The 53,274-nt window shown below is 50.5% G+C and overlaps 3 protein-coding genes across 8 annotated transcripts; 2 read left to right on the top strand and 1 right to left on the bottom strand.

Annotated features, from left to right (window-relative positions):
• The first annotated feature begins 2,972 nt into the window (after positions 1 to 2,972).
• Positions 2,973 to 23,978, top strand: CNKSR1 (connector enhancer of kinase suppressor of Ras 1). The gene is made up of 21 exons (XM_074976324.1): positions 2,973 to 3,047; positions 3,912 to 4,069; positions 4,305 to 4,507; positions 5,187 to 5,271; positions 8,543 to 8,584; positions 9,191 to 9,310; positions 9,400 to 9,459; positions 9,791 to 9,859; positions 12,023 to 12,151; positions 12,581 to 12,666; positions 14,575 to 14,696; positions 16,029 to 16,210; positions 18,148 to 18,178; positions 18,945 to 19,117; positions 19,929 to 20,002; positions 20,588 to 20,659; positions 21,210 to 21,283; positions 22,569 to 22,633; positions 22,844 to 22,985; positions 23,428 to 23,609; positions 23,703 to 23,978. The coding sequence occupies exons 1-21, from the start codon at positions 2,996 to 2,998 to the stop codon at positions 23,976 to 23,978; spliced, it is 2,397 nt and encodes a 798-aa protein (XP_074832425.1). The 5' UTR covers positions 2,973 to 2,995.
• A 3,847-nt stretch (positions 23,979 to 27,825) lies between these two features.
• Positions 27,826 to 29,565, bottom strand: LOC142001267 (claudin-7-like). The gene has a single exon (XM_074976325.1). It carries the CDS (start codon positions 28,428 to 28,430, stop codon positions 27,831 to 27,833), a length of 600 nt encoding a protein of 199 aa, XP_074832426.1. The 5' UTR covers positions 28,431 to 29,565; the 3' UTR covers positions 27,826 to 27,830.
• Positions 29,566 to 30,332: 767 nt separating this feature from the next.
• CEP85 (centrosomal protein 85) lies at positions 30,333 to 50,287 on the top strand. 6 transcript variants are annotated; one of them, XM_074976511.1, is made up of 14 exons: positions 30,333 to 30,392; positions 32,749 to 32,821; positions 34,512 to 34,664; positions 37,532 to 38,259; positions 39,357 to 39,490; positions 40,363 to 40,480; positions 40,892 to 41,077; positions 42,800 to 42,952; positions 43,212 to 43,366; positions 44,684 to 44,804; positions 45,287 to 45,337; positions 45,745 to 45,852; positions 46,835 to 47,060; positions 47,479 to 50,287. In XM_074976511.1, exons 2-14 carry the CDS (start codon positions 32,767 to 32,769, stop codon positions 47,640 to 47,642), a joined length of 2,352 nt encoding a protein of 783 aa, XP_074832612.1. In that variant the 5' UTR covers positions 30,333 to 30,392; positions 32,749 to 32,766; the 3' UTR covers positions 47,643 to 50,287. The 6 variants fall into 6 exon arrangements, with proteins under 6 accessions (XP_074832612.1, XP_074832614.1, XP_074832616.1 ...); XM_074976513.1 differs by lacking the exons at positions 30,333 to 30,392; positions 32,749 to 32,821; positions 34,512 to 34,664 and adding an exon at positions 36,944 to 37,231; XM_074976515.1 differs by lacking the exons at positions 30,333 to 30,392; positions 32,749 to 32,821; positions 34,512 to 34,664 and adding an exon at positions 36,944 to 37,176 and having other exon boundaries at positions 37,517 to 38,259.
• The last annotated feature ends 2,987 nt before the right edge of the window (positions 50,288 to 53,274 follow it).

Here is a 53,274-nt window from a genome sequence, read left to right on the forward strand (position 1 = left end):
GAAGACTGAAAGAACTGGTTTTGTTTAGTTTGGAAAAGAGAAGTCTGAGAGGAAGCATGAAAGCAGTTTTCAAGTACCTAGAAGGGTGTTACAAGGAAGAGAGAGAAAAATTGTTCTCCTTGGCCTCTGAGGGTAGGACAAGAAGCAAGGGGCTTAAATTGCAGCAAGGGAGGTTTAGGTTGGACATTGGGAAAAACTTCCAGTCACAGTACTTAAACGCTGGAATAAATTGCCTTGGGAGGTTTTGGAATCTCTATCACTGGAGATATTTAATAATGATAGAGAGAGAGCCATCTTAGTTTGTAATCTATCAAAACAAAAAAGCAGTCATGTAGCACTTTAAAGACTAACAATTTATTTGGTGATGAGCTTTTGAAGGACAGACCCACAATTTTTGGACCTCTGTGCTTTATATATTGAGACTGTTCTGGTACGGCTATGATCTGAAGAAGTGCATCTGTCCCATGAAAGCTGATCACCTAATAAATTATTTTGGTAGTCTTTAAAATGCTACATGACTGCTGTTTTGTTTTGGAGACATTTAAGAGCAGGTTAGATAAATACCTGTCAAGGGTGATCTAGATGGTGCCTGGTCCTGGTGTGAGTGCAAGGGGCTGGCCTTGATGGCTTCTCGAGATCTCTTCCAGTTCCAGTAGTCTATGATTCTGAGTCTATGATTGTTAGTGAGAGGTGACGCAGGTAAGGTATAGCCTCTTAGAGATCAAATGAACCTAGAATCTGACCATCTTTAAAGATATATATATTTCGGAAGTGCTGTGAAATCTTGCTCTTTGGGGAGGTCATTCCACCATAAGTGACACTTACAGATCAGACACTTCTTTTATTTTTGAGGTCAACTATCATCTCCCCTTCCCCCCCAAAAAAACAAACACTGACCCAACCAGAGTTTGGACCGCAAAGAGGGAGAAATGCTCTTGACCAGTGTTCCCTGTAAGCTGTGTGTTTGAGTAGCCACCCAGGAGAGAATCAGGTGCTGCCCTACTGATTAGCAGAGTGCCCACAACTGGTAGCATGCATTTCTATTGGTGGTGCACATCCACGCGTGCCTCAGTGCACATAACAAAATTTATTCTGCACACATATAGAAAAATTAGAGGGAACATTGCTAGTGACTGCATGAAATTCAGTATTGCTATAGATTTTATGTGGAAGAAATTCAGATACTATCATGATGAGCAACAGTATAAAAGTTTATGATAAGAAAATAGTAAATGAGACTCTGACTAATAGCCAGGAAATAGCCGTGGTTGTTCACAACACTCCCTTGATGTGCAATATTGCAACAGAGTCTGAAAACAAGGACATTGGCTCTGCTAAGGTCTTGGATGTGCATTGCTAACGCTCGTGACATGGGTTTTGATGATCTTGCCAAACTGGAGAATTGGTCTCAAATAAACAGGATGAAATTCAATACGGACGAATGCAAAGGACTCCAGTTAGGAAGGAATAATCAGTTGCCCAAGTACAAAATGGGAAATGACTGTTTAGGGAGGAGTAGTGCAGAAAAGGATCTGGTGATGATAGTAGCTCTCAAACTTAATATGAGTCAACAATGTAATACTGTTGCAAATAAAGTAAGCATCCTTCTGGGATGAGTTAGCAGATGTGTTGTAAGCAGGACATGAGAAGTAATGCTTCCACTCTATTCAGCACTGATAAGGACTCAGATAGGGCACTCTGTCCACCCTCTGGGCACTATACTGAAGGAAATATGTGCACAAACCAGAGACAGGCCAGAGGAGAGCAACAAAAATTATATATGAGTTATATGAAATACAGAAAATATTGTTTAGTTTGAAGATGGGAGAACTGTGTGTGTGTGTGTAGGGACGGGGAGGGCATCAAAACAGCCTCCATGTGTCTAAAAGATTGTTATAAAGAGAAGGGTGATACATTTTTTCTCCTTATTCACTGAAGACAGGACAAGAAGCAATGGGCTTACATTACAGCAAGGGAGATTTGGGTTAGAGATTAGGAAAAAAATGTAGCTGTCAGAGTAGTTAAGCACTGGAACAGATTATCTGGGGAGGTTGTGGAATTTCCCTCACTGAAGGTTTTAAGAACTGGTTAGACCAGTAATACTCAGATCACAGTTGTTCAGGAGCCAAATTATCCACAAGATTCACAGTAGTAGAAATTTGTTATTTTATTTATTTCCTTACTCACTTGCCCTCTCGTAAATATTCTCACAGCAAAATGACTGACCAAATATTATTATTTGATCCATTACCACCTGTTAATAACTCCTGGATGACATGCAGTCCACGAGAGTGGTGTTTGCTTTCGTATTTTGAGTGAGGAGCTGGTGTTTAAACACATTCTATTGGTCATAATACTTTGTACTTTTACGAACCATTCCATGTAAGGCTCTCAAGGCAGTTTATAGACGTAAACACTCAAGATCCCCCTGTGATAAACTGGTAGAGCAATCCAACTTACTCCCATTTTACAGCTGGGGAAACTGAGGCACAGGGGGGACTATGTATTACAGGCACCAGATCTGCAGGGACAGCCCCAGCCAGAGGGCCTCCCTTCTTGACCTCTAGTTCCAGGTGCCTCAGCAGAGATAGTGGGTGGGGCATAAATGCCTTGCCCAAGACCACAGGAGGAATCTGGAGGAGCTTGGAGCTCCTAGCACCCGGCCCTGCCCTCCGCCCACTAGGTTACACTCCCTGGCCAGGGCTGAGGTAAACAACTCCCGCTGGCTCTGTGCCTTTAAGAGCGTCGGGAGGCAGCCTGGGGGCGGCGGGGCGAGGGAGGCTCTGACCGGGCTGCTGAGGGCTTGGAATTCCCTGGGGGGAGCGAGGAGGGCGCTTCCGAGGCTGGGACTCCAGAGGGGGCGGGGCTTCGGCGGCTGAGCGACGGGCGGCTGCACCAACCCCAGAGCCGCCTGCCGGTTACCTGGCGGGGCTGCGTCCGCAGGTGGGGCGCTGGAAGGACTTTCCGAGAACGGGGCCCGGTTAGGGCGCTGCGCATGGAGCCGGTCGGCGCCTGGAGCTCTGCGCAGGTGGCGCAGTGGCTGAGAGGTGAGCGGGGCGGGCAGGGGGCTGAGCCTCTTGGAGTGGGGCGGGAACTGCTTCAAGCGGGGTACGCAGCCCCCCCCCCCATTTCCAGCCCCCCGCCAGGCCCAGACCCGCCCTAGGGCGGGGGGCTGCCCGCTCCCCTGGCCGGAGCCCCCCGCCCCCTGGGGGGGGGCCTGGCCTGGAGGTGGGTGAAACTCTGACGTGGCTGGGCACAGCCCGGCTCCCTGCCCTGGGAGGAGACATTCCTGCGGAGGGGGCACAGCCCGGTGCAAGGCGCTGCACGTGCTGGTGGGGGTGGAAATGTGCCCACTGGGAGCGAGCGGCCCCAGCAGCCAGGGCCAGTGTCCGGTGGGATGCGAGAGGTGGCAGAGAAAAGAGACTGGCACTTCCGGTCTCCAGATGAGATTCGTGGACTGGAAAGAGGATGGACTCGGAAGGGACGCGAGGAAGTACGGTTTTCACACAGCACGTAGCTAGATGGTGGCGCTCCTAGCCATGGGATGCATCTGGGGCCAAAACTTCAGCCAGATTCTAGCGGGGTTGAGATGGGCTTGATGGATAACGAGAATGACTCTTCCCAAGGAGGTCAATGCTGCTCATGCAACCTCTAGAGTTTGGGAGATTCCTGCTGTAGGCCTCTGAAGCAGTAGTGGCTGGTCTCTCTCGGTGGCGGGTCTAGGTGGGCTGGGGTCTGATCTAGCCTGGTAGATCCTGTACCCCCTGAGGAAGCAGTGGTGGCGGAGGAGAGAACGGGAAGGTCTGGCGGAGCTGTCAGCACGGGTGATCCAGGCTATGGCACACTCATGGCTGGTGTTGCTGAGGTGGTGGTGAGAGCAGCTGAGTTGTCATTGTGTTTGTGCCTTTCAGGCCTGGACAAGGTGCTGCAGCAGTATCCCTTCGAGACATGGTCCCTGACTGGGAAGGATTTGCTGCAGCTGTCTTATCGGCACTTGGAGGAGCTGGGCCTGAGCTGCATTGGCCATCAGGAGCTCCTTCTGGAAGCTGTGGAGCAGCTGTGTGTGCTGGTGAGTGTGTGGCAGCTGGCACTGCTTGTATTGTGCAGTGATCTGAGTTCCCTCCCAGTGGCCTTGCTTCCCAGGACGCTCCAGGATGTGGGGCTGGGTGGGTCGGGAATCCTGCCTTCCCACCAGCAGTTTTGGGGATCAGTGTGGAGTATCTGCCACCCTCACCCTTTGCTCTGAGCTGCTCCAGGGTGGGCACCTCTCTCTTCTGCTGAGCTAGCTGGGCTTGTTTCCCTAGAACTACGAGCTGGACACCACCAGCCTGCGGACGCTGATGGAGAAACTGCAGCGGGTCACTCAGACCACCCAGACCCTCATTCTGAGCCGCAGAAAGGTGACGGCTTATGATGGAGAGGCCACTGAGATGCTCTCCCCTGACCTCCTGGCCTGCATCGCAGAGCTGATTACGGCGGCTAAGGGGCTGTTCTCCTGGCTCAGCAGGTACTTGCTCCCCCAGACTGCGGGTGCCAGAGAAGGCACGTTGGAAGGCAAGAGTCGTGTGAGGTGGGATCCCATGTGGGAAGAAAGGGGATGGCCAAATGCCCAAGCTGCAGGGCTAGTGTACACCATCTTCCCAGAGGTGCCAGGAATGGGTGAGCTTCAACCAGTCTGGAGGCTCCATTCAGTGACTGGGGAGGGTGGTGCTGTGGCCATGTTCATCTTAGTGATGGTGAGAACAGTAATGTGCCAGCCTGGAGCCTCCTTTGCAGAGAATGGGCCCAGGATGGCACTGGTAGTACAAGGATACCCTGCCTTGGAGGGCCCCCCGTGAGGCCAGAGAGAAGTTCCTACTTGCTTCTTTGCTGAGGACCACCTCCACCCCACAGTGGAAATGGCTGCATGGGATGCGGACACTTGTGTGACAGAAACAAGACTGGGATTCCCAGCTTGTTCCACGCAGGCCACAAAACACCCAGCAGCTGTGATGAGCTCAGAGTTCTCTTGTCAGCTGCTTGAGCCATCCGGGGTCCCTTCTGGCAAGCACCATAAAACCTGGAAGATTCCTTTTTTGTGTAAAAACCCTTGGCTTGAGGGACAATGCCTCAGTTAATCGTGGTTCATTGGGCTCTCTCCTATCCTGCCTTGACCTGAGAGTCTGTCTCCTTCCCACACCTCACAGGTATTTCTTCTCTCACCTGAGTGATTACTCAGCCAGCCGGGACATTATTGCCCTCTGCAGGGAGCTGGCCGAGGTCGTGCAGAAGGTCAGTGACAAGGGTGTAAAGATCCCATAAACCAACACTAGATGGGCAGGATTGGCATGTGTGTGTTACAGGTCCGATGTGCTGGGGGTACATGGATAAGTGCAATCGATGGCTCTTTAGGACCAATGACCTGCTGGGATGTCGCATGACCTACGATGTAGGAGTAGGAGGGGTGCCTAGATACCACGGTGATAGGCACAATGTGAGGACAGTACCAACCCGCTCCCAATTGCACAAGCTTATCTCTCCGATAGTTTGCTAGTGAGAAGTTTCTTCATCAAGTTCATCAACGTTCTCCACTCAAGAATGTTTCTTCTTGGCCAATGTTAACCCCCACGTCCTGGCAGTACAGGAGTTTCTAGTGGGACTGGGGAATCTATTTCTTTGTTCTTCTTTCTGTTGCAAACATTTTTTCTCAGTCCTGTTATCTGGACCCTGGCAGTTTAACCATCCTGTTAACACTGTGTCACTGGCCACTTGGATTTTAAGTGTTTTCTTTCCCATCCTCTAATTTGTCCCTCTTCAGCTCAGAAAATGAAAAGTTTTGATGTTGGTTTCACTTTGGGCTGTCAGCTGCTGCAGTGTTTGGGTTACGAATGCTTCAGGCATTTTGTTGCTTAATAATGTGTGTGTGTTTTTTGTTTTTTTTTTCCATTACTACTGAAGTCTTCCTGTGGCTCTTAGTGTGTTCCTACTGCTAAATGTTGAACCGCTTCTGAGCTGCTGCATGAACCTTGTGCTGGCTATATGGCCTATTTTTCAGGGATAAAGCAGAGCATGTTGCTGGACTGGCTCAGTGACCCATTTGGAGCATATGTCACTTCCAGAGGAACACAACCACCTCCTCCTGCATTATGACTTCTATACCAAGCTCTGTACAATCTGGTTCATTTCTAAAGCAAGCAATTTGGAGGTGCACCTATGTCCCCTCTGGCAGGGTTGGATTAGCACTAACTGAATTAGATGAACCAGTATCTGTGGAAGGCCAGAAACTGTTAAATGAAGGAACTGACCAGAGATCATGTACAGTCAGCTGATGGAATAGATAACTACACCCTGTGTTCCAGGAGCACCTTTTCTTGGGTTCATAGGCTGTGATGACAGGAGCAGACTCAGGCTCCAATGCCTTCTAGCCAGCAGAGGCCTTGCAGTTCACGTACCCCAATATTATCTCCTGTATGTTCTGACTCCTTGAACTTCACCAGGGGTCTCCGTTTAAACTAGAAGACTACCAGCAAGGGATGGCCACCAATAGATGTGCTTGGTGGTTCAACTTCTCGGCATGCTCCTTGCCTTCAAGAATCCAGTTCAGGGGCAAGTCCATGGGGCATCTGGGCAGCCCATCCAGGAAGGGGCTGAGAGGGCCCATAGGTTCCAGGGTTGCAAACACAGGGTGGAGACGTCTGAAAGTGGAGCATCCACGCCTGGTGGAGAGACTGCGCTTTGCCTGGCGTGTGTGAGCTGGACACCTGAGCCCTTGGCTTGGCTTTGCGGACAGGTTATGGCACTGATTGAAAGCTGGTTGCAGAGGTGCGGGTACCTGAGCTACCTGGGGAAAGCTCAGTGCCCTTGAGTAGGGGAGGAAAGAGCCATGGGTGAACCTGCAATTGGACTTGGGGCTTGGCGCAGCTCAGGCAGCTGCAAGGAGGGGAAGGGAAAAGAAAATGGCCAGAGCAAGGCAGGAACAAGGAGGTAAACAACCTCCCAGGAGGGCGGGGAATTGTTCTTTATTTAACTCTGTGATTCACCCGTTGGGATCAGGTTCCCGGCTGGGCTGGGGGCTGCAGGGAGTTTTGTTTTCAGCTGAGTGAAGGGGAGGAGAGAGAGTTTGACTAACGAGCTGAACCAGAGATTCGGGGGAGGCAGCCCTGCTGAGCCACAGGTACCGGGAGCTAATAACCTCCCCAGGGTCGGAGTGTATCCAGAAGGGGCTCTGGGGGAGGCTTCTCTGGCTTCAGAAATAGTCTCGAGGAGGGGAGATTGTGACATGGAGAGAGATGGAAAAGGAAACTCGGGGAAACCTTGATGGCTTGCGGGGTGGGCGGTGGGCAGGGTCTGGAGGAAGCAGAGGCAGAAGGTGGTGGGCTTGGGTGGGGGATGGGCAGGAAGAAACCAGCCCTACTTCTAAATTTAGAAGTTGAGCCAAGATCCATCACTGCCCCCACCCACCCTATCATGCCCTGGGTTGCGGGGGTGGAGGGATTCCTCTCTGATCCCAGATCTGGAGATTGTGACCAAGAGAGGCCTCAGTAAGGCATCGCCCACTCCCTCCTGTCCACACCCCCGTAACAATGGGTTCTTCTGCCTTTGGGTGGGGCAGAACTTTCCTACCACTGACAGCCCCCCCCACCCCCCGCAGACAGACCCCACCCCAATCTGTGTGTCTAACCCAGTGGCCGCTGCACATTCTAGCTGCATGTACTGCCTGGGCTGACAAGTTTATTCTTTCGCATCACTAGGGCGTTTTTCCCCCTCCTGTTCCGGGCTTCCCTGCTTGTCTGGTTCGCCCCCTTTTCTAGTGCTGGTCACAAGAAGGGGCTGGAGTCATGGGCATGGGGCCTGATCCCCCTGGAGGTGGAAAGGAGCCTCTCAGAGGCCTGTCCTTGGGGAGAGGAATGCCTCTGATGTGCATGGCCAGCTCCTCTGATCCTGGGCCCGTTCTCTGTCGCTTTGCAGAGCTCAGCCCGGTGACTCACCTGACGGAGGGCATTGAGGGGGGCTGTGTGCTGTGTCTCTGGTAGCCTGAGCATTGTCAGCTGACCCCCTTCAGTCCCCTTCTTTTAGGGGGAAGTGCCTCTCCACACTGCCTGTCCTCAAGGAGCCCAGTCTCTCTCTAGGCCTAGATGGGAGCACTCAGGCCCTCCCGCCCTTGAACGTAGACTTCCCTGCTGCTATCTGAGCAGGACCAGGCAGTGCGGTGGTACTGAAGGGAGTGAGTGAATCATGGCCTCCCCAAGGGAAACAGCGGGGGGAGTGCAGCCTGGTGGAATACAACAACCTACCCTGGAAGCTGGCCAGGTCCTGGGGTTGCTCCTGCTACTGCTCTTGCAAACCAGTCTTTCGGACTACGCCGCCTCATTCTTGCGTCTACCCTGGAGGATGGCGACAGGGCAGGGGCATTGGGAGAGGAGCCACCAGCATCAGCTCGGCAGCCCTCAGAGGGCTGTGTAGCGCAATCCTCCATCCAAGCAGGGGCTTGGCAGCATTTTGGGGAGTTACAGCTTGTAAAGAAGGATCCGCCTTACTTACCAGGTGTCTCTGGTTGCTCTAGGACTGCAGAGTGTCTGAGAGAGAGAACCAGATCCTGCTGATTGTAAGTACTGCCATGTGTGTGTCTGTGTCTGGAGTGTTTGTCCTTGTGCACTGAATCCACACACACAGCAGATACTAAGGGCTCCCTGATTTCCCTGGAGGTCGCTGAGACCCTTCTCAAGAAGCCAGGAGGGCCCGGCAGGTTTTCTAGAGGAGTGGTTTTCAAGTGGCGTGCCCTGAGAACTGTCCAAGCATGCCCCGAGAGTTTGTCAATTTTCCCCTTTTAGCTCTTTGCCAGAGAGGTGGGGGGAATTGATGGCCCTGTGCCAGCTGCTGTGGGGTTGGTCAATTTCTCCCCCACAGTGTATTTTTTGCTGAGCCACCGCAAGGGGAAATAATGACCCCACAGTGCTGCTTCCTAGGCTGTTGGGGAGCCCCTCCCTGCTGTGACCAGTGGGGCGGAAGGGAGGGCAGGAGCCTCTTGGAACCTGGGTGCAGTTTAAATGCTGTGTCCCCGCTCAAGCGGGCTGGCAGGGAGGAGCAATCAGTTCCTCTGAAGAAAGCGCTTGTGCCATGGGCCTGTCTCATTGAAGTGTGCTGTGTTACTGAAAAGCTGGGCAACCCCTGCCCTGCAGAGTGACTCCCCCCGCCACCTTCTGTTCTTCAGTGCAGGCACCTGGTGGGGATCTGTGAGAACATCTCGAGCTGCAGCCCAACAGCCCTGCTGAACCAGGCCGCCACCTTGGAGAGCGTGGACCTTGTGCCTACCGAGCCAGAGGACAGTTTGGTGAGTTTCCGCCTCTGCCGCAGCTCTTCCCTCTGGCTGGTGCTGGGGCTGATCTGACATTGCCAAACACTGTCTGCTCCTCTCTGCAGGGCATCGAGATCAAATCCACCAACTCCTGCCTCCACTTCATCTCGGGGACTGCCACTGAGGTGAGAGGAGAAGCGGGAGGTTGCTTCTCACTGGGTCACCTGGGGAAGGGAGGAGCATGAACCAGCCTGCTCTGATGCGGACCAAGTCCTTCTGGTTCTGCCTCACTTCCATCAATCTCCTCCACTGGCTCCTGTACTTGATTCCTGCTCCATCAATCAGGCCTACAAGTTAATGGTTAATCCCCCTTTCCTGAGCCCCTCTGACTTGCATCAGCTGGAGAGCTGCATAACCCTGATTAGGCAGCAGAGGCTCAAGAGCCTTTCTCAGCCTCCCAACGAGCGTGTCTGTGACCCCGCCACAGCTCAGTCTCTTCCTTTCTTCTCCTCCTAGTCTCCAGCTGACCACTGCAGCCAGATCCTGCCAGGGGATGAGATCGTTCAGGTCAATGGGCAGGTGGTAGTAAGTATGGCCCCATCCTTGCATGCTGGTCCTTTTAGAACAGCCGAACCCCTACCACAAAGGCGGGGGTCCGAGTGTAGCTGCGATCATGGCTGGTGTGTGTGATTTCCCCCTGGCAGATCTTAGTTGTGTCAAAGCGGTGAACAACATCACACTCATTAAAGGGTGCGACCAGCCTCTGGTTTGAGTGGGGCGGGGGCTTTGGACTCTGGCCCTGATTCACTGCGTCACCTTTGGCAAGTCGCTTTCATTCATTCTCTCTGGGTGTCTGGTGAGGCTTGTCATGCGCAAGGGACTTCCCAATGGAGAGTGAGATTCCTGCTCCGTGGGGATCCAGCTAAAACTTCCTTCAGCTCTGTCCCCCCCCGACCAAGGGATGATACTGGCTCCCCCTTTAGAAAGGGCTTGGTGTTCTTCACGTGAAAATGCAACCTATCCCGACTTGTGTTTGCTGCAAGACTGGTTTTGCTCTCGACCCACTTGGCTGTAGGAGTCTGGATTACCCAGATGCTACTGGGACGCTGCAATGGCTGGTTTCCTTTTATTAGCACGCTTGGGGCTAGCTCATTTTCTTCTCTTTTCCCCTCCTTGCTGTGGTTCACATGCTGCATAGAGACAACGCAAACTCTGCCAAAGGCCAGCTTCCACACCCTGCTTCCATACTAAACACCAGTGCATGCATGCGCAAGAAACAGGCAGAATGGCTCTAAGGATGCCTGGCTGTTCCTGAACTGACCCTATGTCTAAACCCATGCTCGAGGGACTGCAACGAGAAGAGGTGTGCGAGAGGGGGTTTCAGGCTTTGTCTTGAGAGAGGCAAACCTGGTACTTGGCTGAACTCTCTGCGCTCTTACAAACGTTAATTTAGCCTCATAAATCCTGCCCCTGTGGAGTCAGGCTCAATATTGCCTCTAATTTTAACTTTATTCTGCTATGTGTGGATGGAATAAATCTGATGCTGGGGGCGGGGTGTGGCTCTGCACCCCCTGTAGAAACACCCACTGCCAGCGCTATGCTGATCAGCTGGGCAGCGTTTGGATTTCTCTTGGGCAGCTCAGCGTACAGAGAACACTGGTCAGGATTGTTCTCTCTATTTGAAAGTGAAATCTGTCTCGTGGGGTGAAATGGGTCTTTTCCTGTAGGAAGAAGCGTTAACTTTTCAGCAAAAACGAGCCCTAAAATAACTGGATTCAGCAGCAGTGTGTTTGGGTGTTCACGCGCCCATCCTCCTTCCCAACTGGGCTCCCTAGTTGGACTATATCTCCCATGATGCAGCAGTCTGTCCTATTGGTGAGATCAGATAGGGCCTGATGCGCATCCCTGGCTGCGATGCAGCATGGGATATGTAGTCTGGCTGGAAAGCCCAGCTTCTCCAGTTGAATGGGGACGTGAAGCAGCTGGACTACAGCTCCCCTGAGGCATCACAAAGGTCTGTCCAGACTGAAGTATTTCAGTATATGGACAAAGCCCAAAGTCGTCCTGTGAGTGTTTGATGTTTGCAGCCACAGCAGAATCACTTTCCACAGCAATGATGGACACACTGAAAAAACTGGTCCAATGACAACCAGTTTTCTTAGAGACCTTTCAGCCAGACTCCCCCACTGAACCTGTGACAGGGAGAATGGCTGGCTGCAGCCACTCGGCTGAATGCCTCTGGCTGGCCGGGGGGCACTGTAGAAATGGCCAGTGAAGCGAGAAAGGTGTGAATGAAGAGCTTAGGAAACTGCTTTGCTGGCCAGGTGTCCGGCTGGCTTGTACCATCGCTCGGAATCCCTGATTCCCGCTCAGGTGCGTAGCCGTAGGTGGGTGGTGGGATTCCTGCTGGCTAGGTGGGTATCTTGGGAAGCACATGGCTGCTGAATCACATGGCCATGACTGTAGATTCCCTTGCACACCATGGAGCTGTAACCAAGGCAGGTGCCCATTGACTGTACCGAGTGCCCACGGAAAGAAACGGCCCCTTCCGGAGACAATGGGGCTCGCGGCCCAGAGGAATAGCTACCAGACACAAGGTCAAATGAACAGCTCACCCCTGTGTGAGGGAACTGAAACAGCCCATGTAGCAGAGTAGAACGCCCTGTGGAATAGCTAGTTCCACACAACCCCTGCAGGGCGATTGGCCTGTGCGGGCTACGAGCACTGACCCACCAATCCTGTGTGTAGGTGGGTTGGACTCGAGTGAATCTGGTGAAGAAAATCCTTGAAAAGCCAAACCAGGTGACGCTGCTGCTGAAGAAGATTCCACTAACCTCTGCGGGGTCCCTGTGCTCCCCCAGGGCCCCATGCCATCCGGTAAGTAGGACGTGGTGCCTATATGGCCATTGCTTGAGAAATGAACCTTCGGTGGCTGCACTGACTGGCTGGGAACTCAGCTGGACTGGGTCCAAGCGCATGTATTTGGCAATTGGATCCTAGTGTCCTCTTTGCTGGGCCTCCGGGGCTAACTCTAGGTGTGTTGGTGTGTTCTGGAGGAGTCATTTGCACCCAGTGTGCACCCAACTCCTTGTTGAGCTCCCTGCTGGGGCTTAGCAGCTCTGCAGCCTCCATTTCGTTCCAGTCCCGATTTCACATCCACACTTTAGGGAAATGCCCAGAGTCTTGACAGCCTCACTGCTGAAGGCACCGTCTCAGCAGCACTGAAGTGTGGTAGGGAGGCGACCCCACTGCTGGGTCTGAGCGCTTAGTGGTCCCCTGGATGGAAATCTGCTGCCTGTTTTGTAGGCACCTGGAAGCTTCTTGGATGCTGCAGAATCTCCAGTCTTGGAAAACCGTGATTCTCCAATAGATGTGGTCTCCTGGCCTTCCAGGTAAGAGCCCAGAACCTTAATCTGAAGTGACTTCCTGTTGCTAGCCTTTCTCTAGGCCTCTCGAGTGGTTCTGCCATGAAGCTCACTTTGTAGGAGTGAGGAGCCCTTGCCTGTTAATCCCCAAAAGGTGGGGTAGGCTGGGACCTCTGAGATCCAGCCGCCTGTGCTGAGGTAGAAGTAAGTAAACGTGGACTATTGGCATGTTTGTCTGATCCATCCTTAAACTTGCAATGATGGGAACTCCACCACCTCCTTCGGCAATTTATTCCAGGGCTTCACTCCCCTCCGAGTGAGAGTTTTTTTCTGACGTTGGACCTCCATGTCCCTTGCTATAAACCCAAGCCTGTGACTTCTTGTCCTACTTTCAGTGGACTTGGAACAGTTGATTGCTGTCCACTTGATCACAACCTTTTACATGTTTCAAGTCCGTCTCCCCCTCCCCTTTCTCTTCGCTCACCTAAACAGGCCCAGTTCTTCCAGCCTTTCCTCATAGGTTGTGTAAGTCTGAGGCTAGGTCTACACTAGACCTTAAAGTGAATTGTAGATATGCAATTCCAATCGTGTAGGTGGAATCGACGTATCTTCAATTGACTTATCTGGCCGTCCTCACTGAGGGAAGCTCCTTTCGCCTCACGAGAATGAGGAGTACAGAGGTCAACTGTCGAGCCCTGATAGTTCGATTTCGTGTGTCCCCATGAGGGGTGTGAAATTGAACCCTGCGAGATTGATTGATATCCCAGGTCATGTAGATGTACCCTAAGATCCTGCTTCTATAGTTTGTAGATCTGTCATCTACCCAGAGCAAGGTTCTTGTCTGTAGCCCAATGTGCCAAGGAAATTTTAATGTCTGCTTATAAGTCATTCGCAACTATGGGCTTCCTTAAGTATCATCTTGGGCAAGAGGCAGAAGTGGTTTAAAAACAACCCTCCTCCCCGTAATTCTGTCCCACATGCAAAGGTTCCTGCTCCCAGGCAGTGCTTTGATAATCCACACTCCTAGTGGATGTGGCTCGCTGTCCCATGTAGTGGCACCTAGCCCAGTGGTTTTCAATCAGGGTGTCACGAAATTTCATCAATTTCCACTCTGCTGAGAGGGGAATCCTGCCTCCCCGCCCCTCCCAGGAGCCTCTTCACACTGCTAGGCAGCTGAAACGCTGCTTCCTGGCCTGAAGGGGCTAGCAGGGAGCCTGCCCCCCAGCTGCTGTCACAAGAAGGGGAGGGAGGACAAGAACCTGTTGAAGCTGAGCCATCTCGGCTTCAACAGGCTGGCAGGAAAGGGAACCTGCTCTCTGGCCCTGCCTCCTCCCTCAGCCCCTGAGTAATCGAAAGTTTCAGCTGTTACTCAATTACTCAACATCCCATATGATCCTTATTTAGCTGGTTGTGTAGATGACTGTGTTGCAAACCTCTTTAGTAAGACCATAACTGTAGGAAAGGTGATTATGAGCTGAAAAAAGTGGATGTGCCGTGGAAGTGTTTGGCTCATTGAAGCATGCTGTATTACTGGAGAGGCTGGCAGTCACTGACCTAGACTATGTATGGGGAGAGAGAATGAGTCTCCCTGACAGCTGTCTTGGAGAGCCAGGTGGCTGAAGCTCTCAAGGCGCGTGCAGTAAGCTCCAGAGGCCTCAGGTTTGAGCTCTAGCACCAGACATATTTTATCTGGAGCCTCACGCTTGCTTTGACCCTGGGAAGTAATGCTGTATCAGCACCTAGGTGGCACGTATGGTGCCAAAGATAAAAACAGCCCCCATGAGCAGCGCAGACAGGCATTTATTTGCTGAACTCTTATGAAATGCTGCTGCCCACACACCGTGTCTGTGTGGCTCCGATCCTGCTGAATAGCAAATGTGCCACAAGGGGCAGTTTGATGTCAGGAGCTGGTTCGAGGTTTCTCTTCTCCTGCAGCGTGACCGCTGGGTTGGAATCAGGGCTGGACTCTGCTCTGGATCTTGCCACCGAGGAAGAGATTAACTCCAGCAACCCCAGAGAGACGAGCAAGGACATCCTACGGCAAATCCCCACTGAAGGTAGGAGATGGCAGATGGCAGATGCCCTCTGCATCCTGTGGGAAGCAGCCAAGCCTCTTCTCAAGGCGTTCACGTTGCTGTGAGCTCCGCTTGTTGCAGACTAGCGGAACTGGATTGTCGGCCAGTATTCACCTGAGAGTCCTGTGCTGAGCAACACTGGGCCAAAGGTGTTGACTCTGTGGGCGCTTTGGGGCTCGGGCAGTGGTCAGGAAATAAACAGGGAGTGCTCAGCCCTCACCAGTCACACCTGTGCAGCAGGGCCTGGGTACTGCCAGCAGAACAGGGAGGTGCTGGGGAAGGGAGCAGGGTCTTGGAGTGGGGAGGGAGCACGCTTCCCCTTCTGTACAGGGATTCCAATTTTAAGTGGTTCCTACCTCAGAAACTGCCGCCTGGACAGCAGCGTGCACATCTGAGCCCTGATCTGATCCTCTTTGGGCTACTGCGGTATAAATAAGTCAGGAAAGGGGCCGAGCAGGTGGGAGTCAGGGCGGGTCTAGGGGGTGCTGCCTACTGCATAGAGTGGAGGCCTTGGGTATCTGGTGACTTTCCTGGCTCGGCTGCTGACTGGCTGTGCAACTTGAAGCAAGTCCCTTAACAACTCTATGCTTCAGTTTCCTCGTGTGAAAACCTGTGGTGTTTTTTTTTTTCCCACCCCCCCGCCTCCTCAGCTCTCCTGAAATGTTAATTGACAGAGGTTCCCAAAGCACTAGGAGCTCTCCCAAGAGAGGGCCACAGCATGATATACGCTAAGGCGCTCCATGCAGGGCCCCGCAGAGCACATGGGAACATTGGGCCTGGAGAGGTGGCTTCCCTGAGAGCTAGTTGGGTTTGTGCGGACACCTGGTGGGGGGCTGTGTGTGGGGACTGCAGTTATCTGGTGACGTGTGGCATGGCTGATCCTGCACTATGAACCCTGTTTGGACAACAAAAATAACCACACGGCCCCTGGGCTGGCTGGGAGGGAACCGAAGCCAGGCCCCCACCCCATCCCTGTGGCTCCAGCTGGAGAAGAACCAAAGCTGAAGCACCAGGCTTTGGCTTTGGCCGAGGCCCTATCAAGTCTAACACCAGCCTTGGTCACCTTATTAAAATGGAGCCCACTTAGGAGTCCCAACCCAGTCTGAGACCCCCACTGTGCTTTGAGCCTTAAGACATGGACTCCTTACAAGCCTCTAGGCTTGAGCAACTGAGGCTCGTGTTACGGAATAAATGCTTTCCTGGGGCTGCCTGAAGACTGGTAACCAGCTGTCTGACTGCTCAGTGCAAGTAAAATCAAATCGCGACAGACCCCCGGCACCTCTGAGCCACCCCTGAGGGGTTCGATCTTTGCAGGCGCTTCCGTGTCCCTGGCGTTGGAGAGCCCGGCTCTCGGGACAGGATTTGAAGGGAGCAGTTCCCCTGGGGTCATCGCTCCAGCCAGACCCAGCACCTTGGAACTGGGATCTGAGGGATCCCCTGAGACCAGAATTGGCGGCAGAAACAGGGGACAAAGATCTCCGGCACTTTCAAAGAAGGTGAGAGGAGAGAGATGGATCCTAGGCTGTTTTCCCCCCGCCCCCGTGTGTCCGTAGAGTGACAACCCCTGGGCCTGAAGGGGCTGAGGCCTCCAGGCACTGATGGTACACACAAGACTAATATGAACCTGGAAGAGGTGGGAAGGCCCAGTGGGTTCCTAATGCCCCTGGCCTATAAGGCCAGAAGAAACTCAGTTAGACACTTTAAAAGGCAGCACAAGTAAAGCAGAGATGAGAGGAAAGAATCTTTAATTTTATATATGATTAACCCAGGGACAGGCGAGATCCGGCCCATGAAGTGTGACCGCATTGCCCTATGGTAAACATGGGACACTGACTGACCGGCCTCTGGGGACAGGGGTGGGGCAGCTATCCCATATCAGGGCCTCTTGGTGAGTGGGGCTGCTGCTCCAGGGTGAGGCATGGGGGATGGGGCCTCTGCAGCCTCCAGTGGGGAGGCCCCAGGGATGAAGAGGAGTGGAGGATGGGGACTCCAGAACCACCTGTTTGGGGGCGGGGAGGGGCTGTTCAAAAGCCCCCTGACGGGGGTCCAGGGAATGAAGCAGGAGCTGCCCCCCTGAGGTGTGGGAGGCCGGGGAACGAGGCAGCTGACCTGTGGAGGGGCTCCCTGGCAGCGAGAGCTGCCTCCCCAAAGCGTAGGACACCATGGAACGAGGCAGCTGCCCACTGTGGAGTTAGCCAGCACTGTGGGGTGCTGGGAAAGGGGGCAGCTGCCCCACAGATGAGCTCCCCTGCAGCAGGAGCTGCTGCCACAAGGTGCAGAGCTCTGGGGAGGAACGCCCTGGCAGGAGCAGCTGCCACCCCAAGACACAGGGTGCCAGGGAACTGGAGCCCTGCAAAATAGGGGACGATTTGTCTATGTTCTTAAGTCGGGATGCCTGTGAGATGGCTTAAATATGGGACCGTCCCGGGGAAACGGGCCGGATGTCTCCCTAGGCCCACGGGCCACCTCAGGCTCAGAGCAGCCATCTGCAGATTTAAGCAACATCCTGCTCCATGCACCCTCTGTGCTGCAGGGGAGGGGCTTCGTGTGCTGCTCCCGCTGCCTTGCAAAATAGCTCAGCTCCCATTGGCTGGTTTAGGGTTTCCAGCGAATAGAAGCTAAGAGATTTGTTTTGGGGGCGGGGGGCAGCGCTCAAAGCCTCCTTCTCCTCTCTGTATCTGCAGCAGAGAGCTACGCAGAGCCGGCAGCAGGGAACCTGCCTTGGGGTTGCTGGCCAGGAGCCCTGCAGTAAGTCTCCTGGCCAGAGCCTCTCCCCCCTGCCCCCCAACTGTATGCCCCTCCTTCTGCTCCCATACCCCCTCCCAGACCCTGCACCCCAACCCTCCACCCAGGGGTCACAACCCAAACACTGCATCCAGACCCCTGCCCCATTTCCCAGCCTCCTCACTCCCTTACCCCAAGCTCCCTTCTGCACTCAGCCTCCATCCCAGACCTGGCACCTTCACCAGTAATATCATGGGAGAGTGCAGCCCTTGAGTATTTTCCAAATTCATGGAGCGGCCTCCCCACACCCCCATCAAAAAGTATTGTCTGCCCGGGGTCAACCTGTGGAACTCACTGCAGCAGGATGTCGGAGGCAAGTAACTTCATAAGACCCTCCCCTGAATTCTTAAAAACAATTGGGATTTTTCAAATGCACCTAACGCTGGCCTGGGGAATCCTTAGGAGTAGATTCTCCCCCCCACCCCGCTTCCCCGCAGTTTAACCTTGCCTGTCAGGCTGCTGTGATGAGAGCTGGGACTGACCAGCCACTTCCCGCAGATGATGGTCAGCCGGTAGGTGCATTGTCTTGGCTGTAGATGCCCATGAGTCTCCTTCCTGTTGTCATCTGCCTCTCAAAAGCCTTGTGAGTTCCCTGCGTGACCAAGTTCTTTCTAACCCCGTATATCTGTGTCTTCTTCTTCCCTTTCAGAGCAGCACCAAGAGTTGCTCCAGGCAGAAAGGTGAGTGGCTTCCTCCTGGCCCCCTGGGGGTTTGACAGCCACAGGCTGAAGATTAACTGGGGGGGGGGGGGTCGGAGAGTGTTTTCCCCCCTACAAAGACTAGGCCCATGGCCCGTTGACTTGGCCACCCAACGAGGAGAGAAGAGGACTCCCATGGGATGTGGCTGCCCAGTGTTCAGTGCCTTGTGGAACATGCTCAGGCCTGGTTCCAAGGGCTGGATATGGGGGTTGGGGTTGCACGTGATTCCGCAGCCTTGGCATCGGCAGAAGTGGTCAGCAGAGCCCGGCCTGGGTGACCCTCTGTCTGATGCCACTGTCTTGGCTGGGTAACAGAATCTGCGCGTGTCCATTCTGATCCCGCGGCTGGGAGAACCTGCTCTGAACAGCAGCCAAGAGATGGAGCTCATTGGCCCTGGCCTGGAGTCTTTCTCTTCCCCCATCTCTGCTCCTTCACGAGCTGCTGCCATGAAAGTGAGGGCTCAGTCCCCTCTCTTCCCCCACCAGTGTGGCTCCCTGATAGTCTCGTGGTTCAGGGGGTATGGACAGAGTCCCTCCAGGGCACAGGCTGAGAACCACCCATTTGATTTCCTGAGGCAGACTGTGGTGAGCAGCTAGTGCCCAGTCTAACCACTGTCCTGCTCCAGAAAAGAACGGGACTTGCACAGAAAGAGCTGGGTTGCAGTCGGGTCCGCTGAGAAGCTGCTCTCGGACTCCTGACTGGGCATGGTCAGGGCAGGATTCATTGGAGGCTCTATCCTTCTTGCAGGCGTGGCTACCAGGCTGAGCCGCCGGCGGGTGTCCTGTCGGGAGCTGGGCAAGGTGGACTGTGATGGCTGGCTCCTGAAGAAGAAAGACCATGTGGGATTCATGTCCCAGAGATGGAAACGGTGCTGGTTTGTGCTGAAGGGCCACGTTCTCTACTGGTACAACCAGCCCAGCGTGAGTGCATCCCATGAGCTAAGACTGGGGATTGGTGGAAAGGGGCAGGTAGGGGTGAGCCACAGTGCTGTGGTCTCTAGGGGAGCCAGGGATGACTTAGACAGGGGAAGGGGGTGTTGCTGATGGCTGGACCTCAGAACTCCAGGGACAAGCCAGCAGAGTATATGCAAAGGGAGACAAGTTGGACTTTACTGTGTTTGGACCTCACTGGCTTCCTCCAGTCCTAGGCCAGCCCAGCTGCTGCTGGATAAGGGAGCCTTTGCAAGTATGCTGAGGACTCGGCAGTCAGCGTAAGACATTGAGAGAAGGGGAGAGATTTCTGTGACTCTTGCCCTCCTGTTAGGGGCAATCCTCATTGCACCTTCTCTCCTGGCCCCGCTGGTGTCTGCCCAAAAGTGAGGCTCCCCCATGCTGAGATAACTCCATGCGGCAAAGTCAGAGCTGATATGTAGGTGGAGTAGTGGGTGTAGAAGCCCCACAGAGAGGGCTGGAAGAAGTTGTATCCTGGACCAGTTTTCTGGGCTTTCTCCCCTCCCTCAGCCTCCACCAATTGCACTTATGCTGAGGACCCTTGCCTCTTTGAGGCGCTTTCTGCTCTACATGTGGACAGGCAAGATGAGAGCTAGGGATCACCCAAGGATAGTCTGATGTTCCCCAAGTGAGCCATATGTTGCTCGCTTACCTTCTTGGTACTGTGACTTTCCTGGCCAGAGAGCCCTGCGGGATGCCCCAAACCCAAATAAATCTTGCTTCTAAACTCCAATGGCAGCAACGTCCCCATCTGTGACGTGCCCCTTGTTTCCATGCCCAGGACGAGAAAGCCATCGGGCTGATCAATGTGTCGACCTACAGCCTGGAAAGCGCCCGGGAGCAGAAGAAGAAATAGTGAGTGTGAGAGGTGATGATGGGCAGAGCCCTTGACTTTGGGAAAGGAGCAGAAGGGTGGATTTAACCTGTGGGAGGATGAACCTGAAGCAGGTGAGAGCCGTTGAGGACCATGTGGGCGTGCTCTCCGTAGGGCAGGGCATCCATCAGAGCGCCTGGTACCAAGTGCAGGAGCTCTGCATGGAGAGATGCTCCCAGACTCACCAGTGGCAGGTGCTGAGTTATGGTGCAGGAGCCCTGGCTGTGGGGAAACACACAGCTGCAGAAGACCCGTCTAGCAGGTGTGACTAGGAGAACTGCCTGGAGGACAAGGCTCTGTCCAACCCGCTCTTGGCTGTTGGCTTTAGGTTTGAGTGTCACGATGGGGGGCAGGAGGAGTGTTAAATTGAAGATCCCAAACAAAAGGCTCTGTTAAAAGTGAATTGTAAACGTGTGTGTCAGCAGAGCCCAGCTGGACCCAGAGCAGGCTGGAAACGGGGCTAAGAACAGACATTAGCTTCACTCTAAACTAGGAGGGGGTTACAACTGCCCACTAATACTGGAGGGAGAGTGGAAAGTGCAGCCACGTCCTTGTTCTCCTTTCAGCGTCTTCCAGCTCTGCCATGAGAAGTATAAGCCCTTCATCTTCTCAGCAGAGACCCTGGCTGATCTGAGCATGTAAGTACCTGAGCTGGGCCAGGCTGCCTCTGTGTGAATTGGACGTTACTAAGGGAAGGACTCCAGAGGTCCTGGGCCAAACCAAAAGGGAACATGCAAAGTGAGATCCATGCAAACCACAAAACCCTCTTTCCTTGCTAAAATACCTGGATGCAGCTCAGGTCCAGCATCCTGGGGAGGAGCTGAACCTGCTCGGAGGTTGACCCAGCCTCGATCCAGACCTGTGCTCACAGGAGACATTGTCCAAATGACCGTGCTGATTCCATGAAGGCAGTGGCTCTCCGATTGCAATTTGTGGAACTTGCCCCACTGGCCACGGAATAAAATGTGGAGATGGCTGTGGAGGGTTTGAGCTGCTGGGGAACGGGGGTGGTTGTGGATGAGGGCTGGATCTTGATTCTGCGTAAGCTTCAGAGGGAAAAGGCTGGAGATGCATTGGTCTGAGGGGGCTTTCCCTGCATGGGAGGCTGCTCATGTGACAGGAGGAGGAAGTGCCTGGGAAACGGTAAGGATCTCTTCCGTGACAAGCTGATCTGTTTTGTCTTCCTAGGTGGGTGAGCAGTTTGATCACTGCAAAAACCAAATGCAAGCTGGCCCAGGAGTCGCTCCCACACAGAGAAGAAGGTAGGAACCAGGCACCCTGCGGAACAGGGCTGGAACCCTGTTGAGTTGGAGTCTGAGGGCAAGCAGACAACCCACAAAACTGGTCCAGTATCCATCATCCTCCAGCCCATTCTGTGGGGCTGCTACACCCACCACTCCTCTTCCATGTCCCCTCTCACACGCCACGGTCTTATTGGTTGACGGATGAGCCCCATCCCAACCTCCTAACCCCAGAAGGCTCCGCTACGTGAACTAAGGTGGATAGAGAGCTGCAGGGGGAGGAGATTTTGTTCCCAGCTGAGTGCTGGAGTCCAATGCTTCCCGTGGTCTGAAAAGTTGTTGTGGGGGGGGGGGGGTCTCATAATTTGGGGGCAGGAGTTTTTTGGAAGACAATATTGAAGGATGCTGCTCTGTTTTTAAGTGTGAGCCTCACTTCCCCCCTTACGTGGGTGCACAGACCTTTTAAGCACTGGTGGGGATCCAAAGCTCTTAGGTCTTGGAGACCAGTCCATTTGGCTGGGGGCGGGGGCTGTGGTTGGGGGCTAAAACGTGGGCTGTGCAGCACAGAGCGTCTCTTCCCCAGAGCCCTGTGCCCAGCTGGGGAATGTGCTGTCGGCCTGGCAGGGCCCCCGTGCACGGCGCAATGCCTGATGGAGCTCTGAAAGGAGGGGCACCCGTGAGCAATTCTCCTGGGACGCTTCTAACCTGGGTGCAGTGATCTCTGGTGGACGTGCCTTTTGCCAGAAGTGAGGGAACCCTGACTTTGTGTGCAGTGGATGAGGGACGCCCTGGAAAAAGGCCTGTTGGAGAGGAGTGTGGGGAGATGGGGTAGAGAAGTCAGGAAGAGGGCCCTGCTGGGCATTCACTGCTGGTACCACCCCTTGAGACCAAGACATGGGCAAGCCAGGCTCGGATCCAGCTGCCAGTCTTTGCTGGCATTGGGAGCAGCTTGCTGGATGGTAAGAGGGCGAGGGGGTGAAGATGAGAATCCTCTTGCTGGGCTGCGAATCCTCTGGACAGCAATCAGCAGTGGCAGGGCTTGATGGCACCCCGGGGTGCATGGGGGGTGATGAAATTCTTTTAGGGCTAATGGTTAGATGACCAGCTTGGAGCCCAAGAGGCCCGGCCCTGCCTCCCCATTCTGTGGGGATCACCCCCAGTTTGCAGGCTGGGCCCTTTCTCCTCACTATAGTGCGGTGAGATGCTTGGCTGGGATGTGCTGGAGACAGGCAGCTTGTGCTGGGGCGGGAGCAAAGGCTGGTCCGGGCTTTCCCGCCCATAGTCCCTTCTGCGCTTCTCCTACCAGATTGCTACAGTGAGACGGAAGCTGAGGATCCTGACGAAGACTCTCCTCGCCCTGGCTCTGATCTGGTGAGTTTCATCTGGGCAGGGGTCCAGCTCTCCTGCTGGGAGGAGGGTCAGGGGCTCAGCTCTGGGTCCTCCCTTTGCAGATGCTGCTGCTACGTCCCAGGCACGGAGCACAGCTTAGCAAAGGGCAAGAGGATCGTGGCTCTTTCGGGCCACCGCAGGAGCTTGGATTTCTTGCTGGGAGAGTCGGTAAACAGTAATCTTCTTCCTCAGCTGCTAAAGAGAAGAGAGCTGCTAACTACTCTGGAGAGAGACCAGCCTGGTGCTGCCATGGGGAGCCCTGACTCCATGAGCCCAGTGGGAAGCCCCCAGGGGAGCCCCCTCCCTGGCAGTACCGGGCCCCGCTCGCCCCTGGGTAAGTGCTATTGCGTCTACTCAGCTGTTGAGATTAGCCCTGGGTTTAGGACCACTGTGATCACCCAGGCTCACTGTGGGCCTCTGTCCCCCTCCAGTGACTGATCCAGGCATAGCAGGTAATGAATCCACTGCAGACTCCAAGGTCTTTGCCGAAGCAGAACAGGCACTCGCTGCCCAGCAGGGAGTGCGGGGAGCCTGTGTTCAAACAAGTGGGTCCTTTCTGGGGCTGGCGGGCATCAGGTGGGTGGTGCTGAATGGAGGGCAGGGACTGGGTTGTGTCCGAGCTTCTCCTTAGTACAGGGCCAGACCAACAATCTGTGCCAGAAGGGCCATAACCCCCCCATGGTGCTTGGCAGCTAGCCACTGTCTGGGCCTGTCGTATTTCCATCCCCACTCTGACTCCCTGCGCCATGGCCTCTCCCCTTCTCTGCTTCACCCAGACTCCCCTGGCAAGGAATTGGAGTCCCTGATAGAGTGCCTGAAGAAGGGCAGAGTCTCCTTGATGGGCAAGCAGCAGCTCCTGACCCGCGAGCAGTATCGCAAATCCTTCATCAAGCGCAACAAGAACCCCCAGATCAATGAGAAAATTCACCTCGTCCGGGCCCTGCAGAGCACGCTCAAAGTAGGTGACCCATTAAATGCCCTCTGGCCAGGTAAGGGCCTCTCCCCCATGAGCACTGAGCTGGAGGGGGGTAACGTTCTTTTCCTTTGGCAGGCAAAGGTGGCTGAGCTCCAGATACTCAATCAGCTCCTGAACGACTCGGAACTGACCTCGGAGAAGTTCGCACGCTGGAAAGAAGAGCATCAGGAGTTGTACCAGGAAATCCACCAGTGGTGGGGGTGCACACCAGGCCAGGCTGACTTCCCGCAAGCAGAACTCGGGGCTGAATCCGCTCCCTGGGAAGCAGCCGCTGCGACACCAGAGTGTATGGAAACAAGGACAGATCCTGGGGGGTTACCTTCCCTTCATATCCCTCCAGGCAGGGAATAACACACCTCTCGTTGCAGGGAGAGGTTGTTGCAGTCTCTCTCCCATGAAGAAACTCTGTGCTGGCAGCCAGGAGGCACAGTGCTCTCGCACAACGAGCAGTCTTGCCAGTTTAACCAGAAACCTGGATGCATTTTAGAGGAGCAGTTTAAGGTTCGCCCAGGGAGCAGGATTTTATGTAGGGATCCACTTTTGACAAAGCCTTGTGATTCTGAGAACCGAGGGAGGAATTCTCAGAATGGCTCCTCAGTGGGGTCTAAATAGCGTTGCTTATTTTAAAAGGACTGCTGTTTTTTGTTTCCCTGTGACGCATTATTAACATGCATCCATAGACTTCACTGAGGTGAGTGACCCCAGCACTGCGAAGCCTGGCTGGTCCCTCTGGGTATCTTTCTGAGACTGGGATATTTCTCGACAATTGACATCCACCCAGGGCCTGATGAGAGGACCAAGAACCCATGTGATGGAAGATCTTTCATGGACAGAAGACGCAGAAGTGCCTGGCTCCCATTGGGGCATTAATACTCCTTTGATATATGAAAACCAGCCTTTCTCCTTCTGTACTAAAACTTCATGTAACAGTATTTGCTAGTGGAGAGGGAGTCAGATTTTTCTCTGCCACTGACTTCAAGGGTGACCTTGGCTGCTTGCCTTTAGTTTCCCTACATGCAAAAGGGGATAAGCCTGATCTGCCCCATGCAGCTGCTTTGTGGTTTCATGAACTTGTGCATCCAAAGCTCTTGTGAGATCCTCTGCTGCGAGGCCCTGTTGCAGAAGTAGGCTGTTGAATCTTCAGTCTGGCCCAGCCGCCTGATCCAGCTCCCCTCAAAGCTCATGGACGCACTGCTTTTGAGGGAGCTCTGCTTTGTACTGTTAAACAGCCAGGGCCCAGCTGTGCTGCACTGGACATCCGGCTTCCTCAGCCATGTGCTAGCAGGGCTCAGGCTCCCCAGTGAGAGCTGTAGACATTGCTTTAGCACTGGGAGGTGAGCTCTTTGCTCACCCACTATCCTCGCTTTGTCCCCTAGGGGCCAGAGTCCACCTACCAGCCCCAGCTGTTTTTTAGAGCGCTCAGCACATCAGAGGCAGGCTGGGAAGGTTGTTCCTGACCCCACATTGACAGACTGACTGCAGCTTGTTTGCTGCTGCCCTGCCAGTAACTTTCCATTGAAAGTCCAGCTGTTCCCCAGCATTTTTAACCTTCCATTTTATATTTTATGTCGGTGCCTGATCCCCAAGTCTCCTCCCAGCTCAGGGTCTGTCTCCTTTGACCTCTGCTCTTACCAGAACCAAGGTTCACTCCAGTGAAATGCACCCACCTTCTCCCGCAGGCCTGAACCGGAAGCTGCCTCTCTCCAGCAGCGGTCTGGCAGCAGGACGTAGCCTCAGCTACTTAGGGCGTGAGCCACTTCAGAGCCCCCACCCAGCCCCTTGCCTTTTGCATCCCCCCAGGATTAGGAAGCACAGAGAGAATCTATCCTCTGCTGGCCGGGTTGAGGTCTGTGCCTCAGACTACATGAAGTCTGACCAGCCTGCGCTCTAAAGTCAAACCTCCCTCCTCCTCTGTTCTGCTGTGCCAGCTTTCTCCAGAAAAACAGCAAGGGACAAACCGAACTGGCTCGACAAGGCAGTAAGCTATTCCTCGGCCTGCCTGTCCCTTCCTTAATTCAGTACCTCCAGTCTCAGCTGGGCTGGGGATTGGGCCCTTGTTCCAGTGGGAGGGGGGACAAGCCCTCGATCCCGGACAAGCTGCCAGGAAAGAAAAGCAGCTGTTCTATTGTCAAAGCTGTTTTATTTTTAATCATCCCTACTGGGTTGGATATACAGGGGAGGGGTAGGTTTATGAGCAATCGCATCACTACTCTGTTCAATGCTCAGCCTCTCTTGGAGCCGGCCCCTTGTAGCTGGACTAGACGGGGTTTCTCTGAACCAGACAGGTTGACTTTTTCTTCTTGGGTCACAAATAAAAATGGTCTTCCTGACAGCTCCCAGCTTTGCTGCTGTTCCTTGGCCAGGAAGGTTCCACATGGCAGCCTGTCTGTAAAATGCAGGGAGCTTCAGAGCACCAGAATCCCACTCCTGTGTGCTGTGTATGTTACCAAACCCCTGTCTTTCACAATAGTCTCTCTCCATCCCTCTTTCCTTGCTCTCCTCTCTCCTCTCCCCAGGCTTCGAGCACTGGCCTCCCTGGCCTGAGGGATATTTAGCCCATCCCACCAGGAAACAAGATGATCTCGGAGAGGGCCCATGCCCAGATGCGCTGGAGGTTCTTATGATCACGACTGGGGTATTGCAACCTGAGCAGCAGCAGAGCCCCAGACGGAGTGTAAAGCCCAGGGAGAGCAGCCTGAGGGTCAACAAGGTGTGCATGTCCCCTTCCCACCCTCTCCCGAAAGGGGCAGGCACCGTCTCGCCCCATTAGATCTGTGCTTGATGAGCCCCTCTGCTGTCAGCTGTACTTCTCCTTTACAGACATCCCACAGCTGCAACATCCCTGGTCAGCCCCCACCTCCAGGTCTCTGTGCCAGCTCCTCCCAGGGCTGCCTTCGCTGTGCTACCCCGGCTGTTACAGCTGGGGGCACGTGCTTTCCTTCTGCTGCATCCTCCCTCAGCCCCAAGTTGGGGGTGGGGTCATGCGAGCAGCATCAGGGAAACACTCGTGCTGGCAAGACCTCAGGCTGACAGGGGCCCTGAGTCACCTCCTTAGCTTGATGGTCATCTCCCTATCTTTAAAACTGACTTCACTGAGGGTGGTGAGTTTCCTTTAAATATCTTCCCTGTGCTGCTGGCCCCTATATCCCTGTTACCAGCATGGCCAGACCTGCCAGGTGGAAGGTGCACCATTTGGTCCTAGCACAGCTGGGTGAGGGCACAGTTAGGACTCTCCTACTCAAAACGGGGATGCCAGGACACCCACACAGACTCAATGCACAAAGAAAAGAGGAACGAGCTGAGATCCGATATTGCCAAGTATCTTCATCATGCACCTAGAGCGAGTGATGGACAAAAGCAAGGAAAAGGTAGAAGGGATATCGGTGCACAGGATAAGAATTAACAACTTGAGGTTTGTGGGTGATTTTACTGAGGAAGATGAGGAGAAGCTAGTGCCAACGGCACAGGTGCTAAACAAGGAAGAGAAGTGGTACACGCTGATTACCAACATTGATAAAACAATGGCATTTGGAGATAAGGAAATAGGAAGGAAGATCAGTGGAAATGGGATTGAAGTAGAGAAGCTCACGTATCCCGGGAGCAACATAACGTGAAGGAAATAGCGACTGCAACAGCGAAAGCAAGAGCGAGTTTGAAGGTGGATAAGGTCTGGAAAAGCAAAGCGATTGGCGTAGGAATGAAGCTGGCCATCTTGAAAACACGTATTCAACAGCATGTCATACAGACGTGAGACCCGGCTGATGACAAAAGATTCAAAGAGAAGGATATTGGCATTTGAGAGGAGTTGTTATAGAAAGAGCCTGAGAATAGGATGGATGCAGAAGGTAGCCAACAAGGAAGCTACAGCCAAAAGAGAACCTACTGCAGAAGGTTGTACAATGCAAGTTACAGCTATTCGGGCATAGCTGCAGGAGGAACATTGAATGAAAAATCAAGACCCTGGCATTCGGCATAATGGACGGTTTGAATAGGAGAGGCAGAACCCCCAGAGCATGGGTAGATGTTAGTGGCACGGAGCTAATCTACAGAAACTAAGCCATGCCGCACTGGACAGGGAAAGATGGAGGGAAATAGTGAGAGAGGCATCAGATCCCAACAGGCGCTGAGTCCGTTGTTGATGAGGAAAGAACAGCCCCCGCCTCCCTTGGTTTCCTTTGTCAGCGCTGGCCTGTTCACCCCTCCTCAATAATCCACCTCGTAAGGAGCAGCTGCATTTCCTGGATTACTTTCCTGTTGCCTCTGGAAACTGAAGGCCAGACAGATCCCCGCCATGATCTCAGCTGCTCCGCCGCTCCAGCCGAGATAGAGACAGGTCCCGAGCTGGAACTTATCCCCTGCAGGGGTCTGAGCGCTGGCCATATCCTCGAGGACTCTGTAAGCCATGTAGGATGTAGCACACAAATAAGTGACTCCAGAAAGAACCAGCAGGAGCCCAGCACTCCCTGCAAGCTTGGGCCTGGGCTGGTCTGTCCACCAGTGCACCCCCATGTGGGCTAGAGCATAGCTCAGGCCCCCTGTAAGCAGTGAGATGACAGCGAGTGCCCTCAGCATCTGCAGAGGCCAGGAGATGGCAGTCTCTGGAGGGAGTGTGTGGCACACCCTGCCTGGCACACTGACCACCTCCACACAGCTTTCCCACAGTCCGTCACTGAAGGAAACGTCCCTTGGGAAACCAGGCTGCCCACAGCATTCTCTCCACTGCGGGGTCACTGTAGCTGCCAGGAGCAAGACCCATCCCATGGGGGCCACCACCAATCCAAGCACCATAGAACCAGTTGCCATGGTCTGAGCAGAAATGGCCTGAGTCTCTGCAAAGGCGCTCCCTCGGACAGGGATGAAGAGTCAGGCAGCCAGGCTGTGCAGTAGCAAAGGTGTTTCTGGAATGCAGACACCGTGGAGCAGAAGGGGGAAGGTAAGCACTTGCCTGGAGGCAGGTCTTGGGCCAGGCTGGATGCTGCTGGAGCCCAGGTGAAACGGGTGGTTATAGTTCTACTGTTTGCATCACCTGGACTCTTTAAATCCTCTCCCTCAAATGTGTTTCCTACCTAATCCTTCAAACCTGATGCTTAAATGGTGTGACCCCTCACTGCCTTCCCTTCCCCACCTGGTTACATATTAACATTGCACCTCAGTCTGTTCTGATCCCAGTGCGTGGCCAGACATAACAGCTTATTCTAACTGTTTAATATACAACAGGAATAGGCCCCACTGAGCAATGCTCTGTTGACCCCTGCCTGCATGGAGCATGACTTTTGTTCCATCAACTCCAGTGTGATCCTTCTGAATGCACCTGAGCTGACCTTGGGCCAAGCGCTTTGTGAAGGGCAAAGAGGTTGGAGGAGTGGAGTGGGAGAAGGGTGTGAGAAACAAATGGAGAAGGGTGGTAAATGTCAGCATTTGCATTTTGCAAGTGGGGGGTGCAGGCTGGAGCTGTGGAAAGGGGAGTAGGGGAGAGGGGGTGGCTGGGAATGTAGGGGAAGATAGATGGATGCAGCAGGAGGGGAGAGTAGGCTTGCTATGTGGCTGTCAGTGAATTGATGGTTGAAGTCTTGAGTTTCTCATTGTCTTGGAAGCGTGCCCTGCACACAAACAGCAGCTTGCTATGCCCCTGTGCACTGTGCTGTGCATACTTCACTTTACATTGGGTCCAGGCAGTAGGCTCACATCCTTTCCCAGTTACGCCAACATGAAGCTGGAGTAACCCGAGTGTCCACAGCCAATACTCCTAGCCTGGGGGTGTGCAAGAGGGGGTGAGCCCCTTGAGGTGGCATGAAATTTCATAAGCTGGGGCCCCAGCACGATGAGCTGCTGGGTCTTCAGCTCATCCATCTAATTAAAAACATTGAAATGTTTCTGTTTTTAAGTCTGCATAGTCACATTTATGTACTGATTAGTAAAGTTTTTACACGTTATAGACTTAGTCTTACACAGGCTGAAAGTTTTTTTTTTATATGAACATAACTGTGGGTGGTCTGCCCTCCAGTGCATCCCCTTTAGGTTGGATTACATTGGACGGTGGGGGGGGGGGAGAGCTGCTACTTGCAGGGCCAAAAAGCAGGGCCTGATGTAAAAAGCGTGCTTGCCCCCTGTGCCAGCCCTTGCACCAGTGGATGACGGCAAGGGAAAGGAAGCCGCCTGGGGTGGGGAGGGTCTAGTCCTGGCTGGTTGGGGTCCCTTTCACCAGGCTTGCCCCCACCTTGGGCTGTACAGCCCAGGCACTGCAAGGGTGACAGGGCAGGGACAAAGTAGCGAGAGCCCCTCGCACCCTGGGTGCAAAATCTGCAGCTGTGCCCCCAACTGGGCATGGCCCCCATGACAGGGCCAGGGTGGGGGAGGGGGGGCTGTTCAGCAGGGGAGGGGTAGAAGACAGGGGAGGGGGTGTTCAAGGGGAGCTGGGATGTGACAAGGGGTGGGGCGAGAGCTGGTCGGCAAAGGTTCAAAGGGGGCGGGGCAATAGCGTAGCATGCCCAGGCCCCGCCTTCTTGTCCTTACGGGTCGCGGCGGGAGACATTTCTCTCTCATGCGCGGCTGTTCCGCGGGTCCCTGAGGGAGAAGGCGGAGCTCCGTATCTTGGGTGGGGAGCGGTTTCTGCGGGCCAATGGCGATGGGGCAGGGGGCGGGGCCGGCGCGCGGCATAGGCTCGGCGCGGCGTGGGGGCGTGGCGCCTCCCCTCTCCCGCGGGGCTGTAACGGTCGCCGAGCCGGGCGCGAGCGAGGAGGAGCCGGACTGGAGCCAGGAGACGGGGTGGGTGATCCCCCCCCCGCTTCCCCCGTGGGGCTGAGCCCCGCTGACCCCGCCCCTCCCACAGGTCCCACTTCCCGCCCTGGGGGCGCAGCCCGAGGTGGGAACCACCCCAGCCCTGACCCGCCCCTGCCCTCGATATATTCCTCCTCCACGGGCGCGACCCCCCCATCTCCGACCCCTCCCCCCACCTCCACTTGCACTCGGGGCCCCTCCCTCTAGACCCCCCTGCGGCTTGGGTCAGTAAATACCAGCCCCGCCTTCGCGTATGGTCCCCAGTCCCCCCCCACCACCCCCTCTCCTGCGTGCCGTGCGCTGGAGCCCCGCTGTGACTCTGCTCCCCCGGGCCCTTGCCTGCCTGCCTGAGTGAATGCCCGTGGCTGGTGGCTTGAGGCTTGTGGTTTAAAGCAGTAGCAGCCCGAGGGGGACAAGACACTTCTGGGGGGTCTTAAGGTTATATTTCTGTCCCTCCTGTTGCGCTTTTTACAGTTCCAGTTTATCTGACCAACTCTGGAGAGCTGAGGCTGTGCCTGGAGGCTGGTGGGAGACTGGGCTGATTTCAGTGGGTCGCATGTCTTTTTGTCTGAATCGGGCTGTAATTTAAAACCAAAAACCGTAGCCAAAATGCATGATTGGGTCCCTACTAAATTCACTGATATGGGAAATGCAGCACAGACTGTGAAATCAGAGCTCCTTTGTGAAACTGGGGGAGTAGGTTGCAGGGCTTGGGGTGCTTTTTTCATGCAACTAGCTCTGAGTTGAAGGGAGGGGGGGCAGAACTTATTCTTCCCCGGCTCAGCCACTCTGGAGGGTGGTCTGACCCACTTCTGTGTACTTGGCCTGGGTAACTGCCCTGGAGCTTCCTGCAGCTACAAGATGTTGCCAAAGTAGAGAGAGGTCTCATATCCCCAGTGCTGCTCAGAGCACCCTGCTGCTGGGTCAGGTACTCTAGATGAGTTTGATGACTGATCAGACACCCAGAGCTGCTGAGCGTGGGAAGAGCAAGTCCTGCTCCTAGCCACACCAATATTAACAGCGAGGGATCCTCAGCTGGTGCACTCCCATCAGAGGGGAGATCAGACCCACTGCCTTACTGCAGGAAGCTCTGGGATTGCTTCCTTCAGACCCCTGCTCTGAAGACAGCACAGAAGTGAAGATGGCAAACAGTGATTACACACACACACATACCCTGCCCATGCCCAAGAGTTGTAAGATCCCTCCATGACCCATTGTGGGTCAGGAGCCTCCTGATTACAGCACTGAAATTTCAGATGTAAACATCTGAAAAGGTGAAATTTGAATAATTTTCAAATTATACCACTGTGAAATTGACAAGAAAAGACAATGGATTTTTTAGGGCCCTGAGCTGAATACCAAGTGTTGTTTCTCTGTGCTCAGAATGGAGACCCTGCTTTTTTTTTTCTCCCTTTATCTCATTGCACTTCCAACTGTCTCCTCATATGACTGGTGCCAAATCATTAGCTCTTAGTTTTCAAAATAGAAATATTTTCCATGAGGCCTTTGGATGGCAAAACTTACTTCATTAAAGTGTGGCCTGCAGGGATTGGGTAGTAGGGAGTTGTTATTTCCCAGGTTTGAAGCAACTGAGAGCTTGAATTTGACAATGAAGAAGATTGCAAGTGCTAGGTATTATAGGCATATCTCTGGAGCAAGAAATTCAAGTTTTTGAGGTGGTTTTATACCCTCTAAAGTAAGCCAAAGAACTGTAACAACACTTTGATTGGCTGCAGAAAGAGGTTATGATTCTCACAATGTGTACAATCATGTGCCCTTGCTTTAAGCCCATGTGACTTTTGAAATACCGGTAGGAAAAAAAACTATACAGAGGAAAACCAGCAGAATCGGGCAACCCTTTGCATGGGCAATGGTAAACCAAATGTTTAGTGGGCCACACACAAAACCTCAGTGGGTTGCAAGTTGCCCATGTGTGATGTAGTTCCATAAAGTAATCTTCAGAAATGAAGGGTCCGAGTGCTAAAGTTTGTAAATGGAAATTTTGAATAATTATAGCTACCATGGTGGGTGATGCCCTATAAATAACTTAAATGGTATAACCTGAAGCCAAGTTTTATGAGCACCTTAAGAGTGTTACACACCATAACACTTTCAAATTTTGAGAAGTGAGGGTACTCCAGAATAGCTGTACTTCTGCTGTTTCATAGTGGAAAAGTAGAGCTACCCTCAAAGAGAGATGCTGGAGAAATGTGGTATTAAAGAGAAATGTTTCCTTTAGTGATGAGTAGCTGTAGTACAGTATTTATGTCAGTGAATTTTGCTTGTCAAAAAGCAATTGGTTTATGCTGATTTTAATTATGGTTCTATTTATTTACTCTTATAGTTGACTGGAATAGCCGTGATGGCCACTCTTGAGAAATGCCCAGACTTGAGGTTCCACCAGCCCAGCCCAACAGGTGTGAATTGTTTTCCTTAAAAGTCAGATTCCTGCGATATCCTGCTAGAAGATGCCTTCTGAAATCCAGGAGGCAGCTTGTTTAGTAAAAGCTTCTAATGAAAAATGAAATCTTAAATCATTTATATGATTTGCTGTCCATATCCTGTGTAAGCGATTGCATGACTGTCTGCGGACGGGTAATCACTTACACTTGTACAAACTTCGCTTGAAGCCCAGTGCAGGGGGAGTTCATAACAAGATAATATTGCAATGCATCTTCACCTTCACCAGTGATATCTCTGTACTTCTGTGTGCAAACACAGGCACTTCTTCAGTGTCAGAGCACGCGTTCAGCGATACCAGCGAAATGTGAATTGCACTCTTGCCTTTTGTAGCAGTGTCCTTATGCATTTTCCATAAGGGGATTTCTCAAGCAGACGTAGTAAAGAGGAATCAAACAAAACAATATGTTTCTATGTAATGCGGAAATCTGTGAATACGGTAAACCCTCGATTTAGTGGACTAATGCGGGGGAAGGGCTGTCGGTTAAGGCCGAAAGTCTAATTGGAATGGTTGTACAGTGTGATGATGCACTGACCTCCCCAGCCCGTTGCTCGCTCCTGTCCTCTGATCCCATTCTTCCCCTCGCACCTTCATCTCCCAATTACCAGGAGAGGAGCTGAATGCCGGCCTGTCTCCTTCCACCTCCTGCAGCTCTCAGGGCTGCGGCTCCTTCAACCTCTGGTTCCGAGCTGCCTACGCGAACGTAGAGCATGGCCGCCCCCAGCCAGCCAGCAGGCAGCAGCCTTTGACACCATGGCCGCTGCTCAGCGCCATTGCAGGCAGCAGCAGCTGGGCGCTAACATGATCCATGCACACGGAGCTGGGGGAGGAGAACTCCTGCACCCCACTGCAATCAGTTCCCCCCGCCCCACACACACACACTCCTGCTCCTCTGGCCCCAGTTGCACAGACAGCCCCAGCAGCAGCTCTGGTGAGTCTCTGGCATTTATTTGGGGGCAGGGCAGCACTGGCGCTGGCAGACAATGTCCATTATTTTGGAAGTCTGTTCTATTAGGGTCCATTGAATCGAGGGTTTACTGTACAGCTTAATAAACAAGAAGTCCTGTGGCACCTTATCGACTAACAGATATTTTGGTGCATGAGCTTTCGTGGACAAGGACCTGCTTCATCAGATGCATGATACTTGTACAGCTTAATGCTGATTCTCAGGAAATTGACTTCCTAATCATTCTGGAGATAATCCCTTTTTTTTCCCTTTTAAATTAGTTTGCATCAAATGGGAAAAATGATCTTGTAACCTAAACTTCAACTTCCATTTGATAAATTAAATTGCTTTGTTCTTGGTGAAATTCATTTCTACATACTTCTTCCTTTCACCGCAGCAGGGGCAAGGATTGGTTAAAAAGTCTTCCGTTCACCATCTTTTATAAATAAATCTGAAATTTTATTTCTTTGAAATGAGCTGCAAAGACATCTTGTTCATTTATTACCTTTCTGTCTCCTTCCTTCATTGCCAGTTATATTGGAGCATGTGGGAAAGGCTGGGGGTGTTTTCCCCTCCGTGTAGGTTTTTTAAAGGTTGCTCTTTGGCGATCACTCGCTGTGTGTAATATTGATAGGTAGTGCTCTGAAGAATATAAATAACCACAGTGAGCTTTTTTTTTTTTTTTCCAAACTTTCTCCAGATGCCAGTACAGGTCAAAGGAGTTGCTCTTTGGAGACTGACTGGAAAACCCCGACTCTGTCTGTGAAGTTCCAGACTCGCTTTGGTCGCTGCTCAAGTACAGCTGACAGCAGGGATACAGCAATTGGAACCTCCTGCTCAGACAGCACAGAGGGTGAGTCTGAATCTCTGATTCTTAGAGTAGAACTGCAGAATGTTTTCTTTCAGTTCTTACAAGCCAAGTATCAGGAACCTGCCCCTGCCTCAGTACAGAAATAGGCCTAGTATATTAAACTTAGGGGAAGAGAGAGATTCTGTAGTGATGATATCATGAGAACATTGTACGCTTTCACACTTAGCCATTAGTTTTATAACCTAAAATGTAAACAAATGTATATTGGGTTGGTGACCTCGTTGTCTTAGCTTAAGCTTCAAAGGTGATTAGCCAGACCGCATTACAATTTCTAACTTCAACTGTAGTTACAGATTTGTCAGTTAAAATGACTTTTGGCAGAGGTAATTGATAATCTTTAAGATGCGCGAGGATTCTAAGCACCTTTTTACCTTTGGCCTTTGTTTCATATTAATGTACTTTCCGGTGGGAAGGGTTTGAGGATCTCAGTCTTCACAATATGCTGGACAAAACCATTATCTCCATGTTCGTCTTTATCTGTATTTGTCTGAATTGTAGTCAGTTTATTAAAAAGTATATAGACTGGTATATTTTGGCTGTTAGCTGTCTACATCGACTTGAGCTGCAAACAGAACAAGGGAATTTTTGTGTAATGTTTCCCACTGGTACGTAGACTTGAATATTTTCATTGCGTAGTGAGATGCATTCTACAAGATCACTTTCCATATTGTGTCCCGGCTTAACCAGGACAGACCTGCTGACGGCTGGGGGCAGTTGCCCGAAGGCCTACCAATTCAAAAGTGCCCTTTAAATCACCTCTGGGTGGCTCTAAGGGCTGGGACAGCCTGGGATGGAGTGCAGCATGCTTCGGATGGCTCTCAGGGCAGGGGAGGTGAACGCAATGCACTCTGGGCAGCACAGGGGGTTGGCTGCCCAAGCCTGGCCACTTCTGGAAGCAGGTCAGCCTACCCCCTATCTCCGTGGCCTAGGGGCCCAGCAAGTCTGTTAGTTTGGAATTCTTGTAGCACAAGGCTTCCCAAGAAGGCCATGACTTGAACAGCAGAGAGACCTGACACTAATATCAGACGGGGCAATAATCCTGTTTTTACTTTTCTGCGCAAGAGAGGAACTATTGTCATTGACTTAAAACTATGTGTGGATCCATTTCTTGTCCTTTTTTAATGTGGCTCCTACACTTCCACAGGCATCTTGTTGGCTTTAGTTGGGCGTCTTTAACATGCTCTACAGCAGTATAGGACATTGTGTCCTACGGCATGCTAGATGAGACAAACTTGTGCATGTGAGGTCTGAGGGCAATAGGGAGCCTTTTATAAATCATCCACTCCTAATCAACTTGCTGCTCCTTTCAGCAGTTACAAACGAGGAGGATTTTCTCATATTGCTCTTAAGAAGGAACACGTGTTCACGTCTCCTTTCTTCCTCTGCTGTCTTGTGCAATTTGAAACTTGCCATGTTTTCTAACAATGGGTGGTTCAAAATCAAGGTGTTCTTCAGTAATTTGATTCAAAGTCTTGTATGCCTGCCCCTTGAGGTTCCCTGTCTGGGCTTTCTCCACACAAGAAAATTTCCAGTTGTACTCAGAGTGGGGTGGTGGTTTGGGTGGATAACATGCAGGAAGGCAATGCCCCTTCTCTGAAGAACTCTGAATGGGTTTTTAGTGCTGAGAGTTATTAGAATCAGATTTTGACTTTTAAAATCTGTGAACTTGTTATCGATGCCACTGACTCTGGTGACTATTCTCACACAGAATCAGCACAGACTCACCTCAGCATGTTTGCAAAGTGTATTTTCGTCCATTTGGAGGGCTGTTTCCTCTTTGGGAGAGTCCTAGGCTGAGCTGATATCTGCAGAGAGTTCCTTGTCCCCATAATTTGTTACTGTTAGTAATTTGTTACTGAGAGATGATGTTGCTTTAACACTTTTTTTATGTAGCTTGAGATGTTTGACAGGGTCCTGCCTAGTTCCTCATTACCGTTATGATGACCTTTATTCCTTCTCATAGCAACACTGATGTGGGAATGTGAACTCATTGTGTCAAAACGGGGCTAAAGAAATAGCAAATGGGAATGGGCCTTAAGCCAATACATTGAGGGAAACAGGCTAGCCTGAGGAAACATGAAATTGGTGCCTGAATATACAGGGAAGAGGGAAAACTAACACATTGGCAAAGAAGGCTCTTCAGTGTTTGCCCAGTTGAGCTCGTGGTGTTCTATTGAAACCTGAGAGTTACTAAGAATAACTACAGACTTCCATGTAGTCAGGTTTGGTGGCTGTGTGACAGGACAGATCTGCCCTTTGCATGCACTGTTCATTTCCTGTGACTGTGGGACAGAGCCATTACTTTTAGTTCTAGGAAAGTCTAGCTTTGTTGCCATGCTCCAGGGGAGGTGTAAGGTCAAGTGCTGCGTGGCATGTGTCCAGCTGTGCTTTCAGCTTATCATGGGTTTAGCAAAAGCTCCTGTTGCTTTTGGTTACAGCACAGAGTCGCTGTGCTTTGGGATGAGCAGAGTGTAATCAGGCTTTCAGTCTGTGAGTAAGTTTCAGCCTTTTTACTCAATGTCAGGGTTTCTTTATAGGTGACTAGACTGGTAAGTTTATCAATATGTTTTGATTAATGAATTTTATCTCCAAAATCTAGAGTTAATGATCTAGGATGAAAAGTGGTAAGTATTGCTCTTCTGCAGTTAACTTGGGCAGGTAAATATCATAGGGCTTCTGGAACTTTTAACAGAGTTAAAAACAAGTGTGCTCTTAGAATTCTACTGTATGTGGGCTCTTGCAGCCCCTTGACCAAATGAAATTTTTCTATTAATAAAAGAAAATGTGCCAATTTTCTTGTAATTGAACAGAGTTGTTTTAATTCTAACCCTCAGAAATTCTTTCCCCAGAGTTTTGCAATTCCAGTAGCAGTTCCTCATTTCAGCCCATCAAAACCCAAGTGACCATCCCAACAGCCCACGTCATGCCTTCTACACTGGGTACTTCACCTTCCAAGCTCTACTCAACAGGTGAGCCAAGCGTTGTGCAAAATCCGCCCATTTCCTTAAAGCCAGCTGTACCAGGCTCTTCCGCTGAAAACGCTGGGCTGACAAGAAATGGAGATCTTGCTTCTGTGAAATCCTCTCAAGTGCTGCCTGGGAATCTCTTGCATCACTACAGGACTTCTGGGGAAAATGGTTTTGAGCAGTCCTGGCTTCCTGTTTCTGATCACACAAGAGGAGAAGACATTCAAAAATTTGACACACCTGCCATTGAGCCTACCCTGAATCAGTCAGTTTTGCTGGACACTCTTTATGCTGAGCCTCACCACAAGTTCCAGGATCCAAACTTGGTTTCCACTTATAGAGGAAAGGAGCTTTACAAAGTGCTGCCAGAGACTAAACCAGCCACAGGGACCAGTGGAGCCTGTGAGTCAGGAAATGGGACTTGGTCCACTGGGAGCAGACTGATGCCATGTGGACTTCAGCCCAATAATGTCTTTTCAAAACCAGTGGCTCCTCAGTCGCAGGGCTGGAGGCAGGAGCCTTGCACTTTGCATCCACATCAGAGGGTCTGTGAACTCGGTGCTTGGAGGCAGCAGCTGGACAACATACGACTGCAAATAGAACAGATGCAGGTACAAAGAGATCCACTTTTTAAAAATTATTAGAAATTACTTTCTCCTTCTCTCTCTCTTGGAGCTGTGTAATGTAATCACAATTCTTGACGAGCATAGTAAGTAGGTAAGGTTTTGTGCTTCCACCAGTATTCCCTGTAAGCTGCGTGCTTGGGCAGCTGCCCAGGGGAGATTCAGGTGCCACCCGGGTGATTAACAGAGTGCCCACAGCCAGCAGCATGTGCTTCTGTTGGTGATGCACCTAACAAATTTATTCAGCCAACAGATGGAAGAAGTTAGAGGGAACACTGGCTTCTATTATACACGTTTGTACCAATGATCCCAGAAGTATCTGTCTACTACAGGTTGACCCTCTCTAATCCAGAACACTCTCAGCTGGAAACCTCCATAATCTGGCATGATTTTAGTTAGCTGAATGACCACTTATCATGGGTGTGCCCATGTTTCCCATGCTTCCATAAAGTTTGTTTCCTGCCACCAGTCCTGGCTCTCAGTGTTCCATGCTGTTATTTAGCTGTAATTTACCCTTAAATGTCTTCTAAGAGCCCAGTGAGCAGTGGAAGTGTTGATAATGCTGCTAGATAGCACGATCTCCTGTGGTCCAGCAAATTCTCTTGTCCGGCACTGGTCAGGTGCTGGTTTATGCTACGTGATAGTTTAAATCAGGTGATGTTTACCCTAACAGAAACTGCAGGGGAAATGTATGCAGACAGAAGGTGATGGTAATCAACGTTTCAAAGAGCAGACTAACCTCTCTCTGTATCTAGACTTGTGGAATAATTTGAAGTAGATTTTTAGGAAAATACCAGTTTCTTTCACTGGAAGGGAGCAAAGTGTTTAGTGGGTCGCAATATTAGAAACTAGTGGCTTTCAGTGACACACAATGCAGTGATCTAAAATTATTCTGTAAACTCATTGCCCAAAATTGTTTGTTTGTTCCATGAGCCCAGTCATAGGCTGAAATAGTTCCATACTAGATTAACCTGGTGTGTGTGTGTGCGTGCCAGATGAGCACACAGTGTACAAAATAGCCCTGGCAATGTTGCAATTACCGTCTGTGAAACCTAAGCCTCTCTTTCTGACTCTCCCTTTTTCAGATACAAAATGGAGCTGCTTGCCACCAACCTTCAATGTATGCTACTTCACTGCACTCCACTGATCCAGCCCAATGGATCAGTATCCTAAACACCAGTGAGAATCTACTCAAGGAAAAAGAGCTCCTCATTGACAGGTAGGAGGTGCTTTGAGACAGCAAGAAGAAAATAAAACCCAGAAATGTGTTAGATCCTGTAGATTTTTATTACAACTAATAACTTAGTTGTAAGAAAATTGTTGAAGATATGTCCTTTTCTTCCACGAGATTTCAGAGCAAATTGATTGAAGCATGCATTGTGCAAGACAAGTGAGACGGGTGATTCCTTAGCAACACTGGCTACCTTAGAGGAGCCGCAATGGATTTTTTGCATTTGTGCTTTTTTCCTGATTTGTGATGGAGAAGGAAGAGCTAAAACCTTTTCAAATGTGTCCTCCTGTTTGCTTGCATGAGAAACATTTGTAATGTCAAGTCGGCACGTTCTAGTTTTGCTAGAGGACATTAAGGATGTTGATTTTTGGGCTGGCGAGCTTTTAACAAATCTCTCCTTTGTACCAGAGTGCTTATTGGCTGCTAATGTTAGCTGTTCACATAAAGTGAAGTTTTAAACATTGGGACTTAAAATCCCTGCCCCTGTCATTTGCTCAGCATGACTTTTCTGACATCTACAATTTCACCAGTAAGGTCTTCTGCCACTGTAGAGACTTCCAGGGCAGATGACTTGCAGTTTTTAATGTGAAGACCACGTGTGTTTTTGACAAAAATGCTATTGAGTTGTTTAAAATGTGAAACCAGACACAATCCCAATCGTTATTCCTTTGCAGGCCGTTTTAAAGATACGTTGGTGTAGGTTTTTTTTAATCGTGATTTAGGGCACTCATGGAGGAGCTGTTTTTTGACTTTCCTGAGTTTACCTATCTGGCTGAGTTTACATAGTTTGGCTGGAGCGGTAGCTAAGGGGTATGTCTGAAAAGGCTGTATTGTCTGATCTGTTTGTTTTGTTCTTGCAGACAGAGGCAGCACATCTCCCAGTTGGAGCAGAAGGTGCGTGAAAGTGAGCTGCAGGTCCACAGTGCTCTTCTAAGCTGTGCTGCACCTTATGGAGATATTTGCATGTTGAGACTGCAGGTACGTAGGAGCAGAAGAAATCTGTTGACAATAGCATGCACGAAACCTGCTGGCTGAAGTGCGTTTGTTTTAGCAGGTTCTTTCTGCACAGGATGGGGGGTAAAGTAAATGTCCATGCCTGGTGTGTCTGCTGGTACCAATTCATCTGGCACCGCTGGGATTTTCTGTGGCTTTAGAACTTTAGATTTCTGAACAAACTCCGGTGGCTGTACTATTGAGGCTGGTGGTTAATAGCGCCAGCTGATGTTGCAGGTGCATACCAGGTGCTGTAAAGATGTTTGGGGGGTGGGAAGGGTGGGTAATACATCAGAGTTGCAACCAGTATTCTGGAGAATACAGCCTGTTATGTTTAATCAGTGGGGTAGTGGACAGTGGGAACTCTTACGTTGGGTGCTGGGTGTCTGTTGGCAGGAGCTGCAGCGGGAAAACTCATTCTTGCGAGCACAGTTTACTGAGAAGACCGAATCCCTCAGTAAGGAAAAGGCGGAATTGGAGAAGAAGCTGGCTGCTTCAGAGGTGGATGCGAAATTGATTCGGGAGACGCTGAAGGAGACAGTGCAGAAGCATGAAGAGGAACTGAAGAAACAAGACGAGAGGGTATGATCATCACTGCTCCTGAGCTGTGGCATTGCCTTGTTTTTTTGGTTTTTTTTTTCCCCCCCTCTCATGGAGTCAGTTGGTACAGTGACTGGCATTGGAGTAAGGAGCCGTTTCTGGCACCACCTGTGTAACATCAGTTTTCGATGCTTGGCATTTTATGCTAAAATGCTTGGCACTGCTGTAGTAGTACCTATTGCCTGACGGTCTCCAAGCACCGTGCAAACGCTAATCAGTCAACCCTTACAGCGTGATATGTAAAATGGACATTACCTCCACTTTACTGTTCAGTGTGTGTGGGCTGTAAGGGGGATGCAGGGGGAAAAGAGGCAAAGGGGTAAGTGACTTACCTGGACCCACTCTCTTAATCATAATTAGCAAATTATCACTAGTAAACAGTGTAATTAAAGGCTTCATTGGGTAAGAGAATTTAAAGATTAGTACGTAAAATAGGCTGGACTCCCTCTCTTGGTATAAGTCTTTCCCCTAAGTAAAATCTGACCATATCATGTGGATCACACTTAAACATGCTGCAGCTGTTTTTTCCAAAGGTGAACGATTCTTGGCTTAATTACCAAAATGTGTCTTGAGGCTAAACATTTACTTATTTTTATTTGTGTTTTCTGGAGTATAAATGCCTTAGTATACGGGTCAGCAACCTTTCCGAGGCGGGGGCCCAAATTTGAGCTTTTGATTTCCATGTACGGTCCGAGTGCCGGTGATACTTTTTAAAGTCGCTGATAGTCCTACTTACAGCAGTTTCATTAATACATAATGAAGATGCAGAGCTTGCCCATTTAGGTGGTAGGTGGTAGCATTAGCTGGTCTTTTGGTAATCCACAGGTGGCCTGGCTTTGAGCCAGCTCCCAGCTGCATGGGGGAGAGGGGTGGAGCTCAGCTCCTGCCTCACATGTCAATGTAATTGGCTTGCATGCCACTCATGGCACCCATGCCAGGTGTTGCTGACCCCTGCCTTATTAGAACCGCCCCCCATTCTTGCCTTGTATTGGTAAGTGCTCCAGTTGGAGGCACTCTCCTCTTGCTCTTTTAAGTCCTGGTTTCCCATAAATGCACTGATCCCATTTTTCCCATTCTAAACCCAAATGTTATGTAAATCTATAGCTTGTGGTGAGTGGGTTTTGGAAAACTGTTAGGCTGTCCTAAAGTGGCATTTTCTCAAGGTCCTCTGATTATTTGAAGAGAACTTGGAGGTAGATACAAAACAGGAGTATGCAAACATTGCAACACTGAGAATCTTATTTGCAATTCACTACGAGTCTGAGGGCTGTGTTAAATTGTGTGGGTGTATTTAATGACAGCACTGCTTGGCTTCAATTATTTTATATTTAATAATTCTAACTATATTTTGATTATGTGCAGCATCTTGGGAGGTGGGGGAGAACATGGTAACTAATTCCCAAAGTATTTGCTCATCCTTTATTTGAGTTCAGAAGCTGCTCTTTGCACGAGTTCACCAGCAGTAAAAACCTGCAGTTACAGAGTGGGGCTTAGGACCACACATGCTGACCAGAGAAGTAACGCACAACTTTGTCCGTTTTGAAGTTCACTTTCAAGTAACAGTTAAAAGAAAAGCTGCTGAGATGAGGCAATATAATATCTTGGTCATGGGTGCTGCATAAATGCTTAGGTAGACAAGCTGGAGAGAGAGACGTGGAAATTATAACATAAGCAAATCAGACCTTTGGTTATCTCTTCTTTCAGATAAAGGGAAGAGACAAACACATTAGCAATCTGAAAAAGAAATGCCAAAAGGAGTCTGAACAAAACCAGGAGAGACAGCAGAGAATTGAGACCCTGGAGCGCTACCTGGCCGATCTGCCTACCCTAGAGGATCATCAGAAACAGAGTCAGCAGGTAAAGTGACTTCCTCTGTATACTGCTGAATTCGAGGCATTAGCCTGGCTGTCACAATTTGCTTCTGCCAATAATTGTCTGTGCACTAGACTGAGTAGAACGGCAGTTGGTCCTTGTGAAAGAGCATTGTTCTCAGCTATGCCTGTAAGCTTCCACATTGATGGTAAAAATCAGCTGTCAGCTACTAGCGTGGCCCTGAAGAGGCATATGGCAAAGGATCTCCGGCCTTGTTAATGCTGAGCAGTGTTCTTTGTTCCAGTTAAAGGATTTGGAACTGAAGAATTCTGCTCTGCAGGAAACAGTGATGGCCCTGAAAAGAGAGCTTGGAGATGTCCGTGCTGCCTGCAGGGAGCAGGAGATGCAGCTAGAGACACAAAAATGCAAAGAACTGGAGTTGCTTTCCACTCTGCACAGGTAAAGCCCAAAGATGGAGACGAGCCTGACCTCTGCCTAGCAGTGAGGGCCAGTGGCTCTAGGCTCTTGAGTACTGAGAACAGAGAAGTAGACTTCACTGCACTAGTCTGTTCCAGTAGTAAAGCAAAGATCTCCACACTTGTGGTTGTCATCCTTGCGCATTCGCCACAGCTCCCCGTCCCCTGACTCTAAATAAATGCCCTCCCCCCCAGAGCCAGGCACCCCCACCTCACCCCCGTATAGTTCATCTGCCTCACCAGGGTCGCCCTGAGGAAGCAAGAGTCACACTGGTGCTGAAGGAATCATGACTCCCAGCTGGCACCAGAGAAACTACAGCATGGCCCACCTCTGCTACACCCCCACGTGGTGGGACGCATGCGCGGTTGCCCCACGTGTGCGGCTCTGCTGAGCTGCAGTTAGCTACACTCCACGGCCCTGTTCGCCACATGCAACAAACGGGGACCGTGTTGGACACTGCGGGAGTAGGGTGCATCTTTCCACTGCAGCGTAGTTATGAGCTGGGCTTGTATTGGACCCTTTGGATGTTGTGAATATAACTTGGAGAAGAAATAGAATTAGCGTTACTTGTTGCTCTTTGAAAATTGGAGGTGTGGCTCAGGGAAGGGCATGAGGCCGTTCTGCTCCAGATCCCTTAGCTCATGTTCATCAGAGGCTACTGGAGCTATGTGAAGCCAGCTTTCATTGGGTATGAGTCTGTATCAAGGGTTCCCAACCTGGGATGGGTGAATCCTTGGGGGTCTGTGAGAGTATTGCAGGGGGCCTGCGGGGGGTGGGGGGAATAAATAAAAATGACCATAAACTATAAGTTTTTAAATAAATTGCAAAGTTACAAGCAATTATTTTTAAATATCTTCCAGTAATATTAATTGCTGTCGGAAAATCTATGTTGCGGTTTCCTTTTTCATTTGCTGACATGCACATAGCTGCTAGAAATGGCTTTGATGGGAGTCTGCATACAGTTTGCGGGGTTGATTGTGGGTCCACACTTGTGAAAAGGTTGGGAACCATTGATCTAGATCACCCATGCTTGAATAAAGTTTTCCATTGTGCCAGTCTCATCAAAGAGGGCAACAGGTCATAGAGGAGGGGGATCTTCCCCCATTCCCTGGATGTAAATCGCTCCATGTCACATGGGAGAATATTGACAGGGCAGTGAGAAGAGCTTTTCCCCTCTGTTTCTGTCCTGTGGCAGAAGATGCCCACTTCTCCTACTGATGCTTTGAAAAGAGAACCACTGCCAAGTTAGATTGAATTGTCTTATGTTTGCCATTTCATTTGATGAGCTGTTTCTCTCAGCTTGCAGGACAGGCTGAAGCAGTGTATGAAGGGTGCAGGGAGATTGTCACCCCTCCAGGAGGTAGAGAAACAGAAACTGGAAAACGATTCTCTGCAGAAGGATTGTGATCGCCTCAGAAAGGTAAATCTGAATATACAATTCAGACGTGGATGAGCCTACCCTGCACTAACTCAGATTCTTATCCTTCCTTCAGCCATTTCTCAACAGGCATTAAAAACTGTTAACGCTTATTTTGGACATATAAAAGGGCCCCGATCTAGCAGTTCTCAGTCTGCCAATCCTGAGGGGAGGGGGGTCAGAGAGCCATTCTTGGTGTGATAGTTACAGTTCTGTAGCATTCACTTTAATAATGAAAGTGACAAGAAATGGAAGAATCCAGAAAAGGAGAAAGCTGGGGAGGGGGAAGCCACAAAAATGCAACCTCTCCACTCTTACTACATAACTGTGATTCCTCTGGGAATCTCAAAGCCCTTTACAAACCAGGCTGCAATTTAAAGTGATTAAACCAGATTTGTAGTTTGTAGAGCAAAGGAAGAATACTGAGTGGCTCTGCATAACTTTGGGCAAGTTCTGCTCTTAAACGAATGTGCTTTTGATTTCAGATTGTGGACAAACAGCAGAAGAAGATGGAGCAGTTGTCTTCACAAATGAGGGTGAGAAATGCAATTGTTTAGGGCAGGGGTCAGCAACCTTTCTGAGGCAGAGTGCTGAATTTTGACCTCTGTGCAGGGTCTGAATGCTGGTGATGCTTTTTAAATCACTAATAGTCCTTACAACAGCTTCATTAATAAAGATGCGGAGCTTTACCATTCAGGTGGTAGTTGGGAGCATTAGCTGGTCTTGTTAATCCACAGGCAGCATGGCTTTGGTCAAGCTTCTGGCTGCGTGGGGGAAGAGGGGCAGGGCTGAGCTCCCGCCCCATGTGCTGATGGAAACTGGTGCACATGCCACTCTTGGCATCTGTGTCGGGAGTTGGTGACCCCTGGTTTAGGGTCTGGGAACTCCAGAGCATGGAGTGGTAGGTATGGTGGGTTAATCTCTCTTCTATTGTCCGTTCCAGAGCCTGGAAGAACAGTTGTCTCAGGAGGAGGGGACAAGTCAAGCTCTGAAGGAGGAGGCAATGCAAAGAGAAATGGCACTGCAGCAGCTACGCACTGCTGTGAAAGAGGTCAGAACTGGGGTTTGTGGATGAACACAGCAGCTGAACGAACAATGAACTGTCTTGTAGTGAGGGATTTAATGTGTTGTTGCTTGTTCCTCCTTCACTGCAAAGTGCTCTAGAAGGGGGTTCTCTTGTCTGTAGTCTAGAACCAGAGTTGCTTTTTTTTTTTTCTCCCCGTCCATCTCTCCACCCATTTGTTGCTTTTGAAATACTTGACATTTGGCTGTGTGGTTCCTCATGCGGACCCTTGTCTCCCCAACTCGCAGTTTAGTGTGGCTTGCGATTGTAGTTACTGACTTGGCCACCAGGGGGGAGTAAGGAAGTCTTATTCACCACAACTACAGACCCGAGCTTCCTAGGTCATGAGTGACAACGTCCTAGCTCGAACTCTTCCAGCTGATGTCCCACAGCGAACCAAGTATTGAGTGTGTCTTCTGCGAGAGAGTTCAGCTTGCATCAGTCAAGGAGGGGAAGAGAGAGGCGGGGAAGAGCCCAGGCCTCCCTTGAAAGCCTCTGTCTTATTTTCAAGACTGAAGGAGCCAGGGTGAGAGTGGGGTGAGGTGCTTCCTGTCCAGCTGGTTTTTATAATCTTCCCTTTGGAGAGGGGCTGGCTCCTATTTCAAAAAGCCTAGTGTTATGGTGGTCAGGCCCTAAGTTTGACCTTTAGATTGTTCTAGTGCATTGGAATCTAGAGGACATTCTTAGTGTAAACCCATCATTTTGGTCACCCTCATCAAGTATCTTCACTGCGAAAAGTATATACACCTGCTGACAAGACATGCCGTTCTGATCCTGGAAATAAACATACTGATTTAGAGAGCAGTGTTTTGTACATTATTCAACAGTATTCGGTATACCGTTTCAAACATATACATGCAGCATAAGGCTGTAACGCCTGCTCCACACTGAAGGGCCATTAGAATCAGATGTCTTATCTGCCATTAAAATGACATTTCAGACGTAGCTAATGTTACTTTTGTCTGTTCAGCTTTCAGTGCAGAACCAGGATCTGATTGAGAAGAATTTGACACTACAGGAGCACCTCCGGCAGGTGGAAAGGAACCAACCACTTTCTGTTGGGATGGCCCATCTTGCCCATGAGTTACACAGTGAACTCGCCAGCTGCTTACAGGACTTGCAGTCTGTCTTCAGCATTGTGACTCAAAGAGCTCAGGGAAAGGATCCCAACCTTTCCCTGCTCCTAGGCATTCACTGTAAGTGCATAAGGGGCATAAGGGATTAGTTAGGGTTGATCTGGCTTTGGGCAGGGGTCTGCCCTGATGACTTCCTGAGGTCTCCTCTATCCCTAGGATTCTATGATCTCAGGTGGAGGGCAGGGGAGACACAGGTTTGATTCATTCACTGGGTGGAATGGAACTGTTTGTTCTTTACCTAGGTTTCAGAATACTGAAAAGGCTTAAAAGCCAGCCTGTGTTTCTCTGTCCTTTGTCCTTCTATTCAGACCTTGGATTCACAGGATTTAAGGATTCAGGCTTCTCTTAACTTATCTGTTGGGTGTTAAGTAATGCCCTATACTGTGGCTAATTTGTCTGGTGTAAACTGCTGTATTTACAAATGTGACTCCTGTTCAGAACTGTATATCTGATGTGATCTCTTTCTCTAACTACACAGCTGTGCAGTCCTGCATTAAGGAGCAGGATGACTTGCTGAACCCAGACATGCTGGCAAAGAAACTGACTGAAGTGAAGCAGCTTCACAAAGAGGTCGAGGACTTACGGACTGCAATATCCGACAGATATGCCCAGGATATGGGGGACAACTGCATCACACAGTGAGGGTTAAGTTCTCCCAGAGTAGCATAGGAACAACTGGAAACAATGACTTGGAAACCTGAGGAGATTAGAGCCACTAATTAGAAACACTAACGAAGCGCCTTACAATCTCTGTGCTTGGGTATAAGATACAGGTGCTTATTCACAAGAGGAAATCAGGGATTCTGATGCCAAGATCATTTAGATGTGATAGGCTAACTGGAGCGGTTCAGGGTCTTTGGAGTTCATCAGATTTTTGCCACAGCCTTGATCTTTTGGAAGGTGCTATGTTGGATCCGGTGTAGCTTCTCATTCTATTTGGTGGGTGAGTTACTAGTTATCTTACAAGCACATCCAGTACTGAACATAGAAACTCAAGTCTTCAAACTGAGAAGAAAAGGAATTGGGTGCCACAGCCTTCCATCTTTCCTGGTATTAAACAGTTCAGGCAGAATACTCTTATCTGTTTTGATTGCACAAAAGTGTTTACAGGAAGTTTGTGGAGTTCATAGACAAGCTGCTGCACTGATAGCACTGTTTAATTGTACCTAGACGTACAGTGCTACAGGCTTATCTGCAACGCCCATGTTTATGGTTCTGGCTTGGATAAATGGTGCATAGTCATTCAGGTAACCAGCTCTGTGTTGCTCAGGTATAGGCAACTGAAGTCTTTCAGTGGCCAACAGGCTAGGAAAAAATGATGCTAAAATTGGGTTCGGAAGATCCTAGTTTTGGTGAGGCCTTAGGATTTTATCTCCTTTACCAATGATCTGAACGGTGGGGTACTGATTCAGACTGTAGAACAGCAAGTGGATTACTACTGAAGTGCCTTAATCTTCGAGAGAAATTTCCTGCCTACTTAACTTCTCCTCCCCCCAGCCCCCAGTGCATTAGCAGGTGGGGGAAGTGGTCTTTCTCCTTGCTACCTTTTACAGCCATTAATCAATCCTGCAGCAGCCTTGGGCATACAAACAGTCTGCTTGGAAGCAGCAGAGAGCCTTTGGACACCTGCAGCAATGTCCTTACAAGAAACACCCTTACTGCCTCCCTGGAAGGTTCAATGGAAGAGATGCGAATACTAGATTTAGAATCACTGTGTGGGGTTTTGTCAATGTGCTGCTGTCTGGGATCCGAGCAGTGTGTTCTCAACAGTCCTGCAGGGTGGTGACCTCTTTCGCTCGTGGACACGCCCACTAGATTAAAGGGAGCTCAGTACAAGAGCCTTGAAGTTGTAGCAGAGTGCATGAGACCTGCAAGTAATTACTTGGGATTCTCCATGAGCTTTTACAATGTGCAGCTTTACTGCTCCAGTTCCTGAAGTAACTACATTAGAGCTTGCTTGGTTTTGTGTGGGAGCTGCTACCACACACTGTGAATGCAATAAAGACCTATGCTTAATCAGAAGTCAAAATGAGCAAATGGAAATGCTCTGCCCATCTTACATTTTGCCACCTCTTAGGAGGGACTCTGAAATATTAACTGCCTGCTTAATTGGGAAAGCACGGTGGGACTAAAGTTGAAATGTGCTGGCTGTCATTTTACTTTTGGTTCAGCAGCTAAGAAGTCAATTCCGGGAGAGGAAAGCCCGGCTGTAACATGTTAACTTTGGCTGTTGAGGATTTGCATCTTTTTTTGGTTCTGATCCCCAGTTCTGAGAAGATGCTGCTTCTGGTGCTCTTTTGTCAGACGTCATTAAGACCAATACAATCTGGCTTTGTAATCAGGCAACCACACTGTTTATTTTGGAAACCACCTGGCTAATATGGTACCAGTGACTAAACTCAAAAAGTGTTTGCTGGTGTATTTCCTGCCATGTAGCTACTCTATCCTTCCTGGAGCAGCTGGTGTGATGCCTGGTAGCGTAACATGGGTCACAGCACCTCTGTCCCTTCACTGGTGTTGCCTCCAGCTAGCTCTCTCTTAGACAGTGGTCCAAGAGAATTTCTTGAAGGTAGGTACCTAGGCTAGTGGGAAATACTCTGGGCAAGACCTGGCTGGCAGCCTCAAACGTGGAAGTTGGTGGATGCCTGGACACCTTGGTTGACCATGGTGTTCAACAAAGATGTCAGCCTGCCAGAAATCTGCATTTAGCACCTAACCTTTTAAAGCAACATCAGGTACCCACAGAAAACATGGAGGGAGGCAGAGGGAAGATATCCACCTGTTCCCAGCTGCATCCACAGGGAATGCTGGGTGTAAAATGGTGTCTGGATCTTAAGAGACCAAACCCTTGTGTTTTTAAGCTGATTCCAAATAAGGCACTGCACGTCAGTCCTTGGGGAAAGGTGATAGGCTCCTGCATGTCATCCATTCAGGCAGCATGTTACTGTGCCTGTGTCAGAGAGATTCACTTTAATCCTTCTACAAAAGTTTGTGTTTAAAAATAAGTTCTTTGCATACCTTGTTATTCAGTAACTTTGGTTATAGATGACATCCATCCGCTCTGGTGGCTGTTTACAGAATGCCTGAGAGACGTATTCAAAATATACGGTGGCTTTGTCTCCCAGCTAATGCAGGATGTGTTTAAACAGCTGCCTTGTGCCTAGTGTTTCCTTGTACAAATAAGCCCAGGTATATTTATATGACTATTTGTCTTACGCAGATTTTTGTACTGAGTATTTTGATTATAAAATAAAGCTGCTTTGCTCCTGTTGTGCAAAGCAATTCAGTGTATGGCTTTCCTTCTCCAAGGCATGTCTACGGAAACAGGCATCCTATTCTGCTTCATCAGAGTGTGACTCCAATTGCAACTAGAGTTGCTCTGCTGAAATCCGTGGGATCTTCCCTGCTGTGCAATGATGAATCAGGCCCTAGGATTCTTCATTGCATAGTTATAAATTTAAGCGATGGTTTACAATACAACCTTGGAGGTGGGACTGTGAAGGAAGATGAGGGCAGAACAGTCTCATCTGTAACTTAACATAGTACATTCACCGTAGCTGGGAGTCACAGAAACCTTTATTCAGAAGTTCCCACCCTGTTTGTATAGGGAATTGCAAGCTGACTGTGAGCCAAATAGCTCAGACTGGCTCAGAGCTGTCTCTTTTAACTGCATGGCTCCAGAATGACAGAGTTTGATTGCAAATGACAGCAGTTCCCCTTAAAGTACCGCAGCTCCTACGACCTCCTTTCTGGGGCACTCTGAGCTAGGTAATGGCATGCCCTGAGCGTGCTCAGAGGTATGTGCCATTAGCTTTGCCCTAAGGTGATCATTAGCAGGATGCCCACTGCTTTTAGGTGGGGGGAGGTATGGAGCTGGAATGCTGTACAACCTGAAGGGAGGAAGCTGAGGCTTGGGACCTCTGCCTCCCACTGGCTAGGCCATGCATAGTCTCTCTCTCAGACGTGCTTTGCCTTGACCTGCGTTGGGAATGCGCTGGTAGCAGAGATGGTTAGCAGATCTGGGGAGGGTGGATACTAAATGAACGAGTGATCCTTGCATCAGGCACAAGTTGTCTCCTAATTCCAGGCTCCCAGTTCCATATCTGAAAGCTAAAATTACTTGAGTGGGATTCTTCTTTAATTGGATGACATTTTAATGTTTTGATGTGATTACCAATTGAACTAGTAATTACTTAGTCAAGGAGCTGGGTTTTGACTGGTTTTATGTAATCAAATAAGGCTTGGGTCACCAAATGAGCCACCCATGCAAGAGCCAGGGCATATCCCTTCCTGTCCAGAAGCCTCCTGTTTTGCAGCATGTTGTGTTATCTCACCCCACTTCCCACCTTCAAAACAAAAGCAGTCAAGTAGCACTTTAAAGACTAGCAAAACGGTTTATTAGGTGAGCTTTCGTGGGACAGACCCACTTCTTCAGACCATAGCCAGACCAGAAGAGACTCAAGTGCATACTTGGCTCAATCTAATTCTTGACCTCCCCCCCGGCCCCCCAGCTCTCCACTCTCTGATTTGCTCACCTTGGCTGCGTCTACACGTGCACGCTACTTCGAAGTAGCGGCAGTAACTTCGAAATAGCGCCCGTCACGTCTACACGTGTTGGGCGCTATTTCGAAGTTGAAATCGACGTTAGGCGGCGAGACGTCGAAGTCGCTAACCCCATGAGGGGATGGGAATAGCGCCCTACTTCGACGTTCAACATCGAAGTAGGGACGTGTAGACGATCTGCGTCCCGCAACATCGAAATAGCGGGGTCCTCCATGGCGGCCATCAGCTGGGGGGTTGAGAGATACTCTCTCTCCAGCCCTTGCGGGGCTCTGTGGTCACCGTGGGCAGCAGCCCTTAGCCCAGGGCTTCTGGCTGCTGCTGCTGCAGCTGGGGGTCCGTGCTGCATATACAGGGTCTGCAACTAGTTGTTGGCTCTGTGTATCTTGCACTGTTTAATGAAAGTGTGTCTGGGAGGGGCCCTTTAAGGGAGCGGCTTGCTGTTGAGTCCGCCCCGTGACCCTGTCTGCAGCTGTGCCTGGCTCCCTTATTTCGATGTGTGCTACTTTGCCGTGTAGACGTTCCCTCGCTGTGCCTATTTCGATGTTGGGCTGAGCAACGTCGAAGTTGAACATCGACGTTGCCAGCCCTGGAGGACGTGTAGACGTTATTCATCGAAATAGCCTATTTCAATGTCGCAACATCGAAATAAGCTATTTCGAAGTTGGGTGCACGTGTAGACGTAGCCCTTGATTATCTTTTTCTGATTTGTCCTCCTTGCTTACTGTTTTTGGTTCTCTGTGTCTTAAATATTGAGTCTGTTCTGGTCTGGCTATGGTCTGAAGAAGTGGGTCTGTCCCACAAAAACTCACCTAATAAACTATTTTGCTAGTCTTTAAAGTGCTACTTGACTGCTTTTTGTTTTGATAGTGTATAGACTAGCACGGCTTCCTCTCTGTTACACTTCCCACCTTGTTACTGAGGGTCTGATAGGATCTGGCTTATGACTATGTGACAATGTCTCTGTTGTTTTGAGGTGAAGATCTGCCCCTCCCCGAGCTTTGAGACTTCATTTCTGGGCAGACATCTCCGACCCAACATACAGTAATATTCAGCCAAGGATTGCAAATCCAGCTGCAAGTATTTCAATAGAAATTAGACGATAGCTACACTAAATCGGTAGGAACTTTGGTGTGGTGGTAAATGAAATAAAAACAGGAGAACAGCCAACTTTGTTGAATTGCATTAGAGATAAAAATGTATTAGAGTTGTGCCCGTTTGCTCACTGCACAGCAAAAGCTATTATGAAGACACCTGTTGGGCAGAGCTGGCTTCCAAATCAAGTCTCTTAACTGTATGCAAACCTCAGAGTGGTTTCTCAAGGCTAATTGCTTGAAGAAATGTACAGTGCAGTTCGGAGAGGATGCTATCTACGGAGGCATAGCTACTGCCTCTCAGGACGGTGATGCACCTGTGTTGGTCAACGTAACATTCTTGATGTCAAGGGGCGAGGTATATTAAAACTCTGTGTGTCTAGAATGACTTCACCTTTCTTTTTTTTAATTCCAGACTTCCATTGCTGAATGCCAGTTCTTCATTTGACCAAGTTAATGGAAACCTATAAAATGATTCAGAGGGTGGTATGTTATCCCAACAGCCTTATACCTAAAATGGGACACATTTGCTTTAATATACTCTGCTGTTCATGCAAATAATTTTGATGAGACTTCTATTGAACTAATCAGTATTTGAAACATTTTAGGTATTAATGTTA

Source organism: Carettochelys insculpta, chromosome 24 (genome assembly GCF_033958435.1).
Source record: "Carettochelys insculpta isolate YL-2023 chromosome 24, ASM3395843v1, whole genome shotgun sequence".
NCBI classification, from domain to species: Eukaryota; Metazoa; Chordata; order Testudines; family Carettochelyidae; genus Carettochelys; species Carettochelys insculpta.

Excerpts from the sequence above, each read along its gene's own strand:
- LOC142001267 (XM_074976325.1), bottom strand. The coding sequence starts at position 28,430 with ATGGCAACTGGTTCTATGGTGCTTGGATTGGTGGTGGCCCCCATGGGA.
- CNKSR1 (XM_074976324.1), top strand. The coding sequence starts at position 2,996 with ATGGAGCCGGTCGGCGCCTGGAGCTCTGCGCAGGTGGCGCAGTGGCTG. Across the intron at positions 9,460-9,790 it reads TCTCGGGGACTGCCACTGAG|TCTCCAGCTGACCACTGCAG; the intron begins GTGAGAGGAGAA and ends TTCTCCTCCTAG. Across the intron at positions 12,667-14,574 it reads GTGGTCTCCTGGCCTTCCAG|CGTGACCGCTGGGTTGGAAT; the intron begins GTAAGAGCCCAG and ends CTTCTCCTGCAG.
- CEP85 (XM_074976511.1), top strand. The coding sequence starts at position 32,767 with ATGGCCACTCTTGAGAAATGCCCAGACTTGAGGTTCCACCAGCCCAGC. Across the intron at positions 32,822-34,511 it reads CCACCAGCCCAGCCCAACAG|ATGCCAGTACAGGTCAAAGG; the intron begins GTGTGAATTGTT and ends AACTTTCTCCAG. Across the intron at positions 42,953-43,211 it reads ATCAGAAACAGAGTCAGCAG|TTAAAGGATTTGGAACTGAA; the intron begins GTAAAGTGACTT and ends TCTTTGTTCCAG.